The 72,089-nt window shown below is 43.7% G+C and overlaps 1 protein-coding gene across 1 annotated transcript; it reads left to right on the top strand.

Annotated features, from left to right (window-relative positions):
• The first annotated feature begins 36,005 nt into the window (after nucleotides 1-36,005).
• LOC148138712 (uncharacterized) lies at nucleotides 36,006-65,896 on the top strand. The gene is made up of 6 exons (XM_087981362.1): nucleotides 36,006-36,133; nucleotides 40,524-40,660; nucleotides 42,856-42,959; nucleotides 57,666-57,727; nucleotides 60,720-60,930; nucleotides 64,853-65,896. Exons 1-6 carry the CDS (start codon nucleotides 36,006-36,008, stop codon nucleotides 65,894-65,896), a joined length of 1,686 nt encoding a protein of 561 aa, XP_087837488.1.
• The last annotated feature ends 6,193 nt before the right edge of the window (nucleotides 65,897-72,089 follow it).

Raw genomic sequence — 72,089 nt, 5'->3', positions numbered from 1 at the left:
TCTGAACTTTCTTGACCGGAGATATACCACCTTCAAAGGTGGCTAACCTATCCATTCACCGTTCGCATTTTTGAACATTCGATCGCAGGGCTGTGTCCCGCTCCCCCAAGCTGGCAAGAAGGAATAGGCATGAGAGGATTTAATTTAGAAAGTACAATAGTATTGATCTGGGCAATGGTTGGCTATTGCGGGACTGCCTAGAATATGTGGACTTTGCTCTGTTCAAGCACTTAAGTGTCCAAACTAAGCAAATATGCCAGCACCGTCACGGACATCGTAAGCGTGCAGAAGACTGTGTGCTGAAGATGGTAATCTGAATGTTTGCAATGTACAAAACATGGACAGAAATGAAAGTTCCTGTCCCAACTGAATTCCACGTCAGAGGTGAACAGGTCGAGTAACCTTGATTTGTTCAGAAAATCCAAGTAAGCCCTTCATAATACACATTAATCTGGACACCGTCATTTGCGCAAGACTTTCATGCACAACAGAATACAAAGAGAAGTTGAACAGAATTGTGGACAATAAAACATCACAACTCGACGAGTTCAAAGCACTGTAAGCTTGCTATCACAGCAGCCTGAGATGCAACGTAACCACGATTACCACCACAGTGGGCGGCACGTAACCACCGTGTGGCCTATAGTTTTAGGCTTCCTGTGATATCGAGCTAGATCCCAACCTCGAATCCAGAACACCTGCCTTCAATTACCAACTCCTCGAGAGGTACAGAATTACATATTTAAGCAGGTTGGTTCACAATATCTGGATGAACACTTCTAATGCATTGAGAGTTTATATATCTTTTAAGCTAACATTAGTTAGTCCGATTCCACCATAAAAGATCCCAGATGGCCTCCTTCTTCAAGGAACGCGATTTCCTTCCTCGAGGTATCAACATTACCATTCAGCACATCTGCTCCTCACTGCACAACTCCGAGCTTGTACCCCACTCCTCCAATCACAATAAGGACAGAACCCCCAATCCTCACTTTCTAACGACCAACCTCCCGATAGAGTGTATCATCCTCCATCATTTACAACCGACAAACCGACACGACCGCCAGGAATATATGTGCCTCCATTCCCATATCTGTGGTCCACACAGATCATTCCCACCACAACTCCGTTGTTGTGTCTACGCCCCCACCAATCCATCCTCCACTCTTGCCACCTTCACTTAACACCACAAAAGTTGTACAGTCTGTGCCTGAAACTGCAGCTGTCATCGCCATCCAAGGCCCAAAGGGTCCTTCTTCATTCGAGGCAGATTTTCCTGTACCAAAACACATGTAATCGACTGCGTCCGTTGTTCTCAATATGATCTCCACTACATTTTGGAGACGGGACACTAAATTGCAGAACGCTTCAGAAAAGATCTCGGGGACACACACTAATCAAACCCACCGTCCTGTGACCGAAAAGTTTCCCTTCATGTTCTACCGTGCCCAGGGCATGCAAGTCCCTGGCCTGCTCGTCTGCCAAATTCCAGCCACCCGAAGACTGGAGAAAGAATGCATCATCGTCCACCTTGGGACCCTCCGATCACATGGGAGGAATGTCAATTTCATTTTTTCCTCATCTGTTATCCTCCACCTTATCCCAAAATTCACCAATCCATGTTGGTACTGCCATTTTCAACTGACATACTGTACGTCATCCTTCTCACCCCTCCCCTCCACCCAATGCTCCAACCTGACACACCAACCCAACCAGCTTCTGCGACCTATTGCATTTCCAGCAACGTAACCTCCAGTGCATCCCTCCCATCGATCTTTTAGTTTCGTTGCCCCCCTCACATTCATGATGAAGATCTTATGCCTGTATCGTCGACTTTCCTACTCCACGGATGCTGCCAGACTGGCTGTAAGCTTCCAATACCAAACTTTTTGGCACTGATCATCAGAGTCTGGCATTTGTGTTGCGCAAATGTTGCCTGTCATTTGTCAGCCCAGCCCTCGGTATTGTCCAGGTCTCATTGCATTTGAGCATGGATTGTTTCAGCATGCGAGGACTCGTGAACTGTGTTTAACACTGGGCAGGCACCAGCGAGCATCCTCACTTCTGAGCCTGTGACGAAGGTAAGGCCACCGATGAAGCAACTGATGCTTCTTTGGACTAGGACACTTCCCTGAGGAATTTCTGCAGAGATGACCTGGAGGTGGGACCGCCAACGAACAAGACTATGATCTTCTGCACGAGGTATGTCTTCAATCACTGGAGATGGTTCCTCCTAATAACCATTGATTCTAGCTATAATAGAGGACCCTGATGCCTCTCCTGGTCGAATGCTGCCTTGATGTCAAGGGCTGATGTTACCACAGTACTGGAATTTAACTCCATTTGCCATATTTGAACAAACATTGTAGTGAGGTTAGGAACTGATTGGTCCTGGTGTAAGCTAAACTGGGTGTCGTTCAAACATTCAAATATTCCTGGATGACATCTTCTCCACACTGGAATTTAAATTCTGTTGCTTGGTTGCATTGTTGATGACATTTTATATCATTTCACTGATGATCAAGAGGAGGCTGATTTGTAGTAATTGGTTATCTTGGATTGTTCTTTTTTTGTGTTAAAGTTAGACATTGGAAATTTTCTGCATAGTTGGTGATATGCTAGTGTTGGACTTGTGCCAGAACACCATAGGCTGCGGTGAGATATTTGGTTCCCATCACGACCAATCTCGTTGAAATATTTTAAAGTTTTGCTGTGATGCATGTCAGACTGTATGAATCACTGGAGAATTTGAAAACCGGTTTACTGATTTGCTGTATTTGATGCACAGAACAGCATTTTGACTGAGTTGAACAGTAGAGTAAACAGTTTAGAAAATTAACGAATGCAAATGAGAGGGCAAAGCAAACTGCAATCCTGTTCATGCAGGAACTTGAAACCACAGCGAGGTTTATTTAATATTCGTGATGATGAGACATCAATGACGATGCACAGATAAAGAAAAGCAAAGAACATGAGATCATTACATTTTGCATTAAGCTCTGATTTTGAAAGTGGAGGTCAGGACTAGAATAATCTAACAGACTGAAATCGTTAAACTATAAAAAAAAAATAAGTATTTTGATGACTTAATTTGTACAGTTCTTTGCTCCCATTGTGAAGTGTATGCATACCAAAAAGAAACATGTTCTCCTTGAATTTCAAATGTTGCAGACAAGGTGTGATCTCTCAGACGTTTCATTTACTTGGGCTAAGGGCATGTTCAGGAAGTTGAGTCAGCTTAAGTAGCTCACGTTCCCGATAATCGTCCAATCGGAGAAACAGGTTGGGTTTACATGGTCAGACATGTTCCCTGTGTAATGCTGTCAATTTCCTTTGGTGAGTCAGACATCTTTCTCTTAATTACGAAGTAGATATTTGTATAACTGTTTGAACAACGATTATACACTTGGATGTGCTCAGTATTCTTCGTGAACATCTGAACCCGATGTCAGTTAGATGCAGTTGTTCTGTTCATTGGAACGATGTAACAGCTTGTGAACAGTCGGCGACAGAACAGGAAAATATTTCCTACTTTTCAAAAAGACATGATCTGGAGTTAAACTGCACAAATTGTTAGTTCAGGATGCGTTTTAGTGTAGCAGGATTGGATCTCATGTTTATTAGAGTTCTGTTATTTCTGCATATAATATCACAATAGAGTAAAATGACCTTTATTGTCACATGCACTGTCATGTGCATTTAAAAGGTGATAATATCACCAATTTGGCGCCAAGTTAGGTATAGATTCTGAACTGCTTGTTACAGAATTGACAGTGTAAACATAACGTTTAACAAAGCAATACAAACTTTCATTCAGGATACAGAATAAACGTAAGCGTATAAATAAAAATGTCTTGAAAAAGTAAACAAATTACAGTTGGTTTCACTGAGTCCATGAAATCCAGGTATCACAACTGGAAGCCTAGCTGCCTCCTTACCCTGGCCTCTGCCCGGGGTCCGGATCCACGAATTATGTGCACAGGCTCTGACTGCCTCCCGCGCCATATTCCGGACCACGATTTCACCACCAGGACTTGGTTGCACAGTGTAAAATTCAAATAATCCTGGATTATACCTTCTCCACACTGCAATTTATTTTTTTCTTTTTTCCAGCAAGTCTTATATCATGTACTGATACAATTTGTTATTTTGAATCAACAGAATGTCATTTTAGAACTGTTCAGTTTTTTTTTGGTGTTGCTGTACACCCTCAATGAGTGCTGGGTATTGACATTTTTGATCCATTGTGTATGTTATGCCTCAGTTGTTCCTCTAATTCGAGTTTTAAATGGAGGTCCTCGAATTACATAGGAAAAGCTTGAGGTTAATAATCTTACTGGAGAGAAGGGAACGGATTTCAATGCAATTCGAACAGTAGGTAGCATTCAGCTTTCAGTTTGCTTGCTAATGTTCGAAATGCTTTATTTCCATATTTCATGTTGTGATTGATTCTTTGAATAGTACAGCACAGCAGAAAATACGTCTTTTGGCCACAGTGGTTGCATTATTTATAAATAAGCACCAATGATTCTAATCCCAATTTTTTTCAGTACTTGCCACATTGCCTTGTTCAGTTTGGCATCACAAGGTTCACTTTGAGTACAGTGCCTGTTTCTAATACAAAGACATTTGCCGGCAGGAAGTTCAAAGTTCCCACCACCTTCTGTTAATAAGTTTTGGCGGTTTTCTCTCCTCATGCTACAAATCCAATTCAATCGCCTGAATTTGGCTGATTCCCTTGGTGCATCTCCGTTCATCCTGGAGTTCAGGTAGTGTAGTGGAACACAAGGATCTGTTCAAGTGCCACGGCTTTTTGTCATTTTTACAAATTTCCTGGATATGGGTGTGGAAGAATAGGTTAGTAAATTTGTGGATGACACTAAAGTCGATAGAGTTGTGGATAGTGCCGAAGGATATTGTAGGTTAACCTGTAATGTCTTCCATCAGCTCGACAATTTTTGATCCAAACCGCCAAAGCACCCTCAATCTCATGCACAATAAGAAGCAAGTGGAAGCATTGGCAAGGGTTCAGACGAGATTCAATAGAACGTTGCCTTGTAGGGAGGGAATGACTTATTAGGAAAGGCTAAGGAGGTTGAGAAGCGACTTCATTGAGACATATCAGATGAGCAGATGTTTAGATATCGTCGCCAGTGAGAGCACGTTTCCTCGGATGGTGATGGCTAGCATGAGGGGGACATAGCTTTCCGGTGCAAGTGAGTACTGCAGATGCTGGAGATAAGAGTCACGATTAGAATGTAACTAAAAAAGCACAGCCGGTCAGGCAGCATCTGAGGAACAGGAAAATCGAGGTTTCGGGCAAATGCCCTTCATCAGGAAAGACAGAGCTCGATATTGGCAGGTGATGGGATAGCTGAAAATGTTTTGCTGGAAAAGTGCAGCAGGACAGGCAGTATCCAAGGAGCAGTAGAATCAACGTTTCGGGCATTAGCCCTTCTTCAGGACTGAGGAAAGTGTGCCAAGCAGACTAAGATAAAAGGTAGGGAGGAGGGACTTGGGGGAGGGGCGTTAGAAATGCGATAGGTGGAAGGAGGTTAAGGTGAGGGTGATAAGGTAAGGGTGATAGGCCGGAGAGGGGGTGGGGGGGAGAGGTCAAGAAGACGATTGCAGGTTAGGAAGGTGGTGCTGAGTTCGAGGGTTGGGACGGAGACAAGGTCGGGGGGAGGGGAAATGAGGAAACTGGAGAAATCTGAGTTCATCCCTTGTGGTTGGAGGTAACCTCGGCAGAAGATGAGGCGCTCTTCCTCCAGCCGACGTGGTGCTATGGTCTGGCGACGGAGAAATCCAAGTACCTGAATGTCCTTGGTGGAGTGGGAGGGGGACTTGAAGTGTTGAGCCACGGGGTGGTTGGGTTGGTTGTTCTGGGTGTCCCAGAGGTGTTCTCTGAAACGTTCCACAAGTAGGCGGCCTGTCTCCCCAATATAGAGGAGGCCGCATCGGGTGCAGAGGATGCAATAGATAATGTGTGTGGAGGTGCAAGTGAATTTGTGGCGGATATGGAAGGATCCCTTGGGGCTATGGAGGGAAGTAAGGAGGGAGGTGTGGGCGAAAGTTTGCATTTCTTGCGGTTGCAGGGGAAGGTGCCGGGATTAGAGATTGTGTTGGTGGGGGGGTGTGGACCTGACGAGGGAGTCACGGAGGGAGTGGTCTTTCCGGAACGCTGATAGTGGAGGGGAGGGAAATATATCCCTGATGGTGGGGTCTGTTTGGAGGTGGCGGGAAAGACGATGGATGATACGATGTATATGGAGGTTGGTGGAGTGGAAGGTGAGGACCAGTGGCGTTCTGTCCTGGTGGCGATTGGTGGGGCGGGGCTCAAGAGCGGAGGAGCGGGAAGTGGAGGCGATGCGGTGGAGAGCATCGTCAACCACATCTGGGGGGAAATTGTGGTCTTTGAAGAAGGAGGCCATCTGGGTTGTTCGGTATTGGAACTGGTCCTCCTGGGAGCAGATGCGGCGGAGATGAAGAAATTGGGAATATGGGATGGCGTTCTTACAGGGGGCAGGGTGGGAGGAGGTATAATCTAGCCAGCTGTGGGAGTCGGTCGGATTAAAGTAAATGTCCGTGTTGATTCGGTCGCCTAAGATAGAAATGGAGAGGTCTCAGAAGGGCAGGAAGGAGTCTGAGACGATCCAGGTAAATTTGAGGTCGAGGTGGAAGGTGATGGAATAGTGCTTGAACTGGTCAACCTCCTCGTGGGAGAATGAGGCAGCGCCGATACAGTCATCAATGTAGCAGAGGAAAAGGTGGGGGTTGGTGCCGGAGTTGCTGCGGAAGATGGACTGTTCCACATATCCTACGAAGAGGCAGGCATAGCTGAGGCTCATGCGGGTCCCCATGGCTCCTCCTTTGGTTTGGAGGAAGTAGGAGGATTGGAACTCAGCACCACTTTCCTAACCTGCAATCTTCTCCCTGACCTCTCCACCCCCAACCCCTCTCCGGCCTATCACCCTTACCGTATCACCCTCACCTTAACCTCCTTCCACCTGTAGCATTTCTAACGCCCCTCCCCCAAGTCCCTCCTCCCTACCTTTTATCTTAGCCTGCTTGGAAAGATTTCCTCATTCCTGAAGAAGGGCTCATGCCCGAAACGTCGAGTCTCCTGCTCCTTGGATGCTGCCTGAACTGCTGCGCTTTTCCAGGAACACATTTTTAGCTCTTATCTCCAGCATCTGCAGTGCTCACATTCTCCTAGGTGATGGTGTAGGACAGCTGCCAGAAGTAGTTTCTTTACTCAGCAAGAAGGAGTGGCATGGAACAAACTGCCTTCAACAGTAGTAGCCTGGTTAACTCAAATGGCATTTGAATTGGCATTGCCTAGGCAAGTGTATGAAAATGGAATACTGCAGTTTAGATGGCCTTTAGATTTGTTTCATAGTTTGGTGCAACATTGAGAGCTGAATGTCTGTACTGCACTGTAGTAGTCTAAGATGACTTGCAGCAGGTGGTGGACGTGGATCAAGCTGAATCTGTGAATGTGGGTTCTACTGCAGTGGGAAGTGAGGGCAAGGGGATCGTGGTCATTGTTCTGGGAAGGAAGGGAAGCGGTGAAAGAAAAAGCCCAGAGATGGGACAGTCACAACTGGAGGGTCAATCTATTAATATTAGGGGTAATTTCTACTTTGAAAGAAAATGAAATCATGTCAAAGGCTGCTCACTGGAATGTGGTATCACGACAGAAAAACGACAGAGATGGGGAAATTGGGAGAATGGATTCACTCTCAGCTGATCATGTGTTCAGTCATTTGAAGGCGTTCCCCCTGAATGATGGAAATGAACAAGGCATCAATATTGACGACTTCTGTTTGACATCCGGTCTGATGTTGGATGGGGAAATAGACAGCGAAGAATATCAGTGGGTATACATGAGCAGGCATTCAAAAGATATCACATAACGCTCAGCAATGATTGTTTCTGTTCAAACAGAAGGATTCTATAAGAACTTGAACCGCCCAAAGGTTGAGAAAGATAGCAAGACCGTTTTAAATCACAGGTTGGCGAGCATTAGTACAGGGTCAGATTAAGGATGTTTAATTGATTGCAGGAAACAAGTGACAGGCAAAAATGTCAGCTGTACTTCTTGAATTAACCCCAGAAACTCCTGCAATTGCTGCTCCACCATCTTCCCTGCTCGTCTCCACTTCCAATTGGCACTTGCTAGATATCACTCATGTCTTTGTAGTTACCTTTTTCTCATGCTAATGTCATTACTTCGATTCACGATTCTCCTTCTCAAGTTGCCCAGCATTTTCTCTCGCATGATGATCGCTACCCACTTCAACCTTTCGCAGACTCGTCAAGTCTACCTTCCATACTCCTTGCATCAATCTGAGTTTTGTGCAGTAATTTTTTTCGCTGGTCTCAGTGTGCGTCAGCTTCTCCATTCATGCTGTTTGACAGCCTTGCACTCACATCTGATTCTGGAAAACTTACCAGCGGCCAATCCTTATTGTATACAAATTTCCCTTTTGGTACAGAATTTAAACTTGCATGCAATTTGCAAAAAAAAAGTATACTCGGCCTTCGTCTTACTCTGCTAAAGGCAACTGCAGGTTGACTATATGGTAGAAGAATTCCCTTTCTCATATAGATCTGGCAGCGTCGCTTTTTCACTGAAGAGGTCATTACCTCCTTTCGAACAAGGAATTCAGGTGCTTGACTTCATATTGGCACGAGTAAGAGTTTCATGCTGCCTTAGTATTGTAATATGGAGAAAAACAAACAAAGAACAGCATGACGTTTTCGACTGAGTGTTGTTTACCTGTCATTTTAAATACTCTTTATAATTTGCAGTTTTTAAAATGCTTGTTCTTGAATTTATTATCAGATGAAGTATATGTGGTTGATGATGACATTCCAGAATTTTATAAAATCATGAAAGGCATGGATAGGGTGAACAGTCAAGGTATTTTCCACAGGTCGGGATTTCAGACATAGAGTGCATATGATTAACTTACAAGGGGAATGATACAAAATAAACAAAGGGGTAACATTTTCACGCAGAGGGTGCTGTGTTTATGGAATAAGTTGTCAGAGGAAGAGTAGTAGATGCAATTATAACTACCGCATTTAAAATGTATGTGGACAAACATATGAATGGGAACAATTAGAGGCATATGGGCAAACTGGTTTAATTTAGTTTGAAAACCATGGTCAGCATTCACAAGTTGGATCAAAGTTCTGTTTCTGCGCTATGTGACTGTATGAATCGATAAAGTGAAGCAAAAAGGAAGGAAGTATTATGCAAGTAAATTGATAAGAAATATTAGCACAAGCAACACGAGCTTTCTGGACATATTAAAAATGTCAGGAAAGTACATTTTGAACATTTGGAGCGTGTGACTCGGTATCTGGCTGCAGGGAACAGACAGGTAATTTACACCAGAACTTTACATAATTCCTCACAGGGGAAGGAACCGTAAATATTTCAATGATATAAACAAAATGGTAATTGGAGGCAAGTTCTTGAACTATCTTTCACAAACGGAACAACGTTTTATTTTAACAAACCGATCATGGTAGACAGGCCATCAGCCATTCATAGTTGCTTTTAAAAGAAGTGGTCAGCGAGTGACTGGTGGAACTGTGTGAAATATTCGATAAGTGTATGGATTGCAGGAGTGTTCCAGCGAAACTGGCAAAGCTCCAATGTGGCCCCTGTTTTCAAGAAAGAAACGAGACATGAAGCAGGCACCACTTAACCGAAGCATTATTGCTGGGAATTTGCTAGAATATTTTATAAAGGAAAGAATTGCAGGGTATTTCGCAAACCTACATGTAGAATCAGCATTGTTTTTTTGAAAAAGAAGTTATGCTTTGCCCTGTAAAATCATGCATAGTTGTTTTTGGTGTACTTTGAGTATGCAACAAGCGCATTGCTGAAGTGGAACTGGTAGACGGGCGGCTTACCAGAGATTTCCGATAAGGCATCGAAACAAACAATGTCTTATTCAAGACAACAGATTGACTGATAATATATTTGCATGGGATGACGATTGCTTAACACATAGAAAGTGGAGAGCCAGGGTTGACGTGTCTTTATGTTAAAACGTATCTCCTGGATGACTACAAATATCAGTCGATGGCATTAGCTATTTGCAATCTATACTGATAGTCTGAAAGAGGGAGCTGAGTTGAATATATGTCCAAGTTTGTGGATGACACTGAGAACAAAAGGCAAGCTGTTATTTGAAAGAGAGAGCTTTCAGAAAGTGTGCAGTACAAAGGGATTGGCGTTTTTCGGTGTATGCAACATAACGTGAGCATGCTGATGCAGCAAGTACCAAGGTTTTTTTCATTAGACTGGAATGAAAGCATTGAGTTATCGCGGAACTCTAAAGTGGTGAGGCGTACATTCGTTGTGTTTAAATGAATGAGTGACGATACTTCTCAAAATACAAGATATAGTGGGGGCTGTATAAAGTATAGTTTCAGAATGTGTTTCCACTCCTGGGCGGAGCCTAGAACTCAGGGACACAGATACAGTTTAAAGGCATTGACTTCGAACAGAGATGCAAAAGAATGTCTTCTCTCAGATGGTGGTGAATGCATAGAATACACTAGCACTGAGATTTGTGGAGGGATATGACGATTGGGCAAGAAAGTGGAGTTGAGACATGGAACTGATCAGCCATGTTCTTATTAGGTTACAGAGAAAATGTTCAGGGGGCGAATCACCTTCTCCAGTTCCTATTTATCACGTTCCTATCTTCTGTTGTTCGAAAGTAACTGGTTATTTTCCTGTAGGAAATCTTCCAGGACAGCAGAGGGTTTGGTTGAGTTCACACCTAGTGGGGCATGGGGGTTGTATTCACAGCGAATTTAATTTTGCAGCATGGCCCAAATCTACAGCAGAGTTTAGAGAGAGGGTTGGCCGGAAAAGGTTTTGCGGGAGGTGGGGACTCACCTCCTGACTCAGCCTGGATTTTCTGAGCACATTTTCCAAAGAATACTTAATCAGTGACGTCTTGTCGACCGAAATCCTGTGTAGCAGGTTTTTAGGGCTAATTGGAACATCAGAACATGGGATTGAGGGGCACCAAATTCAATCCTTTCACAAGACTCTACCAGTAAATATGGTCATCTCTTTGTGCTCCCCGATGCACTATTCTGTCAATACATCATTTTCCCTCAATCACCTGTCTATCAAAAAACAAATGAACTCAGCTTCGATAGAATTTAAATTTCTGACCAACACAAATTTCTGGGAAGGCGAATTACCAACTGACTGAATTCCCAATTTGTGAATTTCTTCTCTGTTCTGACTGAGAGTGTCACTGTTTCATTTTCAAATTCCACTCCTCCACTGATCACAACAGACTTTAAATGTAACCAGCTTGATGACATGGCCAATGAAAAAGGACTCACACTGGGTCAGGTTCAGTGAAAGGAATAATCAGGCAGATTTCTATCGTCAACCACAAAAAAAATGTAAGAAACTAACGGAGGAGCATTGTGGATCTGTGGTCAGCATTGCTGCCTCACACCACCAAGGAGTTGGGTTCATTTCCAACATCGGGCTATGTGAAGTTTGCACAATCTGACACTGTATGTGGGCTTTTCGTTCAAATGGCTCAGTTTCCTTCCACAGTCCAAAGACGTGCATATTAGAGTGAATTGGCTATGATAAATTGCCCATATTTCCCAGGGTTGTGTGTGTTAGGTGGGTTGCTCATGGAAAATGTCGGGTTACAAGGATAGGGTAGAGGAGCAGCTCTGGGTGAGATGCTGTTCGTTGGGTCCCTGTGGGCTCAGTGGGGTGGACTGGTCTGTTTCCATACTGCAGAGGTTCTTTTAGAATTACAATAGATTTTGACTATATGAACACCCCGTGGGTAAATACCTGATCCATTCTGCTCAAAGTCTTGTATGTATGAATAAGATTACCTCTCATTACAAGAGTAACCTTTTCAAGCCTCCATATTATAAACTATTCTTCGCAGGAATACGTGAAGTGAAACATCTCTGAACTGCTTTCAATGTAACTATATACTTTCTCAGGTAAGGGCATACAACAAAGAATAACTTCACACACCGAAGAGCAGATTTACTTTAGTTTTCTCAGAGTGTTTTGAGCCTTTAGAACAGTCTTCCCCACAGAGTCTTGGAGGTAGAGGTATTGAATATTTTTGAGGCAAGATTCATTAATCGCAAAGAAGTCAGGAATTATCGGGGAGTGGACATAAATGTTCAGTGTGGAGAATATTTTAACATTGGTACCAAATGACACGGCTCCACATCATCCAGGAATATAGTGCAAAACGAAGAGGTAATATAAAATCATTTTTTGGGTGGGGGGTTGTGATCCCAGGTAGCCGCAATCAAAGCACAGGCGAAGTCGTTCTCTAACTCACTCCACCTACCGATTTTACCTTGTTCAATGGAAATGACAAAACACGACAAAAGATGAAGGAAATCCCAACGCCCGGGGCACCCGTCAGAAGCATCGGTTGCACCTGCAGCTGCAGCGTCAATCGCCTCTGCTCATTCGATGGATCGATCCCTTACTGGCCTAGATTGTGGACTTCATGAAGTTGCATGAAATGATTGAAGCCATAAATGAAGACATGTTCAGCAGTAGGTTAGACCCAGTTCTCAGCCATGCTCCAAAGACATGAGCAGCAAACTGAAAGCCTTGGAAACAGAACGGACAAAGGCAAACGAAGAATTGAAGTGGCAGAGACTGAGATCGATTCCTCTGAGGAGCGAATCCAAAACCATTGAAAAACAGGCCCGTTACTTAACTGAATAACTTGACTTTGGCATCAGGGGCTGCATGAAAAAAAATTCTCATCATCGGTCTGCTCGACTGGATGGAAGGCCGTTAGTCAGTGATTGTTGGTTTGAGAACTGGCTGCCTCGATTCCTTCAATTAGATTCTGAAACGGATCGTATGAAGATTGAGACAGCTAATCATGCTTCGGCGCGCAGGCAAGCTCGGATCAGCGCCTTCGCCTTGCTCTTGTGTGATTAAGTAGTTATGGAAGCAAACAAAGAGATGCAGAAGCTTTCAATACCCAGTGGAAGTTTCAGACGGGTTGACTTCACGAGAGCTTCAGGATTATGTTCTTTCACGAATTTTCTGTGGTGGTGATTCAAAAAGGAAGCCTATCGATGTTATCAAGAGAACTCAGGGAACTCAGGATTCAGTAGTTCTTCAGGTACCGAGCGGTGCTCTATATAACTTTCAGTAGATCCTCAAATTTACTTGACGCTCCAGTGAAAGTGAAAACTATGTGGACACTTTACAGTGTGTTGTATGATTTAAAAATACAGATAATCATGTTTTTCATTCTGAAAGAATGTGTGATGGATTTTTCTGCTATTAACTAGTGTTATATTATAGTCGAGAATGGGGACCGTGTTCATTTTTATTTTCCTTTGGGTGTGGCGCACGCTGGTGGTAGTTATCAATGTGGCTGTGATGACTAAATGCCCCTTATGGTCTGCTTAAACCGTTTTTCTGTGATTAATTGTCCTGGATACAACATTGGTAGCCAGGCAGAAGATAAGGTTTTGGGGTATGTGAATGCACCCAGTGCGCACTGGCTAAATGTGTTTCTTTTTGTGGTTTTGTATGGAAGTAATTTTAGAAGGTTTTGAGAGCATGTTAATTGTAGTAGATTTAGTCTGTGTAGTTTTTAGGCTCTATATTTTTTTTATTGATGCTCGGCGATTTGTTGTTGGAGTTCTTCCTCTCTGGATTTCAAATATTGTTACAGTGTGTTCTTCCTATTGATGTATTGAAATGGTGTACCTGGAACATTAAGGGAAGCCATTCGCCAGTCCAGAGGAAAAGGTTACTCTCTCCTCTTAAAAAGGTGAGTGTTGATATTGCTCTATTTTGGGAAACGCATCTTGATGACAAGAACATTTGAATTTACAGCAGGGTGGGTTTGATAGAGTCTACTTATCTTCTCTGAATATCAGGAGTAGCGGAGAAGCCATACTTCATAGGACGAATCTTCCATTTAAATAGTTAGATAGTACAAGACACTCAGAGAAAGTTCATAATCCTCAAAGACTTGATACATGGGAAATAATATGGTATTTCGAGTGTTTATTTGCTGCGGCACACCCCCTTAAATTCCTGGTTGATGTATTTTCAAATTAAGTAATCTTGTGTCGCCGCATATTAATGTACAAGTAGATTTCCATAGTCTTGTGGACCTCACGGTGGACAGACGCCCAAAGCCTCCCAATACCCTCTTTGCAAACGAATGAATTCATAGATTTGTCTGCGGAACTAGGGCCGGCAGATATTTGGAGGAATCTCCAGCCCCCAGGTAGAGATTTTACTTTCTTCTCTAACCTGCAGAAATGCCAAAGGAGGTTTGATCACTTCCTCAGACCCTGCAGCAATCTGAGATTCGGTGGTGCCCTGTGCAATTGGGAATATTGCCATTTCTAACCATGCAGTGGTAGACATATTGGCTAAGAGTATGGACAATATAACGGTGCAGAGATACTGTCAAGCTGGTCCCTTTATTCTAAAGTGTTATAGGTTCACGGTCTATTTCTATAACGATTCCAGAGCTTCCTGAGGCATTAATTCAGATTCAGCCAGTAATCCATCCACTCTATGGCAAACAGCTCAGGTGTCTGACAAGGAACTAGATATTTCTTTGGAAGCTGCAGAATGGGGAGCAGCAGCACTTGCTCAAGACACGGTTGAGTGCTGTAGAGAGGGCAGACTTCGATCAACTATCGGTGGCTGAGCGACAGAGGATCGCAATGATTCGGTCTACATTGAATTCCGTGCTCACTCAGAGAGCCAAGAAGGAATTTGCTTTTGTAAAACAAAGGTTGTTTGAGCATGGTGATAAGCCGAGCAAGTGTTTAACGTATCTTGCCAGGAAAAAGAGCACCTCCCATGTCATCACCTCAATTAGGAAAGTTACGGGGACCCTTACCTGCGATTCCAAAAAGATTAATGCAGCAATTCGGTCACTTAACTCCGAACGATATCAGACTGAACCTTGTGAGGATAGATTAATTAAGATGGAGTATTTTTTTTAGAATTTGGATCTGCCATAAGTAGCCTCTGAAGAAGTGTCTGCATTAATGCATCATTGCCAGTGCTGGAGGTGCAGGACGCTGTGAAGCAACATCAGAGTGGAAAGACGCCCAATCCTGACCGCCTTCCCAATGAATGTTGTCAGGGCCATGTTCAATCACTCATAGAGTCATTCTGCCTATCACCATCCTTAAAAGATGAAAATCGATCTCTGATTCTGAAGAAAGAGAAGACCATAGAGGACAATGATTTTTATAGGCGCATGTCACGATTAACTGGCGATTTTAAAATCCTATCTGAGACCCTTGCATTTAGCTGGGAAACTGTGCGGCCTTCCATTGTCAAAGAGTACCAGACTGACTCTACAAATGGTTAATCTTCCAACAATGTTAGGAGATTACTCAATATGATTCAAGCGTGTCAACATCAATCTGTAAAGGGCTTAAAGGTCTGTTTAGATGCAGAGAAGGCATTTCATTGGGCTGAGTCATCACGTGTCATCTATACATTAAAACAGTTTGGTCCAGGTGAAGTTTTATCAAGTGGGTGAGGGTGCCTTATAGCGATCTTCTGGAAACGGTTCTCACAATTGATGTGCGATCCAGTAATTTTCATATTTCTGGAGGCAGTCGACAAAGTTGTCCCCATTCGCCATTGTTGTTCACATTGGTGATAGTGTCAGTACTGGAGGCCGACCATACGGGCTTTACAATGGACTGCAGATCTTCCAACATTATTACGAGATTACTCAATTTGATTCAAGCGTGTCAACAATGATAGTGATGTTTTTCGATGCAGAGAAGGCATTTGATTGTGTTTAGTGGTGGTATTTTTTCTATGCATTACAACAGATTGGTCGAGGCGAAGCTTTTATCACGTGGGTGAGGGTCCTTTATAACGATCTTCTGCTCGCTATTCTCACCAAAGGTGAGCGATCCAATAATTTTCTATAAACAATCTATAATATTTTATCCTTTCGTCAATGTTATTTACAATGTCGATAGAGCCATTGGATGAGGACACCCGTCGTGACACCAACATATCTGCCCCAGAAATGGGGTAAAAGTCAAATAAGATTACATTGCATGCAGATGATGCTCTTATCTTTTTATCAAATCCCCCAGTATTCGTACCTCACCTGATGTAATGCATCAATTCGTTTGGCGCCTTTACCAGCTATAATATTACTTTTATAAAGTCGATGGCCATGCCAACTGGAGGTCTTAGGGAAATACCCGATGCCGTGGGTGAATCCCGATTTCGTTTTAAAGGTAGCATGGGGTTATGAGGTCCTCTATTAAAGTATATTCATTGCTCTTTGATCATTCATTTTACGTGAAGGTTGTCCATTTTTTGTCAAAATTGAAACAAAACCTTCTCATATCTTGTTAGGTCGGATAGATCTAGTTAAAACGATTGTCCTTCCTCATTTGTTCTCCCCTGTGCGAATGCTTCCTTTGTTGTTTCCCAAACAAATATTTAGGAATTCAATGTCTAGTTTAGCTCTTTAATTTGGCATTGTAATTGATTCCTTATCGAGATAACAAAATTTCAACTGTCCCACAGACTGGGGTATGAGGCTCCCCCTCATATTAAAAGCTAACAATTACGCCCTCTTTTATCCTATGTTCGGAACTGGTCCTGGACTCGGCGTCAATATGGTTAGATATTGAAGCATCTCAGGTAAAGTGCTCCATTATTAGTCTGCTGTTCTGAGAAAAACATCCATGGAAGTAAAGGAGTATTGTCATAACTCAATAATTATCAATACTGTTACAGCATGGAGGGCAATGCGTCATCTCTAGGACAACACAGCCAAAACGACATTTCTTCCCCCTATACTTGGTATACTAGTTTGTTAACCAGTAATAATGGATTCTGGGATTAAAATGTGTGCAGCGAACATGCATCTTGCTTGGCAGATTTAGAATCAGAAAAAAAACCCTACAGTGTGGATACAGGCAATGGGCTCAACAAATCCTCACACACGAAAGAGTATCCCACCCAGACCGAGTCCAGTACCATCCTACATTTACCATGACTAATGCACCTATCCTACACATCCCTGAATACGACGGTCAATTTGGCACGGCCAATTCCTCTAACATGCACATCTTTGGACTGTGGGAGGAAGCTGGATCAAACCCACACAGACGCTGCAAAAACTTGCAAACTCTACACAGACAGTTTCCCCAAGGGAAGAATCAAACTCGAGTTCTTAGTGCTGTGAATCAGCAGTCCTAACCATTGATCTACCGTGCAGTATTTGCGGGTGACACAATGATGTCCTTTTATCAAACAACTGGCAAGTATGGACTACATAGTGGAGACCTCTTTCTTTTTTGCTCTTTTTCTACAAAAAAGAACAACACCATTAATGGATCTTGACAGACCTTTTACAGAGAAGAGGGTGCTTAATGCTTAGATCCCACTCTCAGTCAATCCATTATATCATTAGTTAGAGAGTGGACTGTCAGACGAGCCTGTGTGGCTTCGTGATGTCAAAGAAAGAGGGTTGCTGTTCAGATCTCTTGGGAGACCTGGAAGGATATTTGTAAAAATACAAAAAGGATGTTAATTTGTAATAGGACCCATGTCATGCAGATAAAGCTGCTCCATTGAGTCTAACTGACCAAGAGTGGCTCTCACACTTCAAAGTGGGGTTATTGTCAACGTGTCCTAAATACAGAATGACTACGGACACTCTTATCGATTGCCTGTGGCCTTGCCACAGGCTTCGTATACATTAGAGGGCTGTTTTCGGTGTGATAAGAGAGGGTCTTGGGGACCGAATTGGAGAAGGACCAGGTTACTCTTTTCCAGTGCCTGTCCAGGGTACATTCGCAGATGTGCATGGGGAGAAAAAAAGATAGCATCATTACTTTTTGTGGTAGAAAAAATATTTTGTTGCGTTATGTGTCTGAAAACGCCTCTGATCTGTAAGGTTGGCGTAAGCTGGTCATGGAGAATATCACTTTGGACTTTCTCACAAGTAGATACAGGCTTATCTTCCGCTCTAATAAGGGCTTTTGTATGGCCATGACGATCTTTTCTAACGAATCTAAAATACAGAAAGGAAGAATTACGAACGTATGAATGTACACTATGTAAAGCCCTCGAAGAACGAGAGCTGTCATGTCGTTATGTTGAGCTCCATTATTTATTTATCACTTTTATTTATTTTTGTTTTTGTTCGATCCGATGGCTGCATTTACCTTGCTGCTTTGTATGTACATGCCCATTGGTGTAATGCTGCTCAATTTGTACAGTTTTTGAGTTGTGTTGATATTGGTTTATTATAACTTTAATAAATCTCTTTCTCAATAAAAAAAAATTTAAGAATTAAAATGTTAACATTGTTAGAGAGTCCCGAAGGATTCTCATTCGAGAGACCACAAATGGTCGTTAAAATTAAGGATCAGCACATTTCGAGAGGGGGGGATGAGGTTGAGAAAGCGGCCACTTAATGGTGACCTCAGTCAGTTTGGGGAATTCAATCTGTGAATTTGACCTGTCTCTACATCACAAACCAGCCATCAAGCCAACTGAATTGGAGACGATTACTAACTGCGATTGGATTTCGAAAACCATAAAATACGTTTAGATTTTTGATTGGTCTGTGTAAAGCGTGCTTACTATTACATGAAAGGATAAACCTGATCGAATATGCTGGAGAGTCAGTCGTCTTGGGAAATGCCTCCCGAACACATCCTCGATGAAAACCTGGGTAAAAGTGTCTGAGTGTCGTCTGGTCAGTGACAGGCACACAGGGGGTTAAACGAATGAAAGTTCCTGTAACATGGAGCTGAGAAAACATTCAGATCATCCGTGATTGAATTAGATGCTAAACCACAATTGAATGGCTATATGGACTCACAATGAATTTCAAGTGATTTTAAAAACGTACAAATCTTCTCCTCCCTCTTATGTTTCCACCCTGGGGCACTGGGGCATTTTCCTGAAACTGGGAATTAATTTCAACATTATTTGGGGCGGTCCCTCATCGGCAGTCTTCACAACATTCTCTAACAGTTTTAGGGGCTATTACAAAAGCAAGACAGAGAGAGGGAACATCCTGTCTGCAGCAGTGAGAGTGGTTCTGCCTGCAACAGTGAGCATGGGTCTTGTTCAAGTTAAGCGCGATGACAGGCATGGTGTGAGTTTGAGAGAGCAGAACGAATATAGTGGCACTTATCCTGACAGAGTGGGGCAGTTTAGTGATTCTTGTCGTGCATTGCTGGACATATATTCAGGCCACAGATACTGCACTGAGCTGCATTGTGAGCTCAGACCATGGGTCTGATAGGTCTGGTAGTTTGCCCCATTCCCCCCAAGTAAGCGAATTGTCCTCTCCATACTAGCCCATCCACAGGCCCTCCATACTCCTGTCGACAAACAGTGGTGCAATTGCCCCTTATCTACCATTCTTGGGGTAAACTATGCAGGGCAGCTCTGAACTGAGAAATCTCAACCGTGTGCTCATTGGTCTTTTAAAGATGATACCTGTGCCTGGAATCACAGAAGGACCAGGCCCATCTTGGTCATGATGAGTACCTCCAGCATGATGGGTGGAGATGCAGCTGGCATTGAATTTAGAAACACCATAGGGTGGGTTAGGCAGTTAATGAGGTGAGTTCAATATGGTAGCACCAGGAAACTAGCTCAGCTAGATGCAGACAATTCCTCTGTCAAACTCAATGAAAATATCACTGAGATAAATTATTATTCGATTCAGCTCAATAAGTCGAAGATTATCCTGACCAACTGATGCCTTACCAACGTCCTGTGCATCTGCAACACAACGTCCCAACTTCTATACTCAATGTCCTGATGATGGCCAGTGTGCCAATAGCCTTATTCACTGCCCTGTGTATCTGTGACTCCACTTTCAGAGAACCATGCACCTGATATGCAAGGTATGTCTGCTCCACTACACTCCTTTAGGGCCGAACATTAATCATGAAACTACTACCTGGATTTCCCTTCCTGTGCATCGGTATCCTGGGGCCTCATTCGAGATTTCCGGGTACCCCACACTCAAACATTTGAATGACTGCCTCCTGTCGCTGTAACCTAGTTTGGTGCAGCTGAATGATTGCTTTCTGTTTCTGTGTACCAGTCTAGAACAGTTGAGGGATTGTCTCTAGTAGATGAATGACAGCCTCTTGCCCCTGTGTCCCAGTGTCGAGCAGTTGAATGAATGCCTCTTGTTCATTTGTACTAGTCCCGAGCAGATGAATGGTTGCCTGCTGTCCTTTGTCCCCGTGTCGAGAAGTTGAATGACTTCCTTCTGTCCCCTGTGTCCCAGTGTCGAGCCGTTGAATGACTGCCTCCTGTTCCTCTCTCCTCGTCTTGGGCAGATGAATGACTGCCTCCTGTTCCTCTGCCCCAGGTTTGTGAAAATAGATGTCCTCCTCCTGTTCGTAAGTAAAATGCTCCAATACCTGTTCGCTCTCCTGCTTCTCCTGAATAACGGGCTCCATCAGCTTTGTGCTATCCTGCTGCTCCTTTCGAGTGGAATTCATGAATTAATTGGTCTCTTCACATTCCTCACAGCTTCTGTTGACTGAAAATCTTTCTCCTGCTTTCGTAACACATCCTCAAAATCTAAATGTTGTACTTTTGTATTTTACTCTCAGTAATTCATCAAGCCAGCTGACTGACAGATTTCTGATGCTGAATGATTTCTTCCTGTTCATTTGTTACACACTCAGGAGAGAATAGTGCCTCAGAAATGTAAAGCACAGCAAAAAAGAACTCTTCAGTCGAGGTTGTCCATGCCGACTCGATATCAGAAATTAATCTCGTCCCGTTTGTCAGCACATACATGTCTGAAAGCTTTCTATGCATGTACACATCGAAATGCCTTTTAAATTGTGTAATTTTACCTGCTTGCACACCCTCTTATGGTTGGTCACTCTACATGTACAACACCTTATGTGTAAAAAGGTTGCGCCTCATTTCCCATTTTTAAATCTCCCCCCCCTCTCCTCAAATCTTTGCCTTCTAATTTTTGACCTTTCCACACTGGGAAAAAGCTGTTGACAAATTTCCTTATTTATCCCGCTTATGATGGCATAACACTCTAAGAGATCATCCCACAGACTCAACACATAAAACTTCTCCCAGTCGATTAATAAATGGCAGTGTATAAACTATTGATCTTGTGGCACGCCATTGGACACAGGTCTCCATTTGAATTAGCAAACCTGAAGATGCTGTCTCCATCCTTCATGAAATCTTGTATCTAATTTGCTAGCTCATCCTGGATTTCAAGCAGTCTAAACTTGCTAACTAGTCTAGCATGCAGAACCATGTCGATGTCTTACTGATCTCCATGAAGACAATATCGAAAGCCCTGCCTTCAAAAGTCACCTTAATCACTTCTTCAACAAAAAAAAACAAGTCGTTGAAACGCGATTTCCCACGGACAAACGCTCTTCATTGCTGGCTCTTCCAGATATATATATATAGAGAGCCTTTCCCTCATAGTCACTCCTACAATATCGTCATCATTGATTTCATGCTCACCAGTCTATAATTCCATGTTTTTTTTCTTACCTTCTTAAATAATGACACTATGTTAGCGGCCAGGCAAAAGTGAGGACTGCAGACGCTGGAGACCAGAGTCGAGATTAGAGGGGTGCTAGAAAAGCACAGCAGGTCAGGCAACATCCGAGGAGCAGGAAAATCGACGTTTCGGGCAAAAGACCTCCATCAGCACCACTCTAATCTAGGCTATGTTAGCAGCCATCCAGTCTTTTGACACCATACCTCTGGCAATCGACGAGACACATTTATCAGCAAAAGGCTTAGAGATCAATCCCGAGCTTTCCACTAAGTTCTGGGTTTCAATTGATCAGGTCCGAGTGTTTTGTTCATCTTTATGTCTTTTAAAACGTCCAACACTTCTTGAAAGTTAGCCACATTTCAAGATATCACGAAGTATTTTTCCAAGTTCTCCAGCTTTTGTCGTCGACTCCACAGTAAACATTGAGGGGGAATACTCGTTTAGTATTTCACTCATCTCCTGTGGTTCCACACATACAGTCTTACTGATCCTTGATGGACCCTATTCTCTCCCAAGTTAATCTTTTTACGTATTTGTCGAATTTCTTCAAAACATTGTTAACCCTCCTTACAAAGCCATCTCATGTCCAACATTTTCTGCCCCGAAAGCCCTATTGACTTTCCACGTACTGCCCTTGTACTCCACTGGGGATTCACTCCGTCCCGACTCTGTTTACCTGACGTGTACTTCTTTCCTTTCCATGATCAGAACATGAATATCACTGGCCATCCAGCACTCTCTGCACTTACCAGCCTTGCCCATCTCACTGATAGAAACACCTTGCCTATGGAAACGCAGAATAGAACTTTTGAATGCCTTCCATTTTCTAACCATCTCTTTAACTGTGAATACGGTCTCCCAATCAGCATTTCAAAGGGCTTGTCTGACACTTTCAAAATTGGCCTTAGTCCAAGCTACCAGACGAGGTGGGATTGACGTTCATTAGGAAGATTTAACAGAAATCCTGGAGCGTGTGAAAATAGATAAATTCCCTGTGCCAGGGAGGAGATTCTCGGGCCGTTGGCATTGATCTTTAAATCGTCATTATCTACAGGAATAGCACCAGAAGACTGGAGGATAGCAAATGTGGCTTCCCTATTCAAGAAGAGTAGTAGAGACAACCCTGGTAATTATAGACCAGTGAGCTTTACTTCAGTTGTTGGTAAATTGTTGGAAAGCTTAGAACAGATAGGATTTATAATCATCTGGAAAAGAATAATTTGATTAGGGATAGTCAGCACAGTTTTGTGAAGGGTAGGTCGTGCCTCACAAAACTTATTCGGTTCTTTGAGAAGGTTACCAAACAGGTAGATGAGAGTAAACCGGTTGAAGTGATGTATATGGATTTCAGCAAGTCATTCGATAAGGTTCCCCACAGCAGGCTGTTGTACAAAATGCGGATGAATGGGATTGTGGGAGATATAGCAGTTTGGATCAGTAATTGGCTTGCTGAAAGAAGACAGAGGGTGGTGATTGATGGGAATATTCATCCTGGCGTCCAGTTACTAGTGGTGTACCAGAAGAGTCGGTGTTGGGTCCACTGCTGTTCATCATTTTAAGAAAAAGGATGTAGAAGAGTGGGTTAATAAATTTGCAGAGGACACTAAGGTCGGTGGAGTTGTGGATAGTGGCGCAGGATGTTGTAGGTTGCAGAGAGACATAGCTAAGTTGCAGAGCTCGGCAGAGAGGTGGCAAATGGAGCTTACTGCAGACAAGTGCGAGGTGATTCACTTTGGTCGCAGTAACTGGAATGCAATGTACTGGGCTAATGGTAAGATTCTTGGTAGTGTAGATGAGCAGAGACGTCTCGGTGTCCAGGTACACAGATCCTTGAAAGTTGCCACCCTGGTCCACAGTGTTGTTCAGAATGCATACGGTTTTTTAGCTTTTATTAATAAAGGGATCGTGTACCGGAACCATGAACTGGACAAAACCCTGGTGCGGCCGCATTACAGTTCTAGTCACCGCATTATGAGAAGGATGTGGAAGCTTTGGAAAGGGTGCAGACGAGATTTACTCGGATGTTGCCTGGAATGGAGGGAAGGTCTTTCGATGAAAGGCTGTGGGATTTGAGGCTGTTTTCGTTGGAGAGAAGAAGTTTGAGAGGTGAGTTAATAGAGACATATAAGTAACTTCAGAGTGTTAGTTAGGCAGGACAGGGAAAGCCTTTTTCCAAGTATGGTGATGGCAAGCACGAGGGGGCATATCTTTAAATTGAGGGGTGATAGATATAGGACAGATGTCAGAGATAGTTTCTTTACTCAAAGAGTCGTAAGGGTATGGAATGCTTTTCCTGCAACGGTAGTAGATTCGCCAACTTTAAGTACATTTAAATCGTCACTGAACAAGCATATCGAATAGTGTAGTTTAGATGGGCTTCAGATTGGTATGACAGGTCGGCGTAACATCGAGGGCCAAAGGACCGAAACTGCGCTGCAATGTTCTATGTTCTATGTAATGTTGACAACAGGTCTGTCGTTTTCCTTAACTATTTTAAAATTAATATTTACGGAGTAACTGACTTGTGAGGTTGAATAAACTCCGCCTGTCCCTTTGCACCCATCACGAGAGGCTGAGTGGTCTCCTACTGTGCCTCTGTAACAGGCTTGAGCAGCTGAATTACCTCCTCCTATCCCTCTGCAACGTTCCCCCAAGTTGAATGATCTCCTTCTGTCCCTCTGGAGCTGACACAAGAGGTTACGTGACCTCCTACTGGCCAACAGTAACAGACTCGAGAGGCTGAATGGCTTCTTCCTGTTCCCATGTGACTGGCCTGAGAGGTTGAATAGCCTCCTCCAGTAATCTGAAACAGGAACATGGGGACAGAATTGATTCCTGCTGTTCCTGAACAACAGACGTAATGTTCTGAATAATGTCTGATTGTTATGGAACTATTTGATAACGGAGCACTTAAAACCAGGAGCAACATTACGCAATGTCAATGGGCAATAAATATTGTAACCGTGGTTTATGATCTCAAGAAATTTCTCCACCAGATATTTTATCCAGCTGATCTGTTATTTTATACTCGTCAAGTTTTATAAGCGGGTTGGAACATATATAACCCTAAAGTGGTCTGGCAATATGCTCACATGCAAGAAAGGTAGAGTAAAAAGTTTGAAAATTTATGGTTTGTCCCTCAGAAAACGCCATAAATTCAATGGAGATCGAGTACATGTTTCCTTTTGTTATGATTTAAAAGGTGATGCCAGGAAGGTGTTAACTGAAACTGTTTGTTCGGTGTCTGTGATTAATCTCAGTCTCCATGGATTATAATTACCCCAGTGGATGGTTTCAATTGTTTAATGATGAATGGGCTCTGGCAATGTACTATTGCAATGTATGTGCGGCTGCATCGCCGACAGAATTTACAGGGATTAGCAGCTTCAGAGAGAGGGTGAGGAGAGATCCGAAACTGAGTACAAGTGATTGGAATATTATAACATTCATTAAGGATTTGAGCAAGGGAGATTGAAATATTGTAAGAATGAACAGGAGTTTATCTTTGGATGTTTGGTTTTTTTCTACAATTGATGAAAAAGTAGCATTATCATGGTGGACCCTGTATGCACTTTACATTATTCAATATTTTTATTATCCAATCCTGGCTTTCGTTGGTGTCTCTGGTAAGTTTTACTGTTCAATCAGTAACCCTACAAATCATGTTTGACTGTAACACTGTTCTTTTAATTTATTCTACTATCCTTGCCACTGTTCTTTATCCTGCTAAGACTCTGAATCCAGATTTTCACTTCACAAACCATTACTAACTGCATCAATGAACTTGATATTTCACTCTCTCCCTGTTTGCTTCTGGCAGTGTTTCTCATGGGTCTCCGTATTGACCTACCCAGTTTCAGCCTACACAATTCATTGTATCACTGCCCTTGTTAGCTAAATATTGGGAGCATGGAGACCACTGTCGTCTCTTGTGGTTGCAAACGCTATTTCGTTCCTCCGACTGAATCCCATCCGTAGTTAATATCTGACCTCTTCTGACGATACTTCACTGTCACATCCCATCTGCTGTTTGATTCTTGATCTATGAAATGATGTCGTTATGATGGCAATAATCTGCCACTGAGACTCCCAGCTTCAACTCTGCAGAAACAAATCTGAATCGATACTCCACAGCTCGTATCTGAACTCACAACAAAATCCACATTCATCCATTACTCATGTGCACACTGATCTACATTGTTATTGGGTTTACTTATATATTCTTAAGCACCTCATAACACCTATCCATGCAAAGTCTCTCCATCTCTTTCTGTCCATTTATCGAACTCCAACAGTTGTTCATCTTTTAACTGATTTCCTCCATGCACGTTTTCTCTCAGACCATGATTTTCACATCTATCACTGTTTCGGACACAAGCACACACTTGTACACTTAAAACCACTTGGGCTGATGCATGGAGATGCCGAGACACAAACCTGTAGGAGACCCTTTTACTGTCATTCGCAAGATGGGCTGCAAATCTTCCTGTGCTTGTCAGTTCCCGAGTGCAAGCGGCGCAGCATTACACTGACAAATGCTGGGAATACTCCCGATGCTGGGCACATATTCCAGCTTAATGACTATGTCCACTGGCATAGTCTGCACAGCTCTCCATGTTGAGCTGTCGGCTTGTCCCAGTTTATACTGTCTGAGTTGATTCTGTGAGGCAGATTCAAAATTTTAAGGAACAAGTTATTTCAGCCGATCTGGCATTGCCTTTATTCAACGTTCTCTTTCGTGTGATTGGACTCTCGAAAGTCACATTACTCTATTTAGACCCACTCTCTTGTCTGTTTCGCCCTATTTCAAAAACATGTGGTGTGTTTATCTGAATTGTCTCTTTCTGTCTTGAATGTGAATCCTTCTACCTCTTTCTCCTTTCACTGGTTTTGGCTTCTGTCTCCCTCGTGTATTAAGTGCAACGCATTCCATAAAGTGATCAAGAAGGCATTTGGTATGCTTTGCTTCTTGCATTCCAATGATTTAAGAAGGGAAGAAAAGAAAAAGTAGAGAACTACTGTGATGGATTGTCATCCACAGGAGGGAATCTGTTGGAATTTATTCAGTACAAGTGTTGGCAAGGTTTGTCATGTTTGTGCAAGACTTTGCTTCGGCCACATTTGGAATATTGTGTACAGTTCTGATCATCTCATTAACAAAATAATGTGGATACTTTGGCGAGGGTGCAGAGTATTTTCACCAGGTGTTGTCTGTATGGCGACGCTTCCTATGACGAGAGGATGAGTAGATTTGGATTGTTTTGACGAGAAAGACGGAGGTTGACAAAGGACCTGATTGACTTCTACAAAATCATGTGAGGTGCAACCACGATGAATGGCAAAATGCTTTCTTTCCCTAAGTGGGGGCTCAATTACTACGGGTCACGAGTTCAAGATGAGAGGTGATATTGTTTTGGAGGATATGCTCAGAAAGTTATTCACGCAGAAGATGGTCAGTGTCTGGAATATGTTACCATAGGAAGTGTCAGAGGTGGGCACGATAGCGTCATTTAACACGCATCTAGACAAATACATAAATGGACAGGAAGCACGGGGAACAGGTCCTTGGAGAATTGGCGACAGGTTTAGGTAGAGGATCTACATCGGTGGAGACTTGAATGGCCGAAGGGCCTGTTCCTGTGATGTCATTTTCTTTTTTTTTGTTCCTTGCAAATATTCGCAAAAAGCTTTTGTTGATATTTGAAAGGAAAATGCAAACAAATGTGTAAGAATGAATATGTGTACAGGATAATTTATTGTAGAGAACAGAAAACAGACAGTGAAACTAAACAGTTATATTACGTTTGTCTACATGGAGGAAGGTCCAGAAAATCTCCCAGAAAAACCAAGTGACGACGGGACCCTATTAATTAAGACGAAAATGAATCATTTAAGTAACGAGGTAATACTTAGAAACACGGCTGGATTGAGGATTTTTAAGTCTGACGGACCAGATGTCCTTCATACCGAAATTTCGGAGGAGGCAGCAATGGACCTAATGATTGCATTGAGGATTCAGAGATGGACTTCGAGAAGATGGGCTCGAAAACTCTTTTACAGATTGTCACAAGATGTGAATAAGGATTGACGGTTTTAGCTGGTATAACATTGGAAAAGTACCTATGTTTGGGTGAATTGTATCTCAAGCTGCTGTTGGAGACAAGGGAGGAACGGCGCTGATGCAAACGTTTTAATAGAATCTGTTCACAGGGATTGTGCCAGTAGACTAGACAACACCCTTGATGGGAAGTCTGGTGGAGATAAACCAGGAAAGTAGAGACCAGTGGGTATTCCAACAGTTTTAGGGGAACTAAGGTACACAGCTGTCGGCAGAATAGTCTTTGTGCGACTGTAAACCAGCATATACTACTGTACACAGAGTTCACTGCTGTGCCCCCTATGACTTGTGGTATTCATAAATGACGTTGGTGTGAATGTGGAATCACCAGTGTGGTCAGTGTGGTAAGTAAGTTTGTACTTGACACAAAGATTGCGTGGGTGGTTGGCACTGAGGGGGAGGGTCTTATGTTAGAGAAAGATATAGATAGAATGCTCAGATGGGCAGATCAATGGCACGTGGACTCGAAACCTGATAAATATGAGGTGATGTAATTTGGGAGAAGGAACCAGACGAGGAGTGACAGCACACTAGGAGGCTCAGAGGATGTTTCTCCACAAATCTATGAATGTGACTGAACAGGGTGATTGATTATTAAGAAGCCACTGGGAGTAGTAAATATTGTGTTTACTCATCCAGGTGCAAATTGTAAGAGCGATATAAAAAAATGTTTCAGCCAAGATGGAATAATGTGTACAGTTCTGCGAGCCACTTTACTGGAAGGATGTGATTGCACTGAATGGGGCGCAAGGAAATTCAAAAGGACGTTCCCTGCGATGGAGCATATCAGGTATGAAGAGAGGCTAGATAAGCTCGGTTCATTTGCTTTGGAGCAGAGAAGGCTGGGGGTACTGGGATTCGGAAGGATACGTTTTCTATGAGAATGGATAGAGTGAATAGATAGCAGCTAATCCTTTTTGTCAAAGGATCAATAACTAGGGAAAGTGAAGGTTTCGAGTTTCAGAGAGGGTTCGAGGATTGTTTTCACCCTGATGATGTTGTGGATTTGTAATGCACTTTATGGGTGTGCAATTGTCACAAAAAATGAAAAAAAAAGTAATTGAGCGAGCACCTAGAGCATCATAACCTTCGCGGCCACGGGTGTTGTGTCAGAACGTGGAACTAACGGAGACGGTGTTGTATTTCTGAAGGTAGAGATTCCATGCTTCTCCGACTGTATGATTGTGGAAAATCAACTACCTAACAAATTAAGACAGGAAGTGATGGTTTTCTCGAACCGAAGTTTCAGATTTGACAGAAGCAAATATAACCATAATACTTCCTAATGAGGCAGGGAGACAGCAGGAAATTGCAGTCTGCTGAGCACCAAAGAAGCCGTCAGAACAATACAAGGGTCTATTCTACAGGATGCATTAGCAGGGAAATTTGAAAATTGATTTAATTAAAACGTAATGAATACAGGTGAAGGCAATATCGAATTATTAAAGGCGAATCATATTTGACAAACAGACTAGTAAATAAATTATGGGGGTGAAGCAATGGATTTTCACAAAACATTTTTGATGATGTCCCAAGTCGAGTGTTGTGACAAAGCTGCTCCTTTAACAAGGTTAAGCTGTCCTTGGCGTTTTTCTTTAATCAGAGATGTCGGAAAAGCAGCGTTTCCGAAAAATCTGGGCTTGACTGCGGGAATGTTTTGAACGTCAAAATACAATTTGTACAATGACCTGGCTGTCCGAGATGTGGCCCTGTGTAATGAGAAAGGAATAATTAATGACTTCATAGTTACAGATCCTCTTGGAAGGAGTGATCACAGTCTGGTTGAATTTAGAATAGAGAGAGAAACTGTGAAAATAAAATTCAATTCCATGGTCCTATGCTTAAGCAGGTAACACTGTAATAGAGAGAGACGGGGGACTTAGGCTAAAGTAAACTGGGAGCAAATACTTTATGGTGAGAGAGTTGACGAGCAGTGAAGGACTCACAAAACAATTTTTTCTAAGTCCAAAGCAAACATATATACCAATGAAAAGGAAGGATTGTGACAAAAGGGGTAGTCTGTCATGCGTGTTTAAGGATATTAAGGAAGTCTATTATATTTAAAGAGAAGGCATACAAAGTGACCAAAGTGTGTACAAAATGGAAGATTGGGAAAATTTTAAACGTCAGTAGAAACCCACATAAAGTACGATAGAGAAAGTTAAGATAGAACATGAGAAAAAGCACAGAAAATAAAAATAGACAGCAGAAGTTTCTATAAATATATAAAACGTTTTAGAATGGCTAAAGTGAATGTTGGTCAGTTCGAGGAAGAGAAGGTTCATTTAGTAATTGGATCTGATTAAACGGCAGAGGCATTGAACAGGTATTTTGTGACGGACTTCAAAGTGTGTAAGTAATAACATGTCAGTATTTGATAAAGAGATGAAGGTAGGTGAGGACCTGGAAAGAATCATTATTACGGAAATGCGGTGTTGGGCAATCTAATGGAGCTGAGGATAGGCGTATCTCCTGGACCTGATGGAATGCATGTCAGAACACGAAAAGTGATGGAAAGAGAAAGAGCAAGTGGACTTGCGCTAATTTTCCAAAATTAGCTGCATTCTAGGGAAGTTCCAGCGGATTGCAAGTCAGTGAATGTGACATCACGATTCAAAATGTGAGTTGGGGAAAAGATCAGCAATTGTACACCAATTAGTATAACCTCTGATGTGGGGAAGATGCTAGAGGACATTATCACGAATTAAGTGCAAGGCATCTCGAGAGAAATTGTCCCGTTGAGCAGACACAGCAGGATTTAATGAAAGACACGACATGCTGAACAAATCTTCTGGAAACCGACGAAGGCATTACGAGAAAAGAGAGCGCCGGGTACCCGGTAGCTGTGGTGAACTGAGGTTTCCAAAACACGTTTGGGGTAAAGTATTAACATGGACATAGAACTGGATGACTACCAGGAAGTAGAGAGTGGGGTGAAATGAGTGTTATTCTGGCAGGCAATCAGTGACTCGAAGAGTGCCTCAGGAATCGGTGATGGAACTGCAATTATTCACATTTTATAAAGATGAGAAGGACTTGTGGACCACGTGTAGGGTGTCAAAATTTGCAGTTGGCCCGTAGATGAGTGCCAGAGCAAAGTGTGCAGAGGACTATGAAACTATGAAGAGTAATATAGATCCCCAAAGTGAGTGGGCAAACGTCGGGCAAATGGAATACAATGGTAATAAGCGTGAAGTCAATCATTTTCATAAGAGTCCCGGCAAAACGACTATTACCTGAATGATAAAATTTTGCAGAATGCGGCTATGGAGAGGGTCCCTGGGAATCCTTGTGAATGAATCACAGAAGGTCGGTCTGCAGGTGCAACAGGTACTTTGGAAGGCAAACAATTGTCGTCCATCATGTTACAAAGATTGAGATTAGAAGCAAGAAGGTGGTGTTGCTGCTGAATAGGGCGCTGATAAGTCGCACTTGGAGTATTGTGTGCAGTTTTGTTCTCCTTACTTGAGAAATTATATACTGATACTGCAGGGAAAGCAGAATACGTTCACTAGTTAGATTCTGGAGTTGAGGGTTGATGTAAGAAGAGATACTGATTAGTCTGGAAATATATTCATTGGAATTTAGAACAACGAGGGTAGATGTTGTAGAAATATATAAAGTTATGACGGGAAGGCACAAGATAGAAGTAGACAGGATGGTTCAAATGGCAGGTGAAGCTAGGACAAAAGTGCATCGCCACAAGGTTTGTGAGAGCAGATTTAGGATTGAATTGAGAACGAACTTCTTCACCCAATGGTTTGTAAATCGATGGAATTCTTTGCTAAGTGAAGTAGTTGGCGCTACTTCAGTAAACGTTTTCAAAGCAAAGATAGATATTTTTGAGCAGTAAAGTAATTAATGGATAGGGTGAGAGCGAAGGGACGTGGATGGGAATTCATAAAAAAAGTTCTGTGATCCCTTTGGGTGTTGGAGCAGGCTGGAATGGTCAGATGGCCTACACCTGCTCCTCTGCTTTAGTTTGTTTGATTTGGCGTTTATCAGGCTGGCTCAACACCGTAAGTAGGGAGCCAGTTGTGAAGATGCTGAACCCAAAGAAGCAGTACAGTGCTGATCCTCCCACTCTACGGCATCTCTCCTGCAAAAACGTGTGATTGGATTTTTTTTTCCTTTTATTGCCATGTGTGTTTATGTGGATTGTTGCAAATACTTTGAGCAACTTCATTAATTTGCGATAGTGGGTTCAGTTTTCAGATAGGCCAAGTTATTCGAAATTCTATCCCCTTTTGTTTGTCGTTCTTTTGTTAATCTTGAAAAGAAATACTGTTGAGTTAAAAACTAAACGTTTGACTGGTGGTACGTCTCCTGGGATATGCACCTTAAACCTGCTTAAGATAACTTACAGTATTTGATTCAGAACTTGGAGTGGAAAGCAGGGACTGGCGGGATAATCCAGAAATTGATATTTGGGCCCCAGGTACTCAGAAAGCAGATCACACTTTTGTTCAAGGGTATTAAATGCAATCTTTTCAAATCTGCTGATGCCATAAAAGTGAGATTGTGAGTTGTTGAAGAACATTTAAAGAAGTTCCAATGTAATTGAAACAAGTAAACTAGATAGGCAAACACGTGGGAGAGGAAGATCAATATGGATGAACGTTGCCTTAAGTACTTTGGTGGGAAAACAAAATGGCTGGTTATCATTTCAAAACATATTAATGTAAACATGTTGGATTATGAAATTCTTAGGTGCATACGTTGGTTGACTTCTTCAACGAACTCCGAAGCTCATGAATGGCAGTTCCAAAGCCAGAAGTTAATATTGGGAATGGCATTGGCACACTGAACAGTGTGCATAGATTTATCAAGTGGGTAGCTGGAACATTGAAGGGATCTTGATTTCAATGTATACCATCACTGAAAACAATATTGCAGGGGCACAACGCCGTTCGGACGATAATTGATGTATTGATCTCCACTTCAAGTGGGTTTGACTAGATGAGTAAGCGTGTCTTTCTGCAGCTGTACAGGCCTTGGTGAGACCACATCTCGAACATTGTGCAGTCTTGTATGCAGTTTTGCTCTCAAACAAAGAGCAAACTTGACATTGAGGGAGCCCAACGAAGAATGACCAGACTGATCACTGCGATGACAGGATGTAATGGGAGCAGAGTTTGTGTCGACTGGGCCGTTATTCCATCGGGTTCAGGAACATGAGTGGAGATCTCCGTGAAGTATATAAAATCCTGACAATTCTCCTGTGTGGGAAGTCTAAACCAAGGTGCTACCATATTAATTATAGTGGGACAAGCTGCATTGAAATGTCAGCATGCAGAGACTAGTGAAACGAGAAATTATCTCCCACATAAGGCTGTATAAGCCAAGACATTGAATATAAGTAAGGATTTCTAGACACGAAATGTATGAGTTTGCATTCGGTGTATGGTATGGAGATAGAGGATCAGCCCTCATTATATTGAAGGGGAAGTAAAATTGACGGAATAAAGTGCCGATCGCATTTCCGACTTTGTATCTTTCCGATAGTTAATAGCTTCAAAGGATTATAGTACACAGTGGTTGGGGAAAAAATGAAGGAGCTGATTGACCATGAACTGGAATGGGGCAGTCTCAATGCATTGAATGGCCTCCACCTTTCCGGATGTTTCTGTGCAGTCTGAGGGAAAATTATTTAAATGTTGCCAGAAGCTTTCCGATGTTTGGAAGTAGCTCCAGGACTGTGTTTCTCGTTCCCTTTTCCAATACCAAGTCTGGTGCCGGGTGTTCTGTCAGCGCTTATCTTTTAAGATATCGGGGCAGTTTGATGCAGTTGAATATCTTACTTGGCCGTTGAAGTTTTGATCATGCGTCTGTGTGTCTGAGGTCGTTTTCAGGCCAGAACCAGGAAAGCAGGGGAGATTTCCTCCATGAAAGTACATTGAGGAATGATATTGATGTTTATCATCGACATTGGTGTCAAGGTCAATGTTACTGGCATCAGATTTGAAATTATTTTTAACATCACCACCTGCCCACAACAGGATTAGAAATTCAGTGACATTTCCATGACAGCGCCTATCGTAAACCACACTGAGCACGTTATTTCTGGTGCTTGAAAGCTCTGTGAAGAAGAATTCCCACAAGTTTAACTATCGTGATGAAAGTGAGGGAGTGGCAATTAGTCAGATTGTAATTATTCTCCTCTTAAGGGACTGACCATTTTTAAGAAATTTTCCAAATTGCCAGGGAGATTCCAAAGTTGGAGCTGGAATCAAACTGCTTCCCCATGGGCACGGCTTATGGTCCAGCAGAAGTCTTCAGGTCTATTGCAGGAACGGTGTCAGGGCCCATTGCCTTTGTCGTATCTACTGTATTCAGCTGTTTCTTGATGTTCAGCAATTGAATTATTTGAAGACGGGGATCTGTAATTCTGTTTATGTCGTCAAGGAACACTTCTGGCAGAGAATGCTGCAGACATTGCATCCTTGTCTTAAGTGTGATACACAGGGTTGTTCCATTCTTCAGGGGAATGGCAAAGTAATGGTTTAATGGTGTTAATATAGCAGTCCTGGTAATGTTCTGATGACATGACTTCGAATCCTGTCACAGCAGATGGGGAATTTAAATGCAATAAATGTTTGGAATTAAGAGTCTAATAATGCTCATGAATCCATTGTCGATTGTTGAAAAAGCTCATCAGGTTCATTAATGTCCTTGAGGGAATGAAACTTCCATCTATACCTGCTCTGGCCCACATGTGACTGCAGACCCACAGCAATGTGGTGAACTCTTAACTGCCCACTGCACAATAAATGAGACCTATCCTAATCCCAAGAGTAATTGTTTGATTAAAAATAATATTTTTGCAGTCATTTTGTCTCGTCAGATGTTTCAGAGTTCAACTCCAGTTCTGACTGGTTGTGGTAGGAATGCAAAAATTCGATCAGATCTTTTTTTTAATCATTTCGCCCTCTATCTCAGATATTATTTCTGCAATTTGGAATGTAAGCAGTTAGGTGTGGTAGCTTTCACGGTTTGTCATCAAGTTTTGGTACACTTGGTCCTGACCCTGGCACGTTCGCCCACACTCTCACTGAACCATAGATTGGTTTGATGGTAATGGTAGACTGAGTGATTATTCCCACAAAAAAAGTTACAGATTGTGTTTGATTACAATTCTGCTTTTGTTCCACTGTGGTGCACTTAAAACCTTTCATTCGAATTTTGTTATTTTCTCTGTTTGAAAGGATGTGTTTCCCTCTGTTTCTCTGCCCGACTATGATTAAGAGCTGTGTCGTGTCGGTGATTCCAGCCTTATGTAGTTTCAGAACAAATGAATTTGTATTATCATTCACTCCCCAGTGTACGGTGCTTCATGGTTAAACACACATATTTTGAATTGTTCGAAAACATCAATTTCTGGAGGAAATCAGAAGGTATGGCAGCATCTGTGGCGAATGTCAAACAGAGATAACTTTTCGAGTCCAGCGGGACTATTTTTCAGAAGTACAAATGGACCATAAAATGGGCTTTTTCAGAACTTGACAGAAGTGGAGGGGGTTGATGGGAAATAGAGGATGTGGAGGCAAAATGCCACAGGAGAATGGCCCCTGTTGTGAAAGACAAACAGGTATAAATTTGGTGAAAATTAAGGAGTGCATGGGGGAGATGGGTTCTCACTATTGCACCCAAGATATACAAGACCAAGTCAAGGTAATAGGGAGGCCAAAAGGGAGAATATAAAGAAAATGGAGTACGGTCATGGTGAGGTCTAGCTGTGCAGTTATGGAATTGAACATAATCTCCTATAGGCTATACAGTCCCAAAGTATAAAATGAGGTGCTACTCGATCTTCGATTGTGCTTCACTGAAACATTGCAGAAGCCCATGGCTGAAATGTTCACATCAGAGCAAGTTAGGTTATTGAAGTGGGAAGCAATATGAAGGTTAGGATAATTCGAACAGATGGTGTGACAGCTTTACTCAAAGCAGTCTCCGTTTGGTTTTCCCTGTCCAAAGCAGATTGCATTCTGAACAGCAAGAACAGAAAACTGGATTGCAACATGACAAGTGAAATGCTGCTTCATATGGAAGGTGTGTTTGGGGCCTCGGACAAAGAGGAGGGAAGAGATGTTCAGGTCATACAATTGCATGGGAAGGTGCTATGGGGGAAATCGAAAAGTGTTCAAAGTGATGGAGAATATTATAAATGGAGAGGAACTATATGAAATGCGGACGATCATCCGAAGGGAAAGATGGCAGAGGCAGAAAAAACGTTTATGGAATCGTCTACAAACGTAGGATGGACTTAGGTTGGAAACATGAATGGACTGGTCACCCTGTCAGAAGCTCTTGTCCAGAGAAAAAAGAAAGCTTATGTCAGGATGACGCATGAAGGCTCAATTGGGCTGCTTGACAGTTATAATTTTGCCAGTGAAGTACTAAAGCTGTAAGTCAGAGGAGTCAGGAAGGGGATTGGCGTTGGTGGATAGGATCAAGGAAAACCCACAGGTTTTCTTTTGGTTTGGCAGGGAAAAAAAGAATGACTGGAAGACGTTTAGCGCCAATAGGAGTGGAGTAGTTTTGGAAAGCTGTGCGTCGAGTCAGAGAAGGTAGTGCAAACGCTGAATGAATATTTTTCGTCGTCATTCACACTGGAAAACGAAAACGAGGATACTGAGATACACGCTACTAGAAGCGATTGGATTGAGGTTCACGAGGAGGAGTTTTTAGATATTCTGGCGAGTGTGAAAATGGATACGTCCCCTGGCCTGGATGGGATTTATCCTGGGATTCTTTCGAAAGTCAGGGAGGAGATTGTGGAGACTTTAGCTTTGATGTCTATGTCGTCATTGTCTTCAGGCATAGTGCGAGAAGACGGTAGGGTGTTTTTCCCTCGGTCAAGAAGCTGAGTAGAGGCTACGCTGGATATTATAGACCAGTGAGCATTACTTCAGTTGTGGGTAAAGTGTTGATCAAGGTTATAATAAGAAGGATTTAAAATTATCTCGAAAGGAATAAATTGATTATAGATAATCAACCCGTTATTGTGAAGGATAAGTCGTGCCTCACAAACCACATTGAGTTCTTTGAGTAGGTGACCAACAATTGCATGACGGTAAAGCGGTTAATGTGGCGTTTCATAACGTTACCCACGGTCAGCTATCGCACAAAACATGGAGGCATGGGATTGAGGGTGATTTGGCTGTTTGGATGAGAAATTGGCGAGCTGAAAGATGACAAAGAGTGGAGGTTGCGAGGAAACGTTATCCTGAAGTGCAGTTGCATTTAGTATACCGCAAGGATCTCTTTAGGGGCCACTTCTTTTTGTCATTTTCATAAATGTCCTTAATGAGAGCGGAGAAGGATGGGTTTGTAAATTTGTGGTTGACTTTGGTAGAGTTGTGGATCGTGCTGAAGAATGTTTTCGGCCAACCAATAATGTCTTCTTTCAGCTCGCCAATTTCTGATGCAAACCACTAAAGCACACACAATCCCATGTATGACAAGAAGGACGTTGAGGCTTTCGAAATGGTTCAGAAGAGATTTAATAGGATGCTGCCGAGAATGCAGGAAAAGTCTTCCGTGGAAAGGCTGAGGAACTTGAGACTGATAAAGTAATGGAGAGAAGGTTGAGTGGTGATTAATTGAGGAATAGTGTCAGGGCCCATTGCCTTCGTAGTATCTATTGTGTTCAACTGTTTCTTCATGTCACGGTCAGCGAATCAAATTGATTGAAGAGAGGTATCTGTGATTCTGTGATGAGCGTGAGTTGGATCGTCGAGTCAACACTTCTGTCTGAAGATATTGCAGATACTACACCCTTGTCTTTTACACCGATGGAAAGGGCTGTTCCATTATTTAGCAACGGTATGTTTGTGAAGACGTCTCCGTCAGTGAATTGTTTCCATCACCATTTACGACTGGATGTAAAAGGACTCTTCGTCTGTTGTTGTTGGGAATATTTCGCCCTCTCCATCATATGTTAGTCCTGCTGTTTGGAATGTAAGCGGTCAAGTGCGGTAGCTTTTACGGGTTTCCATCAGGTGTATGTACACATGGTTCTGACCCTTGATTTTTCACCGACACTCTTTTCTCAACCATAGATCGGCTTGATGGTCATGGTAGACTGAAGATATATCTCAGCCAAAAAGTTACAGATTGTCGTTAAATACAAATCCGCTGCTACTGCTGTGGTCCACACCACCAAATCAATGTCAGGAATACTCAAAAAAGGTTCGGAGATGATTGAAAGTATTTAAAGAGAATATGTGACCTGGAAATGCATTGAGGGCTTTGGAGAATTGGTGATGAAAGAGACATTATAAAGTAAAAGACACTCAAAAAGCAACAGGACGCTTCAGTCCAACTTGTCCATGCTCACCACGTTTTCTCAACTGAATTCGTCCGAATTGCCTGCAATTGCCACATACCTCTTTGAAACTATGATTCCTGTCCCCATTCGATTGTGTTTTACATGTTGTAATTGTCCCCGCCTGTGCCGCTTCCACTGACAGCTCGTTACAAATGCACACCACCCTGTCTGAGAAACACCTGCATCTTATTTCCCTTTTAAATCTCTCACCTCTCAACTTATCCTGCCTGGTTGAACACCTATACCGTCCATTAAAGACCTTAGATATACACCCTATCCATGTACCCCATGCTCTTATAAACCTCTGCAAGGTCACCTCATCACCACCCACGCAAAAGGGGAAAATCATCCCCCACTATCAATTCTATCCTTATATCTCAACTCTCACGTCTCCATTACATCATTTAAAATATTGTGCGGATAAATCAGACTTAGTTTGTCGGGTCCAGTGACCCTTCCTCAGATCTCTGAGGAATAATACAAATATCTTAACTAGTGGCACTGCAATTTCTTCCCCTGCTTCCCACAATGACCTGGCATACACAAACAGGTCTTGGGTATTGGTCAACTGTTATGCGTTTTAAGACCTCCAGCACTTCAACTTCTGTGACGTAGCCTCCTTTCAAAACATCACTACATGGATTCCTTTCCCCGATTTCACTCGCATGAATGTATTTCCCCACAGTAAGTATTCACGAGGACCTCACATGTCTGTAAGAGGAGTGGGGAAGGTTGAATCGTTGTGAGGAATGTGAACCCAGCTTGGCCAGGCACGTATGAACTGTTTTGTTGAACTGTCAACTATGTTTCTGCTTTTTCCCACTTTTACAGGAAGCGATGTAATGTATTACATTAGATTACTTGCAGTGTGGAAACAGGCCCTTCAGCCCAACAAGTCCACGCCGACCCGCCGAAGCGTATACCACCCAGACCCTTTACTCCTACATTTACGCCTTCAACTAAGACTACGGGCAATTTAGCACGGCCAGTTCACCGAACCTGCACATTTTTGGATTGTGGGAGGAAACCAGAGCACCCGGAATAAACCCACGCAGACACGGGGAGAATGTGCATACTCCACACAGAGAGTCGCCTGAGGCGGGAGTTGAACCTGGGTCTCTGGCACTGTAAGGCAGCAGTGCTAACCACTGTGCCACTGTGCCACCCACGTTGTAATATTGTTTTTTTTTACTTTTCTGCTTTGTACCAGGATTCTGTCCCTGGATGGTTCGGATGGGGGTGGGTGTGGCAGGGTGGGGAGCTGTTATCTTTATCTGTAAGATTGCATCACATGTGGCGACTTGTAACATTTTTACTGTCCTCATGTGAGTGCATAGAGCAATAAATCTAATAAACCTAATTATTCTCCTGTGACGCATTGCAAATGGAGGGCTGATGGTTTAGGGTGAGAGGGGAAAGATATAAAAGAGACCTGAGAGATAACCTTTTCACTCAGAGGCTGGTGCATGCATAGAATGAGCTTCCAGAGGAAATGATGGAGGCTAGTACAATTGCAACATTTAAAAGGCATCTGGATTGGTATAAGAATAGTATGGCTTGAGAGAGATATGGACCAGGTGCTGACAGGTGGGAATAGATTGCGTTCGGATATCTGATCAGCATGGACGAGGTGTACGTAGGTCCGTTTCCGTGCTGTACATCTCAATGACTCGATGACATAAATGGCAGTTCAATTTTTAAGAGACTCTATTCTCTCTCTGGTTACACTTTTGCCATTGATATGCGTATGGAATCTTATCTGATTCTGCAAACACTATTTGCCAAAGCTGTCTCATGCCCCCTATTCCTCTCCCGATTTCTCCCATAAGTATACATCCTCCATGCTCCTTCATGTTTTCATTGACCCCCGCTTCCTAGATCTGACATATGCATCCTTCTTTTTTCCTTGACCAGAGTCTCTACCCTGTTTTGTTCCCTACTCCTGCTACCATTGCCCTTGACACTGACTGGAACATGGTGTCACTGGACTCTCATTTTGTTACGTATGAAAGAGTTTCATTTGCCAGATATCCCTCGACCTGTGAACAGTTTCCCTGGATCATTTTTGGAAGTTCCTGTCCAATACCGTCTAAATGGTCCTTGCCCCAATTTATTATATTAACTTTTGGATCGGCACTGTCCTTTTTCCGAACTATTTTCAAGCTAACAGAATTATGGTCACTGGTATTAAAGTGCTTTCACTGCAGCAGGGGGTTCACCTGCCCTCTTATTTCCTAATTGCTAAGGGAATGATGATATTAAACTGTAAAAGGTTAAGAAGAAATTTACAAGGATGTTGCCTTAAGTCAACAGTCTGATATACACGGAGAGTTCGGACAAGGTAGGTATTTGTTTCATTTCAGCAAAGGAGACTGTGGTGTCTCTTATAGAGGTGTATTTTATGGATGAGTATAAGGTCATAAGAGGCATGTATATGGTGAATGAACATAATTTTTTTCCCCAGGATTGGGAAAGCGATGATGAGAAAGCATCAGTGTAAAATTCGAGAGGAAAGGAGAAAAGGGAACCTGAGGGACAACGTTTTTATGCAGACGGTAGTATGCATACAGAATGAGCTACGACCGGAAGTGGTTGAGACGGGTCTGTTAACAACATTGCAAAGGCATTTGGACAAGTACATGGATAGGCAATGTTACAGAGGATATGGGCTACCTGCAGGGAAATGGGACTACGTGTGTGTACATGTTCATCAGAATACATCAGTTTCGTCTGAAGTACCATGTCGGTATCAATCCAACACACCCATTGCTGCCCCGAAAACTACCAATCGTCTTGTTTCCAGAAATTACAATCAATTCTCACTATAATTTGGAACAGTACATCAATAAAATGTAATAAAATTCGTCTCAAAGTCTTCCAAAATGCCTGGATACAACTGTACTGCGTTGGTCTGCATATTTGCCTGTGCTGGACAGATACCTAGTCCACGTTTTTAGGTCAGTGGAGTGCTGTGGTCTGCATAGCTCCTAGTACTAGAAGGCTGATACAATTGCAACATTTAAAAGTAATTTGGATGGGTATATGAATATGAAGTTTTGGAGGGATATGGGTGGGGTGATGGCAGGTGGGAATAGATTAGGTTGAGATATCTAGTCGGCATGGACGGGTTGGACGGAAGTGTCTGTTTCCATGCAGTTCATCTCTATGACTCTTTCTCTAGTCCGTGTTTCTCAACGAATGCAGTGTTGTAGTCTGCACAGCACCCCGGACTGGATGGATAGCGAGTTTGAATTTATGGTCCAATGTACTCCTGTGGTCTGCATAGTTCCCTGTGCAGGACAGATATCTCACCCCGTGTTATAGGTCAATGCATGGATGTGGTCTGCATACCTCTCTTTGCTGGACAGATATCTAGTCCGGATTTATAGATCAATGCACGGCCATGGTCAGCACATTGTTGCACTCTGAGTAGACTGATGGTGTGGATCAAGTAGAGCTTGCTCAACGCAGTGCTCAGTGCTGAATAGATATCTCCTCGGGATTTCTGGTACATGGGCTGGTTCTGTAAGTGAGATTAAGAACATGATATAAGTAACTATTTCAGCTAGAGAAAGTGAGGTCTGCAGATGTTGGACATCAGAGCTGGATATGTGTTGCTGGAAAAGTGCAGCAGGTCAAGCAGCATCCAGGGAACAGGAGAATCGACGTTTCGGGCAAAAGCCCTTCTTCAGGAATGAAGAAGGGCTTATGCCCGAAACGTCGATTCTCCTGTTCCCTGGATGCTGCCTGACCTGCTGCGCTTTTCCAGCAACAAATTTCCAACTATTTCAGCTGACCTAGCAATGTATTTCTTTTATGTTTCCATTCTTGTGGTTGGACCTTCCGTATCTCACTGCACTAATATTAAACTGTGTCCATATACAGTACATCATGTTGGTGTATGCACACAGTCTTGGCAGCAACCACATCCTCTTCATTTGGAAGCACTCAACCATTGTCATCGTCATCGGGTCTCCAAGTAGAAGGAAAGGATGAACTCTCAGATAAAGATAGACCCTTTGATACATTGCTTAAAACACTCTCCCCCTCATCACTACCCACCGTCAACCAACGACATGTAAATATCCAGTGTATACCGTCAGCAATGGCGCCACGGTGAACGGCATGAAGCAGACCATCAATGAGATGGAGCAACTATTCCCATTTCTGTAAGGAACTGAGTGAACCATCCAGTACACACTGTCAAAACGTCCAGTAATCTGTCTCCATTTATGTAATAATCAACCTTTTATTCTGCCTGAAACAATCACAGATTCACAGTTACCCATATTATATACTATCGAACAGTTATTGTCCATTGCGCATCCAATTAGAAATTCTCTACCTCCTCTTGGTAACTTAGTTTTCAGCTATTTTAGTTTCATCCACAAATTTAGCTACTGTTTCGTTGCATTTACCAAAACGATTCAAATAGTTTGCAAATAGTTGAGTTCTCAGCACTGGTCACAGTGTCACAGTGAATCTGTGTTAATCTGATAAAGACTAATTTATCCCGAATTTATCCCTGCTTCTGGCTCAGTAACCTGTCCTCCCCGTATTCCTGTGTCGCAATTTTAAAAGGCTGAATATTCCCTTCCATTTGGTGTGTAACAGACGTGAGACGTTAAAATATCTGCTCCAGTTGCTGAGTAACAGCCCCGAATGCCTGAATAGGCTCATGCTGTTCCATTTTAAAACTCTTGATGGGCTGAAACATCTGCTTCAGTTTAGGTGCAGATTTAGAATGGTGCTGAATATTTTGAAACCATCAGTGAACAATCCACTTCTTTATCAAGGAAGCAAGGTCATTGATGCTACAGTTGCTGATAGCCCACAGCGACTCATGGATAATCAGTTTCCATTTGTCAGTACTACAGAGGAGGAGTTGCCACATGGCACAGTAGGTTGTATCTTCAATATAAGGCTGAGCATTTTCCTCTGCCACGAATGTGTGCTGGCTGCTCCGACATCTCTGAAAAGTAGTTTGTTGATAATGTTTCCCTCTTGTTGGTTCCTCCATCACTTCCCACAGTCTGGCTGCTGTGTATTAGAGGTCTCGCCCTGTTCAGTCAGTGGTGAGCCTGTGGGGACACTTTTGGTGATTGACATTGTAGTCCCACACCAAAGGTACGTCCTGTGTCATTGTAGCAATGAATAAAAGCTAAAACGAAGTCACAGCATAGGAACAAGCCCTTCGGCCTTCCACGCCTGTTCCGATTCAGACCCTCAAACTAAACCTATTTTCAAGCTGTATGTATCCCTCTGCTCACTGCCGATTCATGTATCTGTCTTGTTAGATAAAAGATGGCGCTATTGTATGCCCCTCTGTCACCCCCACTGGCAATGCATGCTAGGCAAAGTGCCCCCCTGCATGAAGAACTTTCCACACATATCTCCCTTAAATTTTTCCCCTCTCACCTGGAATTCGTGACTCCTATTAATGGAGTCCCCACTCTGGGAAAAAAAGCATCTGACTTTCCAACCTGTCTACACCTCCCATGATTTTCTCACTCACAATCTGGTCCCCCTCAATCTCTGCCTTTCGAACGAAAATAATTCTAATATAGTCACTCTCTCTTCATAGCTGGCACACTCCATACCGAGCAACATCCTGGTGAACATTCTCTAAACCCTCTTCAAAATATCCAAATTCGTTTGCTAATGTGGTGACCAGAACGGCACGCAGTACTCCAATCGGGGCCAAACCGTAGTCCTATAAAACTGCAACATGACTTGTCAACTCACAAAACACCGTTCAATGAAGGAAAGCTTGCTGTATGCCTTCTTGGCCACGTTATTGAACTACGTTGCCACCTTCAGAGAACCATAGACCTCTCCACACATACCTCTCTGTGCTTCACTTTCCTCCAGGGCTTTTATCGTTTACCATGTAGTACACTCCAGAAGTGTGTCTTCCAAACTGCATCACCTCACATTTGCTCGGATGGAACTCTATTTGGTATTTCCCTGCCCAACACTCCAGGTGTATCTGTATTCTGCTGTATTCTCAGACAGTTCCATTCACTATCTGCTACGGCACCAATCTTAGTGTCATCTGAAAACTTGTTAATCCGTGTTCAAGGATGCTGCAAAGACATCTGGTATAGCTGCAACAAATTCGTCTCTCGCTTCCTTCACTAATTGGGATAGATCCCATCCGGACCTGGGGACATGTTACCTTAGTGCCTTTTAAAGTATCCAACACTTCTTCCATCCTTGTGCTGACTTGACCTAGAGTAATCCAACATCCGTCCTTCACCTCAACATTTCTTATGTCCTTCTCTTCTGTCAGTACCGACTCACAGTACTTATTCAGAATCTCAGCTTTTTTTTCTACTTCCTCCCATAACTTTCCTACTTTGTTCATGTGTGGGCCTACCCTTTCCCTTGGTACCATCTCAATCCTATATACGAATAAAAGCTTTTGGAATTTTCCTTAACCTTGCTTTTAATCCCTCGTTTCAAATTGGTCTATTTTCCTGATATTCTTCCAAAGATTCATTTGCTTTCAGTCGCCTAGACATTACAGACGTTGTTTTTATCTTCTTAGCTCCTCTCTCAATTCCACCTGTCCTCCATAGTTCCATAATCTTGCCATGTCCATGCTTCATTTTCGCATGAACTTATTTCTCATGGACTTAATCAACCTCTCTTAAAAAACCTCCCTAATATCAAATCGGGATTTATCCTCAAACAGATGCTCCCAATCCACATTCCCCAGCAGCCGAATCTTGCTACAGTTGGCTTCCCACCAATTAAGAACTCTTCCTATCCGACGACTCTCGATGTTGTCCATGGCTGTTTTCTAACTTACAACAATGTGATCCCCACTGACAAAGTAATCCCTTACGGAAACTTTAACCGCCAGACCAGTCTTATTCCCCAACACCAGGTCCATATAGACACTTCCCGACTTGGATATTAACACGCCGCCCTTGAAAACACTCCTCTTTGCTCACTACAAATTCTGCTCCATGTAAACGTGATTTGAGGAGCCGGTGTTGGACTGGGGTGGACAAAGTTATAAAATCACACAACATCAGGTTATATTTCAACATGTTGATTTGGAGGCACTGGCCTTCGAAGTGTTGCTCCTTTAACCAACTGCTGAAGAAGCAGCGCTTCGAAGTTTAGTGTCTCGAAATAAACATATTGGACCACACCTGTTATTGAGTGATATTTTCTGAAGGGAAATCAAATTTTATTTTGAGAGATTAAGAATGCATACAAGAATGCATACAAGTGCTGTCTTACAACAGGCTTGTGCAGTGCTAATGGCACTTCATATAAAACAGACAACCTCAAGTGGTATTACCAACGCGAAGCCAATATCTGCCCATCGAAAAAGGGCATTCATACAGCAACAATTATCATTTTCTTTAGAGGCTGAATTAACGATTTTTTAAAAAAAATAAAGCACAATTAAAGCAGAAACCATGGGAAATATTGCGATTTGAAGCACCAGCGTTTCCTCAAAAGCAGAAACTTCCTGGAAGTTGTCTTCAAAATAAAATAACAAAGTAATGGTGGTCTCATTTCCTTGCACTATTGGAACTAAACTTAATAGAAAGAAAACAAAACTAAGGAGGAAAGAGTTGACTCACTAAAATTGGTGACATAATGTGACTACACTTTGGGGCATTCGATCAATCAATTTCACATTCAGTACACAAGTGCACTAGTAGCAGCACAAAGGATCAATGGAATTTTCTCCAATTCCCTGTTCAGCCATAACTTTTGTCAAAAGTCTGAATATATTTGCTTGACAACAAAACAAGATGTAATTGTATTTTATCAGAATTGCCCCATTCACACTATTCACTAATTTATTTTATTTTTAGGCCAGTTCCATCATTACTTTACAACTTCCTTTCAACAACTGGTGGCAGAGTTTTAAAATTTACTGTAAGAAGTCATAATCATGACTCTTTAGTAGTATCAAATCTCATCATATTAAATAATCGTTGTGATGTTTAATTAACTCCAATTAAACCAGTAACACGATGTGAATTCCAGTCACTGCTGGGAAAATTAAAATATCCTATCACCAGCACTCTGTTGCGAGTATATTTTCCATATTCTATTTACCTATTCGTTCCTCGATCTCACGCTCACTGTTGGGCGGCCTATAAATCACGCCCAACATTGCGACCGCACCATTCCTATTTCTGAGCTCTGCCCATATTGCCTCCATACTCGAGTCTCCATAATGCCCTCCTGCAGCACAGCTGTGATAATTCCTCTGATAAGTATTGCATCTCTTCCACTCCTTTTACCTCGTTCGCTATCTGCCTGAAGCATCTATATCGTGGGGCATTTAGTTGCCAATCTTGCCTTTGCCTCAAACAGTTCTCAGTAATAACAATAACATCATGCTCCCAAATACCCATCCAAGCACTACGTTCATCTGCCTTACCTACTGCACTTCTTACATTAAAGCAAATACACCTGAAACCACCTGTCGCTTTGTATTCATAGTCCACTTCGTGCCTAGTCTTACCTTAGTCAAGCTGACTTCATTATCTCGTTTCTGACAGGCTTTATTTACGACCGCCTTACTGTCCACTAAACTGCCCATTTGGTTCCAACACTCCCTGCAACATTAGTTTAAATCCTCCATAACAGCGTTTACAAAAGCACCCCTCAGGACGTTGGTTCCAGTCCAGCCCAGGTGAAGACCGTCCAATTTGTAATAGTCCCTCATATCCCAAAACTAGTCCCAATGTCGCAAAAGTGTGACCGTCTTCCTCCTCCACAATTTCTCAAGTCACGCATGACTCCTCCCTATTCTATCATTCCTACTACGACTAGCATGTGGCATTGGTAGCCATCCTGATATAACTACCTCTAAAGTTCAACATTTTAAATTGGCTCATAACTCCCTAAATTCTGCTTGTATGACCTCATCCCATTTTCCCCATATCAGGGTTGCTGATATGCACCATGACAGCTGCTGACATCTTCAGTGCTTCCTCCGATTTTTTTCAACATCAACGGGAACTGAGTTATCACCAAGGGGTGGTTTGGAGCGCAGTAGATGTGCATCGGCCAGAGATTTCCTGACAATATCTGAACTGTTACCATTAGTTTTCTCGGGTTCCCCAATCAATGCTGGGGAATTCCAGCCTAACTCATTTCCTGACTCTATACCACGGTGTCCCCACCGCTGGTGGGTCTGTCCTGCCGTTGGGGCAGGATATACCCAAGGATGGTGATGGGGCTTAATAAACCGTCAAGTATCAGGTCTGATTCTGAGAGTATAACAGAATGTTTTCTGACTTGGTCAATATGAGGAACAAAGATGACAATGTATCAGGGAATAATCGGGTAATGGTCTGAATGAAAGGCAGTCTGTCTAAATGTGTGTTGTATTATCGAACGAAATTGAGGAAATTAATGTATATATTGAAGTAAATGAGTGTGATTTAATGGCATTAAAAAGAAATGGTGACAGGATGACCGATATTGGGAACTGAATTTCGAGAACATGTACACCTGGAAGTGTTCTACCAAACTGTGAAGGAGGTGGGGGAGATCACCGAGTAAAGGAGGGCATCTCTACGATCGAAAAAGAAGATCTGAAATCAATTGGTACAAGGTATTACACAGATGATTTAGTGTTCAGAAACAAGTGCACTGTGTCAAACTTCACATACGATATTAAGATGAGTTGCACTACGAAGTTTGCAGAGGACAATGTAAGTCTGCAGAGTGACATAGATAGGTTAACTGAGTTGGCAAGGGTCTGGCAGATGGAGTATGATGTTTGTCAATTTGCGGTTTTGCATTTTGCTCGGAATAATAGCAAAATGCACTATCATTCAAAGGGTTCACAAATGGAGCATGCTGTTGTGCAGAGGGGTCTCTTGTATAAATCACAAAAAAGTTGGTTTGCAGGTTTAGAAGGTAATAAAGTCCTTCGTTGTCAAAAGGATGCAGGATAAAATCAGGGAGATTTAATTATAATTGCTTATGGTGTTGGTGAGGCCACACCTGAAGTACTGTGTACAGTCTTGGTCTCCTTACTTGAGAAATGATGCACTGGCACTGGATGGAGTGTAGAGTGTAGATGAGTTTGGAGTTGAGACGGTTGCCTGATGAGTGCACATTGACTGGACTGATATATACTCATCAGAATTTAGAAACATGAGGGGGAATGTTATCGAAAAATATCAAGAGAACAAATATGATCGCAACAGAGAGCGTTTTTCCCACGGGCGGTTGAAACACGATTTCGGGACACTGCCTGAAAATAAGGAAGAGCAGATTTAGCATTGACTAATCCAAAGGATTGTGAATCTGTGGAATAAAATGCCCAGTGAAGCAATCGGGGCGACGTGGTTGCATGTTTTTACGGGAAAAACATTAAGGTATTTGAACATTGCAGGAAGTGAAGATTGTAGGTGGAACTGAGTCTATGAAAATATCAGGCATGATTGGATTAAATGGCGCAGCAGGTTGGCTGGGGCAGATAGTCTTATCCGGGTCTTATTTCTTATGTTCTTTTGCTTTGCACTAATCTATTTTTTTTTGTGTAAAACGTACCAGTTGATTTGAGTTTGGGTAGAAATTCGCACTGGGAGGCGGAATGGATCTCACCAACCCTTCACATTAATTGGTTTTCGAGCCCACACAACGCAAATCAAATTGGGTTTCCCTTAGTTCTTACGACACAACATTCCCAGAGCACCTCCCCTCTTAGCAAAGAGTCTGGAATTACCCAGCATCCCGGGAATCAGTGCCATCTTTGAAAGCCCATAGTGCACTGGGACACGCACAGTCCAAGTGGAACTACCGTGCAAAGCCCCTGATATTAAGCCTTTAAGTGGCAGGCAGGGAACATTACACCCCTCCCTAAACCCAGATTGTGCGCATGGGCATAGATCTCCTCCTGGGAGGGGAAGGTCACAAGCAGGTCTTGCTCTTCCCCCAGGACCAGTGGTGCGGACCATGGCAACAGACCATGCCTGCCTGATCTGAATTTTCCCCTGAGTGACAGCAGTCTCAACCATCGAGAGGAATATACAGCATTATAGGTAGATCATTGTCCTTCTCCCTCCATAAGTGTAAGGGGCGGCTCACGGAGATTGTCACCATTACTCTTGATGAGAATGAATAAGAGGCAGCTAGGTTATCATGAGATCACGAAAGGCTTCAGGAAACATCTCATTGACTGTACAAATAATCTCAACACAGCCCACAGTGCTCAGATTACACAGAAATATTTTGCCCAGGGTTTAGAAACAGCAGGTCCAGAAAAACATATATATTGGTAAGAGTTATATATCGAAGGTAAAATTCTGTAGCCAATTTTGTGCATACTTCAAAGAGGAAATTAGCTATTCCAGACATTGCTGATGAAACTCTGCTGGTCTGCTCATAGCTGTACGAAAATAAAGTACAGATAATATTTCAAATCTGGGGACTCTTCATAAGAACAGTTTTTGTTTCCCACGTCCAGCATCTGCAGTTATTTGTTTTATATTACATTGACAAGTATTGTTCCTTTGATATTAATGGATGGCGTGGTCAAGGAAGAAGGGGAAATGGTAACGGCAAAACTCAGGAGATGGAGCGGTGACTGCCGGAGGCCAGACCTATCATTGTTTGTCTGGGGTGAGGGGTGTGTGAATCCTCGAGTGAAGGAAAAGAAGGTCATGTTTGAGGTCCCTGAATGGAATTCAGAAATGTCTGAACACATGTGACAGATCCAGAGGAAAGTGGGTGAATGCAGTCACTCTTCTTTGACCATTGAGTTGGCAAAGTGGCTCAGTGGTTAGAACTGTGCCTTGTACCGGCTTTGATTCTACCTTCGGCTGGCTGCCTGTGTGGGGTTTTCACATTGTCTCCATGTTTGCGTGTATTTCTCCGGGTGTTCCGTTTTCCTCCCACACTCTAAACATCCGCAGCTGAGGTGGACGGGCATTGAGGAATTGCACTGCATTATTCTGTGCTGTGCAGGTTAACTGTAGAATTGCAGTATTACATGGATAGAGTACGGGTGTGTCTGGTGGGACACTCTTTGGAGGGTCAGTGTGAAGTTGATGGGCCACTTGGCCTGTTTTCACACTGCAAGCGTTCTATTATCGCTATTAAGGTCTTTGTATGTGGCAACACTTCACAAGACCCTACATATAAGTCTTGTCCTGCTTTACCTTGAAGAATGCTACAGAATTCTGTTAGGCAGATAGCTAGCGCAAGCGTAGCAGCATTATAGTGGCAAAGGTTTGCAGTACTTCCCATACTGGGCAGGTAATCTGGTTGACGCAGCAATACACTAGCATAAACTGCGCAACTCGCTGTGCTTGGCTGTTACCTTGTCCCAGTTTGCAGTGTCAGGGATAGTTCTGTGAAACAGATCCAGAATGTGATGCAACGAACCATTTCAACTGGTTTTGTAATGCCTTTATTCAATGTCCTCTTTCCTGTGATTTGGACCTTCTCACTCCCCTGTATTGCCCCCCCCCCCCCCCCCCCGATGTTTCCACGTATGTCCTCAGTTCATGAATTGCCTGCTTCTATCTTAATGTGAATCTTTCTGTCCCTCTGCATCTTTCCATGGACTTGGTTTCTTAACTCCCAGTCTGGTGAGTGCTGCCAGTGAGAAGTTCAGAAACAATGAAATGGTGTGCGTCGGGCTGTTCTTCACTTCCTGTTGGGCCCCATGTGGTGCTTGAAGTTGCACAGGGGTTTCCAGCAGCTTTGATGCGTGACTTTGAAACTTGGTCTGTGCCTGTCCACTGATGGACTATGTTTGTACCTGTCAGTTGATCGTGTTGTTAGTAACACAAGGAAGCTCCTTGAGTATTGTTGTGAAGTATTGGCATTCGCATGTAGCTGAGAGGCTAATAACTGACTCTTTATATTGACGAATTAGTGGAGGTGCTGGGGATACTTTGTTGCAGGTTGTGCTGTGAACTGCCTCAGACATTCAGGGAGACCTGAGGATTTCGTGGCCCAACTCTGGATGGAGCATGGGGACTGTAGTTACAGCGTCTGTGTCTGCAACATGCACAACAAATGAAACAGAGACGGCAGAGAGGGGCAGATCGAAAGCCATGGAGCGAGTATGCGTGAGAAAACGCATCTGCTGTATCTGTCGATGTCTTAACTTGGACACGTACACTCTAACTCTCCCCCTTACACGCAATCACCGTCTCCCCATTCCCCAGACAACCCTTCTTTCGCTCACTCTTTATCTGTCGTTCTCTGTCTCACACACACACAGAAACACACAAACAAACAGACACATACGCATACACACACATGCACGCACACATGCACATAGACACACACACACACACGCACACACACGGAGACACGGACACGCACATGCGCACACACACACCCGGTACCTCCAGGTAGTGAATTGAAAGAAATTCTGTGATTTGCATATTCATCAATTCAATCCTGCACCTCCATTCTAACGAATTAAAGAACTAAAAACCATCGAGTGTGTTCACTTAAAGCGTATGTGTAGTATAACCCTTTCATCTTTTTCATATAAATTCTGTATCGAACATCATCCTCTCTCACTAACACCTGTTTAATTAGCAACAACCAGAAGCTAGGGTTTTCAAATAATCCTGTTGGACTACAATAAGGCGTCGTGTGATGTTTGACGTTGTTCAAGCAGACAAACACCAGCACTTTCATATCCTGATTAGTCAATCCTCTCTCCAAGCAACTAATCTTTGCCTAACCCCATGTGCTCTTATTTTGCACATTAATCTTTTATGAGGCACATTTTGCAATGCCTCTGGAATTCCAGGTATAATACGTCTATCGGATCCCCATCCTCCAACTTGCTGCCACATTTTTAAAAAAAGACCTCAGGCAAATAATTTAAACACGATTTATTCTTCATAAAATCATGTTGACTATGATTGACTATGGGTTGAACTTGACAATCTCCTGTTATTAGTTCCTTACTAAATTAGCCTAACAATTTGCATTCAATCTCAATATTGTTTCACTTCCTTTTATTCTCTCGTGAAATTGGTTATTCTAAGTTCATTGCTTTCTATAACGTCTACATTCCCTTTCAATACCTGTGCAACAGGCACAAAGCTAGAAAAGATCTGCTCTGATTGCTGTATAAGAGACATAAGTTGCTGAATGGCCTCATTCTGTTCCAGGTTTACATACTCGATGTGCTGTATTTCCTTCCTGGTGTTCCGACATTAGAGTCACGATGGGCTGAATGCCTTCCCGTTGTTTCTACATTACAGTTTCGAAGGGCTAGATGTCCTCCTGGTGCTCCTACATTATTGTGTCGATAGACTGAATGCCCTCCTGGTCTTCTTACATTACAGGATGAATGGGCTGAATGTCCTTCCCCTGTTCCAGATCAAGCCGCTCAAATCCGAAAGTTCTTGCTCGCTGCTTTATGAGTGGTTTGGTGACTTATGGAATCTTGCTGATGCAGTGCAACATTTCGAGTGACTGAAATGTCTCCTCAAGTACCTCCATAACACGATTGAGATACTGAACAGTCTCCTGCCCGTATCCGTGAAATGGCATTGTGTGTCTGTGAGAGAGAGAGAGAGAGAGAGATTGGTAGTCTACTGTTCCCGTACAACAGACCGATGGCTGAATTATCTCCTCCCGTTCACATCAAAACATCTGAAACGGTTTCATGTCCTTCTCCTGTATTTGTGCAACACACGAATTACGCTGAATGGCCTTAACCTTGTGTGAAAATATCCAGTGACTCTGTGGCCTTTTCCAGTTCTAGTGTTTCAGCATTTAGAAGGCTGAACGGTGTAATCTGATTGTTGAGTAACAAGATACAAGTGCTGCACAGTCGATTATGGGTCCTGTATTGTAGCGTAATCGATAGGACGACACAGGGCAGGAACTTCAGCGGGAAGGGGCCACACTCCGTTTCTGCAGTGTCGTAGTTATTGCATTCACCTCACATGTGAAAGTTCCCTGGGCACAAACAAGGCTGTATCGCTGCTTATTTGTATGGGCAAGCTGTGCTGCTCATGCTGGGTAGCTCCATGGTTAGCAAAGCTGCCTCACAGTACCAAAGATCCAGGTTCAATTCCAGCTTCAAGTTACTGTCTGCGTGGAGTCTGCATATTTTCTCCTTGTCTGCGTGGCTTTTCATCGTGCTTCCATTTCCCCCCACAATCCCAAGATCTAGAAGATCAGTGGATTGGCCATGCTAAATTATGCAGAATGAGCAGGTGAGGTGCATTACTCATGGAAAATGTGGACTTACAGAAATTGTGTGGGGGGTGGTGGTGTGGGTACGTTTGGATGGAATGGTCTACTTCAGAGGATCAGTGTGGAGCCTATGGGACAGATGGCCTGCTTCCACACTGTAGTGATTTTATGATTAACAACTTCGTAACAGAAATTAATTGAGAGAATAATCCCTGAGGTAATAGCAATATCCTTTCCTTAGTGAGGAGATTAAGTCTGTACACACTACTGCTGATGTGATCTCACTAAAATCCTGTACAACAACATCACTTTTCCATACTGCTGTAGGTTTCCCACCAAGGTTAGTCCAACCTCAGCTGCCTGGGGGAATGTACTGCATTACTGAAAGATTATTGTCGTTGTCCAGTTTCCCAGCACAATGGAAGATCTGGGTGAAAATGTTACAATGATGCTTGAGAAGAACGGATAAAATATGGCAATATAATGTCAATACTGAGATATGCCTCGGGAAACATTTTGCCTGTATCGACCATTAATCTCGCCAGAGACCAAGTCACTCAAATTCCACAGAATCGGATAATGTGCAGCTTAGAAACAGAAAGAGGAATCAAACACTGATGGTAATTATATATCAATGTGAAAGATGTGATACAAGTATTGGCTATGTTACAAAACAGGAAATTAGAAACGCAACTTTGGCGGTATTGCAGTAATGGTGGAGACATTCAAGTTGCATCCAAACTGTATTAACCCAAGTTAATTTTAACGCTGAGTTTCACGAGTGTTTTTGAGTTGGTTTTTGTAACAATCTGTTGAGCATCAAGCTAGAGATCAGGCAATTTGGAATTAGTGACATGTAATCAGAACAGCTAAATGAAAACTAGGCAGTAAAATAACTTTTGGGAATAGTGTTTTTAAAATATCGAAGTTTAGATGACGTCTGAATACATCATCTTCCAACAATACAAAATGACCAGTATTCCAATAGACCAATGCAGCAAGACACATATGGATTGAATTGAGGATCACTGTATTTTTTTTCTGCAATCAATTTTGAAGGTTATTAATGTATTTCAACGATTCAAGATTGGAAGAAGAGGGAGAATGGAGAACTATTGACCAGTTAACATGTCATCCACAGGAGAGAATCTGTTGGAATCAATGATAATGAAAGTGGTTTGGGTCGGTTGGGAAATAATAGCACACTTCAAGAGAATGATTCTGCACGTATGAAAAGGAAGTCATATGTTAAAAAGTATTTTGATTGACGATATCGTTTATAGATGTAAACAATGGAGAACCGATGTATGTGAAATACATTGCACATTCAGGAGGATATTTCAATGAAATCACACAGTAAGGCATTTGAAAATAATTGAAGCAAAAGGTATTGGGAAGACCATGTGCAGCTGTGAAGATAAAATTTAGATTTGTTTTCATTTAAAGGGTATGAGAGTGTAGATGATGAAGAGTCATACAGACTGGAAGCCTTAGTTTAGGCTCTCTACATGGATGCTGTCTGACCGGCTGTGAATTGCAGCATTTGTTGATTTCCCGACAGATATAAGCATATGCAGTAATTTACTCGGAGAGAAGGCAATATGCCCGGCATAACGTACACAGAGTGCCGGCGAGAGTGTACCTGGAGTTCTATGCACAGTTTTGGTTACAGATGTCAGGAAGAACTAACTGACAACATATACTGAATTGACATTTTCCAGATTAATCCCACAGATGACAAGATTGTCTGATGAGGAATTCGGACTGTGTTCCCTCGAGTTTCAACTAATGAGAAGTAATCTTAATTAAAACGAGAAAAATCTCACGGAGGAGACTGACTAAAACAGGTACATGGATAAGTGGGAACAGGCAAGATTGGAAAAAATCCGAAAATAATCTGCAAGGACATCAAGCAGAATACTTTCACCAGGGAACAATAAGAACACATTAGAAACCAACTGTGCAATCTGTGTATGAAGCTCGTGAACAGTAACAGATTGTTACATGAGAACTTCACGTCTGTTATACTTGAGAGAAGAAGGATTCAGGGGCAGAATTCGAGAAGATAGACTGGGAATCTCTTGAGCAGATTGATATAAGATGTGAGCGGGGATTGATGGTTTTCGCTTGTATAAAATTGGACAAATGATCCGATGTTTTTTTCCCCAGGCTGATGTTTGAGACAGGGGAGGAAAGTCACTGATCATTTTCTGAATGTCGAATCTGTTCGCAGGAGTGATGCGACAGGACCGATGTGTTCTACTTCAAAGGAAGGATAGTGCAGATAGACCAGGGAACAACAGACCAGCGAGTATCAGTTCACTTTAGGGATAATTGTGGAGTAAATAGGTAAGGAGAAAATTGATCTCCATTTGAGAGGCGATGTTTGATCAGGGATAGTCAGCATGGCTTTATCAGAGTGACGAGGTGCCTAAAGAAATTGTGTTGAAAATTTTCAAGGAATTCATTTAATGGGTTTCTCAGCAAGAGTTTGACAAATGTGCAAACTCCACACAGAGATTTCCCCGTGGCAGGAATCAATTCCTGGTCGCTTCCACTGCGAGAAAGTAGTGCTAAACACTGAGGTACCGTGTCGCTGCATATACTCAATGAATGACAGCACACTAGGAAATTCAGAGAGAGGTCCTTGAATGTGACTGCACAGGGTACAAGGTTTTTAAGAACTCATTGTGGACCTGTGCTTCATTGGGTTTCGGAAAATGAGTAGAAATCTCAATGAAGTATATAAATCTCTGACAGGGCCAGACAGATTGGAAGCAGCGGTGATAATTCCTCTGGCTGGGATGGAAAAACATCATGCCACAACATTCGATACAGAAGGCCACTCTGCATTGAGATGAGAATACATGTGTGCGCTTAGAATCTAGTGAACCTGGGAAACGTCTCTCACACATCAAGCTGTGGAAGCAAAGGCGCTGAATATAAATAAGGATATTGAGACACTAAAGGGATAGAAATAGCACAGGACTATGTTGCGAAGATAAAGGATCAGACATCATTTTATTGAATGGGCGAACAAAACGATGGATCGAAAGGTTTGCTGATGTTAATATTTAATATGTTATCCAATGGTTAATCATATTAAGGGATGCGTGCATTGTGAGGGTGAGGTGCATTGGAGCGATGTTCACTCGTGAACTCGAATGGGGGTGGCTCAGTTTGTTGATTCACCTACTCCTTTCCCGATGTTCCTGTGAAATCTGTGGTTAAGCTCTGTAAATGTTGTCACAAGCTCTCAGATGTTAGGAAATATGTTTCTGAAGACTCGACATAATTATGTTTCCCATTCCCTTTTCCGATACCGAGGCTTTATTCTTGAAGACCTCGGAGCAGAAGAGCTTATCACATGTCTGTGTCTGGACTCACTTTTAGGCCAGACCAGGAAAACACTGGGGATTTGCTCCTGAAAGTATAATGGGGAAGCAAACTGACGTTGGATCGACATTGGATTCAGGTCTCCATTTCTGACACCAGATTTTAGATGTCGATATTATATAATTGTTTTTAACTTCCGCCACCTGCCATAACATTAGCCCTATGTATATAAGCAATCCAGTCACACTTGCATGACAGCTCCACCTCCACATGGGGACCCAACGGAAACCATACTGAGCAGGTTATTTCTGTGCTGCTTGACAGCTCTATCAAAAAGAAATTACAAAGATTTTACGATCGTGATGAGACTGAGGGGATAGTAATATATTAGATTGTAATTATTCCCCTCTTACCGGACTGGAAATAGTTGAGTAATGTTCCACATTGCCAGGGAGCAGTCAGAGTTGGAGCTGGTATGAAACAGCTTTCCCAGGTACACGGCTTGTTGTGCAGCAGAAGTCTTCATTCCTATTGCAGGAGTAATGTCGGGCCCATTGACTTTGCCATATATTTGTACCCAGCTGTTTCTTCATGTTATGTGCAGCGAGTCGAATCTTTTGATGACTTCCATGGGTGATCCTGTGGGCTTCATGGCAAGGGCGAGGAGGATCTTTGACTCAACGCTTCTGGTTTTGGATGATGCAGAGACTACATCCCTGCCTTTTGCACTATGTGCAGGTCTGTTACATTAATTAGCATGGGGTTAATTGCAGAGCAATCTCCTGCAGTGAGCCGTTGAACAACCCATCATCATTTATGACTAGATTTAGCAAAACTGTTTGTCTGTTGATCTTGGGATCGTTGCGCTCTGTTTATCAGATGTTCGGCCTGTTGTTTGGAACATATGCAGAAAGTGAAGTAGCTCCAACGGGTTATCGTCAGTTATTGCTACACATGGTTCTGACTCTGGCATGTTCACCCGGACTCGTTATTGAACCATAGAGCAGCTTGATAGTAATGATAGATTATCTGGGGTAAAAAGGTTTCAGATTGTGTTTGAATATAATTCTACTTCTGCTGTTGTTGTGGTTTCCAGAACCACATCAATGTCACGAATTCTCTACTTAAGGAATTTCAGAAAGTAGACTTTGAAAGAATGTACAGAGGAAGTTTTGACTTCTAAATTAGTTGATTGCAGTGAAGAATTAGTGATGAATAGTTGAGTCATAGACTCTCAGAGTGATGCAATATTCAGACAGAGCATTCGACCGAACTCGTCCATGCTCACCAGTTTTCCTGATCTGAACTAATTCTACTTTTCTACTTTAGGCATATACACCTCCAAACATTTCCCTATTCAGGTACCCATCAAATTTCAATGTTGTAATTGTACTCAACAATACTACTACCTCTGACAGCGCGCTGCATTAATGCACCACTCACTTTGACAAACAGCTGCCCCTTAGATTTCTTTTAATTCTCTCCCCCTCACCTTCAACCTAACCTCTTTGGTTTTGGATTCCCCCCACCTGGGGGAAAAGACTTTGCTATTCATCCTGTAAATGCCCCTTATGATTTTATAAATAAGTCACCCCTCAGCCTCCAATGCAAAGCTAACAAAGTCCCAGGCCATCCATATGTCTCAAAACCTCCAGTATCCACCCCATAATTTTAAATATTTTATCCCCTTTCCAGTTTATAGCATTCTTCCTGTAGCAGGCCAATAAGAATTGTACTCAGTGATCCAAATGTGGCCTTACCATTCCCTTGTATAGCCACAGCATAATGCCCATTTCGTTTACTCAGTGCTGACGCCTTCTTCACAGCCCTGTCTACCTGCGACTCCACTTTCAAGGAACTAAGTAGCTGGTCCCTGTATGCCTATGTTCAATAACACTCCCCAGGTCCCTACCGTTAACTGACTAAATCCTGCCCTGGTTTGTCTCACAAAATGCAATGCCTCACATTTATCTGCATGAAGCGCCATCTACCATACCTCAGACGACTGACCCAGTAGATCAAGATCTCATTGTTCTCTTAGATAACCTTCTTCACTGTCCATTATCACACAAATCTTTTGTATCGTCTACTAACTAGCCATGCTTCGTATATTGTCATCCAAATCTTTTATGGAAACAATGAATAACCGCAACCTGGTAACTGTGGCACACCGCTGGTCACAGGCATCCAATTCGAACAACTAATCTCTCCCAGCGTCCTCGGTGTTTTACTGTCAAGCCATGTTTGGATCTGATTGGCTCGCCCTCCATGATCCCCTGTGATTTAACCTTTTTAATCAATCTACCATATGGAAATTTGTTGGGCCTCACTAAGATGTACGCAGATAACTTATGCTGTTTACCTTCCCCTGACTTCTAGATCACCTCTTCAAAAGTTGCATTCGAATTTGTGAGACACGCTTTCCCACACAGAAAAAAACATGCTATTATGCCCATGCCTTTCGAAATGCCTGTAAATCCTGCCTCTGAGAATCTTCTACAAACACTTACCCACACCTGACATCAGACTCACCAGTCTGTAGTTCCATGTTCTTCATTGCAGACGTTTTTTTTATATATGATATAACAACATTAACTGTTTTCCAGTCTTTCAGACCCTCACACGTGGCTGCCAGTGGTACAAATTTAATTAAAACAATTGCAGATTCTGCAAATCAGGCACAAAGTCAGAAGGTACTGCGAAAGCTCAGCAGGTTAGGCAGATTCTGTGCAGAAAAGTCAGAGCTAAAGTTTCAGGTCCAGTGATCCTTCCTCAGAACTCTGACGAATGACATGAATATCTCAGCTAGTGACCCCTCAGTTTCTTCCCCAGCTTTCTGCAAATGCTGGGATACACGTGAACAGATCCAGGGTATTTATCTGCGATTATGCATTTTAAGACCTTTAGCATTTCTTCTTCTGTAATGTGGTCACGTTTCAAAAATCACTTATTTTTATTTCCCTGACTTCCCTCCCTTCCATGTCTTTCTCCACAGTAAATACTGACGTGCTATATTCATGTGGAATCTCACCCATGTAACAGTAACAGGCTGTAAGGCAGCGGCGGGGGCTGCAATGTTTTACAATTTAACATTCTTTTCTTTTTCTTCTGCTTTGTAACATGATTCTGTACATGAGAGGCGGGTGTGTGGAATTTTGTACCTACGATTATGTCACCTGTGCAGACATGCAAACTTTTCACTGTCCTCGTGTGAGTACATGTGACAATGACACGAACAAACCTAATTCATCTCCCGTGAAACTAGAGATACATGGCTGTTTGATGTAAAGGGGACCCTTTTCTTTCTCTAGATTCTCGTCTACCTTTAATACACTTCCTTAATCGCTTTCCATTTCTCTTAACTTTATCAGCTACAGCTGTCTCATGCTTCCTTTTTGCCCTTCTGATTTCCCTGGTAAGTGTTCTACTACACCACGTACTCTAAAGGGATTCATGATCCAATGCTGCCTATTCCCAATATACACCTTATTCCTTTCCCATGACTGGACCATTAATGTACCCTGTCATGTCTTGTTCGCTACTATTCACACTGATAGGATCATGCTGTCTCTGAGCTCTCACAATCTCGCTTTTGAAAGACTCCCACTTGCAATATGTACTTTTATCTAAGAACAGCTTCCCCCGAATCATCTTTTGAAAGTTCTTGCCCAATACCATCGCAATTAGCCGTGTCCCAATTTGCAACATTAACTTGTGAAACAGGCCTATCCTTTTCCAGAACTATTTTCATACTAATAGAATTCTGGTCACTGTTCTGAAAGTGCTCGGACTCGAACAGCACAGTCACTTGCCCTTCCCTAATTTCCAAGAGGAAATAAAGGTGAGGCCAGAATGAGGGGCGGAATAATTCCATATAATTTCGTGTTTATGGTTGTGTGTTTCTGTGTGTGTGTGTGTGTGTGTGTGTGTGTGTGTGTGTGTGTGTGTGTGTGTGTGTGTGTGTGTGTGTGTGTGTGTGTGTGTGTGTGTGTGTGTGTGTGTGTGTGTGTGTGTGTGTGTGTCTGTGCATCTGTTTGTGGACGTGCACATGTGAATGTTTGTGAATCCATTGAAATAGGAATCAAAATGTCCCTTCTCTCTCTCTGTCAAACCTCTTGTGTTTCAAGTGATGTATTACCACCCTTTGCAGGCCGTCGCATGCTATTTCAGAAGCAGCAGCTTTGTTGGGAAAAGGCACCAAATACAGTGACTCTCTCAGTCTTGAATTAAATTCTCTACATTGTCACGTGCACACGAACGAAAGCAATGACATTTCAGTAAAGTCTTCGCTTATGACACCACCTCAGGTGCAAGACATCTCGGTACACATTCTTCAGTATTTGGTGCAGAAGAATAATAAGGTAAAAAGAACGGATTCGAATTACTGACCCTTACACCCGAGTGTGTGCCAGCATCGAGTTTCACGACCGCACTGGGGCTCGTGTCCAGAACACACCAGGCCCAGTGTCTAAACCGCACCAGGCCCACTGTCCAGGATGCAGAAGCCCAGTCTCCAAAACACACAAAGCCCAGTCTCCACGCCGCACTGTGCATTAAATCGCGAGGCCTTGACTCCCTAAGCAAGCCTCTATTCTGGAACTCACCTTCACCATTACCATTTGAGTCACTTAAAAAATGTAAAAGTTTGTGAAGAAAAAAATACACCAGAGAGCAGAATAAAAATGAGAGACACAAAGTGGGTGGAAGCAGATGAATTCCTACACTGCCATCATTCTTCATATTTCACGCTGTTTCCTTTCATATTTCACGCTATTTCCATTTTCCACATTTAACTTGAAGACTAAAAGCAGTTTTCTCCGATTCCTTGCAATGCTGTCCCTGAAATATGAATACAGGGACATGAACGTGACTATTAATATCCTGTATGCTGCCATTGGCTGTATTTCACTGCAAATTGGAAAAGTACATCAAAACACATTGAAAGTTAGATAAATTAATATTACCTTCATCTCAACCTCTTCCAAAGGTGCTTCACTCAGAGTAGAAAGAAAGGAGGGTCTCTAGGATAAAGGGCGTCCCGCTGGTACATAGTTCAAAACATGCTCCCCCTCACTACGTCACACTGCCAAGCAGCCACATGATAATATTCATTGTGTAATGAGAACAATGCGACCACTGGAAACATTAGGGAGCAGACTATCTGGGAGATGGAACAACACTTCCCATGTCTGAACTGGTCAGAGTGAACCCTCCAGTAATCACTGTGTCGCTGAGTCCTGCAATCTCTTTCCGTTTCAGTAGCATACTGTATTTCATTCTTACTGAAAAGTTCAAAGGTTCACGTTTAAACACGTTATTTTCCAGCTGCCAAATTATTGTCCTATGCTTATCCAATCAGAGTGCCTCGACCACGTTTCGATAGCTTTAGTTCCTAACTATCTTAGTTAGAATACATCTTTTGCATTTATCTAAATCTTTGATATCGTTTGCAAATAGTTGTGGCCCAGCACTGGTCACTCTGTCATTGCAGTCATTGATTTGTGTAAAAATGATAAAAATCGATTTATCCCTACTTATCCCTATTTCCCGCTCAATGACCTATCTTCCCCCATTCACATGTAGTACTTTGGAATGCTGAATATTCCCTTTCATTCCCTGAGTAACAGCCATGAGAGATAAAAGATCTGTTCCAATTGCTGAGTAAAAGGCTCGAATGGTGAATGACCTCATTCCGTTCCCATGTAAAATTCTTGATGGGCTGAATAGCCTGCTTGACTATATGCACAGTTATGAATGTTGCTAAATATTTTGGAACAATCAGTGAACAGCCTTCTTTTGGCCTTTTGATGGAGGGAATCGCATCGATGCTGAAGCTGCTGATGAACTAAATTAACTGATGGATACCCAGTTTCCATTGGCTTAGACCTTCAGAAGAATGTCCTACTTCACAGGAGGTAGTGCCACATAACACATTGGGCAGTACCTTCAGGATGAGACTGAGACATTCTCTCCATCCGGTCTGTCTGTTCAGTATTCCTACAGAAGTTGTCAGAGACAGATCCATCTGTGCCAAGGTGTATGTTGAGAATGCTTCCTTCTTGTCGTTTCCCCCATCGCTTCCCACAGACTGGCTGCTGTGTACTTGAGGCTTCTGCCTGCTCGGTCAGTGGTGGATCTGTGGAGACACGCTTTGTAATGGACATTGAAGTCCGACACCCTGAGTGCGTTCTGTTTCCTTGTCACTTTCAGTGCTTCCTCTGAGGAATTGAGTTATCACCAAGGGGTGTTGTGGAAACCAGTAGATGCCGACCATTAGGTGATTTTCTGGACCTGTTACCATGAGATTTCCCGGGTTCTGGAATCAATGTTGGAGAATTGCATGGTAACTCCTTTCCTGACTTTATCCCCGAGGATTTTGCCGCCACTGGTGTGTCTGCCCTGCCCGCGGAACAGGATATAGTCGGGATGGTGATGCAGCTTCATTCAATATTACCCATCAGGCATGATTCTGTGAATATGGCAGTATCAAACTGCTTCCGGACCAGTGTTCGGAAAACACAGCCTGTCAGGCAGAATTATACGAGCTGGAGAATCGATATTTCTGGCATAAGCCCTTTACCACGAATGAGACTTGAGTGTCTTTTTTTTTTGGGGGGGGGAGGAGTGCTCGAGAAATAAATGGGAGGAGTCCAGTGGCTGGGGGCAAGGTAGCTGCGAATTCGATATGAGGATGAATCTGACGGAGTAGTTGATAGTTTAGAAAATATAGTAGAGTGGATAAATGGGAAAGGCGATGGACTTGTCAAGAGGGTGGTGCCGAGTTGGAGACTTGACACTCGGATAATGCTGGGGAGGCGAAATGAGGAAACTCGTGAAATCCACATTAATACCGTGGGATTGCAGGATCCAATGATTGAAGTTGAGACGTTCTTCCTCCAGTCATCGGGTGGTTCGGGTTTGGTGATGGATGAAGATCACGACCTGCATATCCTTCGTGGAATAGGAGATGATGTTGAAATTTCCACCCACGGGGCTCGGTGGGTGCGGGTGTTCCAAAGACGTGCTCTGAAATGATCCACAAGTTGGTGCCCTGGTTCCCCAACGTGGAGGTAATGACATTATGTGAAATGGCTACAGTAGATAACATGTGTGGAAGTGCATGTAAATTTGTGACGTATGTGGAAGGGTTCTTTGGGGCACTGGACAGAGTTAATGGGTCTTTTTGTCTGTGGTGGAAGTGATGGAGGAGGATGCGAAGGAACGGGAGCATTCAGCGCTTATTGCAATTGGGGGGCGGAGTTCGAGAGCGGTGGTGAGCAAAGTGGTTGAGAGGCGCTGGAGAGCATCATTGAACCATGTAGGAGGCGAAATTGCGATATTGGAAGGAGGACATCTGGGATGTTTTAAGATGGAATTGGTCATCCTGGGAGCAGGTGGGGCCGTTGTGGAGGAATTGGGATTAATGGATGTCGTATTTTCCAGCAAGTAGTGTTGGAGGATGTGTCGTCGAGTTAGCTATAGGAGTCGGTGAGGTTGTCGTAGATGTCCGTTTTGAGACAATCGCCAGAGATGGAGATGCAGATTTCGAGGAAGGGCAGGGAGGTGTCCGGGATGGTACAGGTTAACTTGAGTTTGAGATGGAACGTGTTGGTGCAGTTGATGAACTGTACAACCTTCTCGTGGGTGCACGAATTGGCGCCGATAAATTCATCAAAGTAGCGGCAAGAAAGGTGGGGATTGTTGCCAGTGTAACTGCGTAGTTTCCCCGCAGCATTCAGCACCAAACATTCCGTCTGTAACTGGAATTCCCTAGAAAATACTCTAACCATCATTCTCTGTTACATTCTACACCCGACATTAGTTGGGAACGGCCGGACGTCAGTGAATTGAAAGAAAAGATCAGATCCCAAGTGAAGAGGCCCAGTTGCAGGGCGAGGGAGACACCGTTACGGAGTCCCCACAGGCAGTTAAAATGGTGAATACATTTTCCCGCCATTTACACTTGTTCAGTTAGCATGATCAATCACAATTGAGTCTAAAAGTCAGAAATTTCCAAACTCCATTTGTCTTCAAGGGACTGCGAGAGAATCCTTCACGAAAGCAAGGTTTCATCCTCCGTGTGAGAATATGGGAAAAAAAGTGATCTGTGTCTGCTCTCCAACGATCGAGTATGTGGGAGTTTCCTCTAAATCATCTGTTTCTTTGGATGTGTCTAAGTATGTTTGGGGAGGGAATGTTTCTTGTGGTTTACGTTACATTTCTGTCTGAAATTCAGATTTTCACATTTGTCATTTCAGCTCCAACTGTTTTAATATATCCCAGAGTACAGTGACACAGTTGAAAATCTCTATCTGTCCTCAATCAAACAAGTCACTTTTCCTCCATGTTGATGTACAATGTGTTTTTTTTTTTACCTTCCTCACAGCTAACGTAGTGACGACTTACGTCCTGCTTTATAAAGATTGTGGATTGTCCCCATGTGTCAGACGTTATCTGGCGGCCATGGCAGCGGCGGATCTACCGGTCGTTATCCTCGACCTGATATTGAGACACATTCCCATTGTTTATCGGGAACAGTTTTATTTCATGCGGGACATTCCCGTGTGTAATATCCACGCCAGCCTGCTTTATGCAGCCACTGACTGTTCTGTCTGGTTCACCGTCACTTTCACCTTTGATCGATTTGCAGCCATTTGTTGCCAGAAGCTTAAAAGGAAATATTGCAGTGAGAAAACGACGGCTGTCGTTCTGGAAACAGTGACTGTGCTGAGCTGCTTAAAAAATATTTTCTGGTATTTTCTGTTAACAGGTCAATATCGGCTGGCGAACCAGCCCTGGTTTTGTAAAGTAACAGACAGTGTTCATTTCTCGCCTTTCTGGGTGGCAATCGAGTTCCTCCACCACATTCTAACCCCAGCTCTCCCATTTCTCCTGATCCTGCTGCTCAATGTTTTTACCGTCAGACACATTTTAGTGAGCAGCAGAGCCCGCAAGAGACTCAGGGCTCACACCAGTGGGGACGCTCAGTATGACACAGAAATGAGCAATCGCAAAAGATCTATCATTTTACTGTTTGTGATCTCGGGCAATTTCATCCTGTTATGGTCAATATTAATGATGCGTTCCATATGGTACCGGATGGATGTGATTGGGCGTCGACCTGTGACTGTAGATGAATTTTTGAAGGAACTGGGCTTCATGCTGCAGCTCCTCAGTTGCTGCACAAACACCGCAATTTATGCTGTGACGCAGACAAAGTTCAGACAGCAGCTGAAGAATGTGCTGAAATATCCCTTAAACCAAATATATCAATCAATCAGATTCACTTATAAATCAATCCATCCAGGAGTGTCTCATTTTAGTTGAATTTTTCAGCGATGAAGCAGCCTGTCGCTTTCGTATCAGCCTGTGGGTAGCGCGGGTTTGTCCAACCTTATCCGACAGGAGGGTTACAGGGACATTTCAATGATTCGATCAACTCAGGTGCCAGTAAGTAAAGGCACCATCCCACTGACTGTATCGATCACTTCAAAGTATAAACAATAAAAATGTGCATTAAAAATTACCGAGCAGCAGAGTGAAGGATATTGTTGTTTGTCGTTGTTTTGAAGAAGCTGAGCTGGACAGAGACAGAGTCAGCCACAAGTCTTGGTCCTTGGGGAAGGGCAGGGGACCGGGGCCTGAGCTCAGGAGTTCGATTTAAGTCGCTCTGTCATTGCTTTCACCTCTGGGTCCCCCTCACCGACCTCGTCTTCGGCACAGTTCATCTCTCTACCCCGTTGCCGCTACCTCGCTTTCTCTATCACTGGCTCCCTCTCCAATCCTTCATTTACACAAAGTCCCAAATTTATCTCCTCCGTTATTTCATCTCTTTTTCCTCTCTCACTCCCTCTGTGCACTAGCCCTTTCTCTCCACTCTCAGTTTCACTTCCGTCTCTTGACAGCCCACTTTTTGTCTCGCTCTCTGTTACCTCCACGGTTTATCCACCCTTGTCCACTCTTCTCTCTCTCCACCACCTTCTCTCTAACTCTGACTACCACCTTCATATTCCTCACCCATTTTTTCCCTACTCACAGTTGTGAGTAACAGAGTGAGGACGGGGAGAATGCGCGAGTCAGAGGGAGACGATGAGAAGAAGTCACACAGATTTAGTGGGAGAGACAGGGCGCAGAGTGTATGGAGAGAGAGGATACGAGAAATAGAGGGAGAGAGGCAGCGAGGAGCGAGGAACGAAGAGGGAAAGAGGCCAAAAACAGACGGAAATGTGGCGAGAGAGCAGAGAGAGAGAAAGGGAGGGGTGAGCAAGAGAGGCAGGAGACAGAGCGGGAGTGGAGGAGAGAAAGAAAGTGTGGGACGGCGTATGAAGAGAGTGAAAGCGGGATCGGGAGAGAGAGATGGTAGCGGGAGACAAAGTGGGAAGGCAGGAGGAAGAGACAGTGGTCAGGTAGGGAAGGATCGAGAGAACGGGACATAAGGAGAAGAGAATGGGAAGGGGATGGAGAGAGAGAGATAGAGTGAGAGAGAGGAGAGAGAGAGTGGGTGTCAGAAAGTGGGAAGAGGGAAACAGAGACAGTGGGAATGAAGGGGGTAGAGAGATTGGGACGTAAGGTAAATGGACGGAGAGGTGGGGAGAGATTGGGAAGTGGGGAGACAGAGGAATAGAGGGAATGGATGTGAGAGAGAGGGAGAGCGGTAGCGGGAGGGAGGCAGTGAGGGAAGGGGAGAGAGAGTGTAGGAGGTAGAGGGGGAAATAGAGAAAGTGCGGGGAGAGAGCGGGCGGGGAGAGGTGGGTAGAGAGGGAAAGGGAAAGAGGGCAGAGAGACGGAAAAAGACGGTTAGGGCTGGCAGAGAGAGTCTGGGGGAATAGGGAAGAGAGAGATGATGGGGAGAGAGATTTTAAGAGAGGCAGTATAAAGTATGAGAGGTGTGGAGAGCGTGGTGGAGACAACTGGAGGAGAGAGTGTGACGGGGCGAAGGAGAGAAGAGAAAGGGAGGGAAAGGAGGAGAGAGAAGGAGTTGAGAGACAAGAGTAGGAATTGGGAAGAGGTGGGGCAAGGAGAGTTTGGGAGAGAGAAAGAAAGAAAGAGGAAAATGGGAGATTTGAGAGAGAGTGGAACGGGAGGGAGAGCGGGAGAGGGAGAGGGACAGAGACAGAGGTAGTGGGAAATAGATGGGGAAGGTGGAGAGATAGAGTTGGGGGAAAGGGGGAGTGGGAGAGATAATGGCAGACACAGAATGTGAGAGCGTGGGGGAGATGGTGAGGGAGATAGAGGGGATTGGAAGAAAGAGGGATAGGAGTGAGAGAGTGAGGGTGGACAGTGATAGTGAGAGAGGAAGAGCAGATGGAGAGAGACTGAGAAATGGCATGAGGAAGGAGGGAGTGAGTGCGGTACAGGGCGAGTGGAGGGGGAGAGATTGTGGGAAGCGGAGAGGGATAGAAAAGGAAATGGGGAGCGGGGAAAATGGAAGAGAATGGGGAGGGAAGAGAGGTAGTGGGCAGAGACAGAAAGAGATATTGTGGGAGAGAAAGACAGCGCCTGGGGAGAGACAGACAGGAGAATTAGAGAGAGACGGAGGTGGAGGAAGCAAAGAGAGAGAGATGGGAATGCAAGAGAGTGATTGGGGATACGGAGAAAGAGGGACGGGCGGGAGATAAAGTGATCGAAAGAGGCGAGAGAAAGATGGGAAAGGGAGAGAGTGGAGAGTCGGAGGAATCGGGACAGACTAGTTTACATTCCCTACAGTGTGGAAAGAGGCCCTTTGGCCCAACATGTCCATACCGACACTCTGACTAATGAATCTAACACTACGGGCAATATCGCACGGCAAATTCACGCGATCGAAACATCTTTGGACTGTGAGAGGAAAACAGAGCACCCGGAGAAAACCCAAGCAGACACAGAGAGAATATGCAAACTCCATACCGAGGCTGGAATTCAACCTAGAGCCCTGGTGATGTAAGGCAGAAGTGCTAACTACTGAGCCCCCGTGCCACCCACTTGACTGAATCTGAAAAACGCACGAGTGAGATTTGAAAACACGACCTCTGGTTTTATAAGTAACAACTTTCACAGCAATCTCAGGTGGTGGAGGATTTAAACCCTTGAGGATAGCACTATTCTGCATTGCAAACTAGCTGCGCAACCAACTGAGCTAAACTGACAGAGAGAATTAGAGCGGTGCTGGAAACACACAGCGGGTCAGGCAGCATCCACGGAGCAGAAAAATCAACCGTTCTGGGTAAAAGCCCCTAATCAGCAAAAGAGGCAGGAAGCCTCCAGTGTGGAGAGAGGGGACGAGTGAGACATAGGAATAGAGGGGGAATGGAAAAAAGAGAGAGATAGGGATTTTTGGAGGTGGAGGTGGCGAGAGAGGGAGCGGGAGAGAGATGGTGGGTGGGATAGACAGGGAGAGAGATGGAGACAGATAAGTTTGGAGGCGATAGAGATAGAGAAAGGGAGGCAAGTGAGAGAGAAAGAGAGGAAGAATGGGAGAGCGGCAGACGGATTCAAGGGTGAAAGTGAGGGATAGGGAGGAGGGGGTGAAGAGAGAGACGGATGAAGAGAGAGCGAGAAGGAGTGAATTTGGAGATAGAAGGAGGGAAAGGTTAGAGAGAAGGGACGTGGAGAGAGAGAGGGAGGTTGTAGAGCTACACAGAGAGACGGAGGGAAGAGAGACAGGAAGGGAGGAGATTGAGACAGAGAGGAGGAGAGAGAGATGAGTGGTGAGAGAAAGTGGGTATCGAAAGGGGGGTAAGGGAAGACAAAAAGATAGGAGAGAGAGGCAGCTGTGGCGAAAGAGAGAAATAGATGGGGTGAGAGAAAGAGAGGTGGGAGCATGACATAGAAAAAGAGGTTTGTAGAGACTGAGGCGCGGTAACAGAGGGAGAGAGGGAGGGATTAGATGGAGAGCGGTTGGTGGGGAGAGACGAAGGGGTAGAGAGGGGCAGCGGATAGTCAGAGGGGGGCGAGGGACAGGAAATGGAAGGAGAGAGAAAGAGAGTGGGGAGGTGTGAGAGAGGTGGAGAGAGGGGTTAGGAGAGCGAGTTGTACAGGGCGAGGGAGAGAGAGAGGGAGGCAAGTGTTGGAAGAAGATAAAAGCGAGAAGAGAGAGGGAGGGATGGAAGGGGAGAGAGGAAAAGACAGAGAGAAGGTGTAGAGAGAGGGAGGGGAGAGAGGGGGAAGGAGAGAGAGGGAAGAGACTGAGTAGAAGTGAGTGGGAGAGAGAGACATAGAGTGCAAAAAGAGAGACGGAAGCGTAGAGATAGGGAGGGAGATAGGATAAGAGATTGAAGGAGGGAAGAGAGAGTGATTGCGGGGCAAACAGAGAGAGAGAACAAGAGAGAGAGAGAGAAACAGGAGAGAGATGGGAGAATGCGACAGTTGGTGAGGACAGGAGGGTGAGAGAGGGGAGAGAGAGGGATACGGGGGAGGGAGAGTGAATGGTCGAGATAGGGTGTGCGTGAGTAGAGAGCGAGAGACTGACGAGAGAGATTGGGTTGAAAGGGATTGGGGAGAGGAGCATGAGGGCAGAAGAGAGAGGGAGGGAAGGAGAAAGGAATATTGGAGCAAAAAAGAGGCAAGGGAGGAGAGAGAGAGGGAAACGAAAAGTAAGAGAGATGAGGAGCGATCGAGACACGGAGCAAGAGAGGTGGGAGGGAGAGTGGGTAAAGACAGAGAGTGGAGAAAGCGATAATGGGCAGAAAGCTAGAGCAAAGGGGCAGAGAGAGGGGAGGGGGCAGAGAAAAAGAGGGATGCAAAGGGGAAAGAGAGATGGGGAGGCTCGGACAGGTGGAGAGAGATAGTTCGTTGACAGAGTGAGTGAAGAGAGGAAGACAGGCAGACGTGAGAGAGGGAGAGACGTGAAGGCAGAGAGATGAAGGATAGATAAAGAGGGGGGGCGGGAGAAAGTCAGAGAGGGAAAGGAAGAGTAGGCTCAGAGAGAGGGGGAGAATGGCAGAGTTACAGGGGGCACGGATGGCGGGGAGAGAAAGCGAGGAGGGCAGAGACAGAGAGAGAGAGAGGCTTGATAGAGTGAGAGGAGAGAGGGGGAAATAGAGAGGGCGGATGGGAGAGAGCGAGGAATGGAGAGCAAATTAAAGGGGGGAGAGAGACGGAGGGGTGGCAGGGCGTGGGAAAGGAGAAAGAGAGGGAGGGGATAACAAAGAGGGATGGAAGGAAGAGAGAAGGAGGGAGCAGCGAAAGACAAGCAGCAAAGTTGACAGAGAGAGCGTGGGAAGGGCAGAGAGCAAAACCACATGTGGAACAGAAGAAGGAGGAGGACAGACAGAGAGGGAAGGGTTTAGAAAGAGAGCGGTTCGAGAGATACAGACTGGAAGAGAGAGGGTGGGTTGGAGAGAGAGAGAGATGAGAGAGAGTGGAAGCCAGTGAGAGGAGGAAGGCAAGAAAGAGGGAGGCGAGAGAGAGAATTGTGGACGCTGAGAAGGCAGATGGGAGTGAGGAAGAGAGTTGGGGGAATGAGAGAGAGAAAGAGAGGGTGGTGCGACAGAGAGAGAGGGATACACAAATGGAGAGGGGAGTCAGGTAGCGGTGAGAGGGAGGGACGGTGGTGGGGAGAGACAGAGAGGCAGAGATAAAGAGATGGAGGGGGTACAGATACAGAGAGGGAGGGGAGAGAGATGGAAGGAGAGTGAGAGGGAGGTTTGAGAGAGACTGGTTGTATAAGAGTGAATGGGGTGAGGATAAGGGAGACTGGAGCGTGGGAGGAGAGACGGGGACTGGAGTGGAATATAGGGAGTGAGGGAGGGTGAAGGAAAATGATGAAGGGGAGAGAGGAAGTGATCAGAGTGTGGGGGAAGGTGATTGTGGTGACGGGGAGCGGAAAGGAGTGGTGGAAACTGGGAGACAAATGTGGACGTAAAGGTGGGAGCGAATGATAGAGAAAGTGGGGGAGGAAGCAAGGGGCAGGTGCAGCGAGTGGGGGGAGCTAGAGTTGTGAGAGAAGGAGGGGAAAAGAGGGATGGATGAGAGCGGGGGAGGAAGGAAGAGAGGGAGAGAAGAAGAGAAAGTGCAAGGAGGTGTAAGCGAGTGAGGGAGGTAGGGGTGAGAAGGAAATAGGGTGGTGGGAAGAGGCGGAAGGGCGAATAAGAGAGTAAGGGGTAGAATCAGAGAAGGAGGGGTGACAGAGGGAGGGGAGGGATGGAGAGAGAGGGTGATGCGTGAGTGTGGTTGGTGAAGAGTGGGATATAGAGGAGGGAGAGAGAGGGAGGGGAGAGAGGAGTGACTGGGAGGGGTGGGAGAGAGTGATGAGAGTGGGAGGGGCAGAGGGAGAGGGTGGAGTGAAAGAGACGAAGCACAGGAGGGAAAGAGCACGTAGGGCTAGAGACAATGAGAGGAGCTAAGAGAGAGAGAAAGAGAGAGAGACCGATGGGGCAATACAGAGAGGGAGGAGAAAATGTAGGAAAGAGGGTGTAGCGAGTGAGATACGACAGAGGCAGGGAGAGAGAGTGATGGAAGGACCTGGGGTAGTCAAACATAGAGAGGAGGAGAGAGAGTTTACGAGGGGAGAGGGGGAGGGATTGAGAGAGAGGGAGAGGTA

This window comes from Chiloscyllium plagiosum, unplaced genomic scaffold, assembly GCF_037043375.1.
Source record: "Chiloscyllium plagiosum isolate Xiang-an unplaced genomic scaffold, Cpla_swu_hap1 HiC_scaffold_39, whole genome shotgun sequence".
Lineage (NCBI taxonomy): Eukaryota > Metazoa > Chordata > Chondrichthyes > Orectolobiformes > Hemiscylliidae > Chiloscyllium > Chiloscyllium plagiosum.
The sequence above is the reverse complement of the archived record's forward strand: the minus strand, read 5'-3'. Positions and strand labels throughout refer to the sequence as shown.

Coding starts and splice junctions, on each gene's coding strand:
- LOC148138712 (XM_087981362.1), top strand. CDS start 36,006: ATGAATGGACTGGTCACCCTGTCAGAAGCTCTTGTCCAGAGAAAAAAG. Junction 40,661..42,855: donor ACCGGAAGTGGTTGAGACGG/GTCTGTTAACAA, acceptor TTCTTTATCAAG/GAAGCAAGGTCATTGATGCT. Junction 42,960..57,665: donor AGGAGTTGCCACATGGCACA/GTAGGTTGTATC, acceptor TGTGGTTTCCAG/AACCACATCAATGTCACGAA.